The sequence below is a fragment of the Primulina tabacum genome, chromosome 7 (genome assembly GCF_025594145.1).
Source record: "Primulina tabacum isolate GXHZ01 chromosome 7, ASM2559414v2, whole genome shotgun sequence".
NCBI classification, from domain to species: Eukaryota; Viridiplantae; Streptophyta; class Magnoliopsida; order Lamiales; family Gesneriaceae; genus Primulina; species Primulina tabacum.
Genome location: NC_134556.1, coordinates 28,624,208 through 28,696,296, shown reverse-complemented (window position 1 = coordinate 28,696,296; position 72,089 = coordinate 28,624,208). Strand labels below are relative to the sequence as shown.

The 72,089-nt window shown below is 39.0% G+C and overlaps 2 protein-coding genes and 1 pseudogene across 2 annotated transcripts; all 3 read left to right on the top strand.

Annotated features, from left to right (window-relative positions):
- The first annotated feature begins 18,614 nt into the window (after positions 1 to 18,614).
- LOC142550657 (uncharacterized) lies at positions 18,615 to 19,100 on the top strand. The gene has a single exon (XM_075659734.1). The coding sequence runs from the start codon at positions 18,615 to 18,617 to the stop codon at positions 19,098 to 19,100; it is 486 nt and encodes a 161-aa protein (XP_075515849.1).
- A 6,184-nt stretch (positions 19,101 to 25,284) lies between these two features.
- On the top strand, positions 25,285 to 50,861 carry LOC142550656 (uncharacterized; annotated as a pseudogene).
- A 176-nt stretch (positions 50,862 to 51,037) lies between these two features.
- On the top strand, positions 51,038 to 52,906 carry LOC142550655 (uncharacterized). The gene is made up of 2 exons (XM_075659733.1): positions 51,038 to 51,848; positions 51,939 to 52,906. The coding sequence occupies exons 1-2, from the start codon at positions 51,038 to 51,040 to the stop codon at positions 52,904 to 52,906; spliced, it is 1,779 nt and encodes a 592-aa protein (XP_075515848.1).
- The last annotated feature ends 19,183 nt before the right edge of the window (positions 52,907 to 72,089 follow it).

The window sequence follows — 72,089 nt, the reverse complement described above, 5'->3', positions numbered from 1 at the left end:
GAACTCTCTTATAGTTAAGGTTCTAGGTAAGAAGACATATTATGATTTGAATGGTGCATCAAAGAAGTTTAGAAGCATTCCTTTACGTTTTAGAACGTTTGAATATGCGATCGTTGTAATGGGCTTAGGTTTGCCGTGTGAGAACCCGAGATTTTACGATCCGAAGCAAATCAAGTAAGTAATACAAACTTGAAATTTTACTCAAACTAAGCTCAAAAATGTTTGTTCCAACTAAATAACTTGACTATTAACTTAGATTTTCATTAAATTTAACTCGAGGAAACAACTTCAAAGCTCGGAAATGAGCTCAGCAGGAGGCCAAGCCACAAGTAACCGCATCCATCGAAGTGTTGTCACGGGAGAAGTAAAACCCCAGCTCAAAGACACGATCTGTCAGCTCAAAGCAGCTCAACCAAGTTTGTCCTAACAGGACCAAAAAAGGAGCTATAAGTTGAGCCAAGAGTTGGGACCAATTAAATGTACAAGAAATGACCTTCGCGTTAATCCATGAAGGAGCTGCGGGAGGAGCTAAGAGCTAGGACATATTGATGATGCAGGAAATGGATCTTTAGAAAATCAAGGTGACATTTAAGGATGCATGAATTTTGGAACCTACCATTATAACTAATCTAGAACTTGAAGAATGCATGGGATTTTTTTGGGGTATTCATGCATGAAATTTTGGACCAACATTATGATCACATTCAAACCTTTCTTGATGACCAAGAATTCAGCCAGGTGGGGGGGGGGGGGGGGGGGGGGGGCTAGGTGGAAGGTTGTTTTTCTTGCCTATAAATACCACTCATGTGGTGAGAAAAATGCATACAAAAAACAAACAAGAATTTCGGTTCTCCTTTTTCCCCTCACTCTCCAAAATTTCGGCCCTCACTTCTTCTCAAAAACCCTCCAAAAATTCGGCCAAGTCAAGCAAGGGAAAAGAAGGAAAGTTCGTGCAGTCCAGTACAACAACCCCGTACCAAAGTGTTCCCCGATCAAAGACAGTATTTGTGAAGTTGCGCCAAAGTGCTGCCGAAATTTCAAGAAAGAGCTTTGTATAAAAATTCAAGTAAGTGGGCTTTTGTTACATATTTTGTTGTATTTTAAACTTTGATTATCAATAATATGACATGCATGTATGTGTGTCCTAAATTTCGAAAATGTCAGTCTACCTTTTAAAATTTCGATTGATTATATGCTTCGTTCGCTCTTCGAATATCTTTGATTCCGCTGTGTCTGTCTAAAAATATGAAATGTTGAACTCTGAGAAATCTGATAAGTCTGTCTATTGTTTCTAAATTCGGTGTACACTGTTACGACTCAATTTGATATGGGACGAGAATTGTAATTCTGTCTGGCCCCCATTGGTGGGTATAAAACCATGTTCTGTCTGGCCCCCATTGGTGGGTATAAAACCATGCTCTTTTCTGGCCCCCATTGGTGGGTATAAAACCATGTTCTGGCCTCACCCCTTAGAGGACTAACATATTGGGGACAATTTGAATGGAAATGAGATGAGTAACAGTGTTCTGTCTGTTCTGAATTGATTTAATCTGTTTCTGAATTGTTCTGAATCATCTGATGAATTCTGTCATTTATTCGATTTGTCTCTGTCCTGATAAGCTAAGAATATTAAGTTTTGAAAGTCTGTTAAAAGAACGTTTTAAGAAAACTAAGTTCTATATGTATCTTTGGAATCGATCGACCCCCATTTGCTGAGTGTTTCCCAAAACACTCACCCCTTACAAATTTCAGATAAAAATGAGAAGCAACTGAATGAGGAAGAGCAAGATGCTTTCTGGGGTTGGTGAACCGGAGATCAAGATCAAAACTCAAGATTTTTCTTTCCTTTCGTTTCCGCTATTTGAAACTCTGATGTATTTCTAATTCTATTGTCAATGTAAAGACAATGTTTAATTTATGAAAAAGACTGGTTTTTGGCATTTTGATACGAGGCTTAATTGTTTTCAAGTAATTGTTAAACAAGGCCGGATGTCACCGACGCTTCGGACTCGGGGCGTGACATTTAAGTGGTATCAGAGCCGCAAGATTCATAATCTCGCTGGGATTTTGATAGACAAAATTTGGAGAAGTCAAATTTTGGAAAAAGCCTAGTGTATCCCAATTTGAGTCCAACTTTCATCCGTTCTTGAAGTCTTACTTTCATCTGTTTCCTAAATTTCGAATAGACTTCAAAAATCTATCCCTTCGATCATTCCACAAACTCTGAGTATCGAAAATTTTCCACGACAACTTTGTTTCTACTATTTGTACCTTTCTATCCTTTATACGATTCTGATGCTTTGCTTTCGATTTTTATCATAGGAAATGGCTGCTCCACGTACTCGCGCTCAGGCTGCTCTTCGCATGCGTCAGCTCAAAATTGATAATCAGACTAGGGAGATCGCGACTTTGAAAGCGCAACTGGCCAAGGAAAGATTGGAGAAACAAGAGCTTAGTGAGGTTAGACACATACTTGAGACTGATGTACAGCGATTGACTCATCATCTGGACTTGGTGGAGAGCCAGCTGCTGCAGATACCGACCGATTCCGTTCGCAGCACGCGCTTAGTTGCACTTAACAAGGATTTATTGGAAAGAGTGGAGATAGAGCGAGGACGTGCTGCTCAGGCCCGTCAGCGCTAGGAGGAGTACAACGCCAGGTAGGATCGGTACATTTCGAAGCTCCACGGCGCTATGGACAGACTTCAGGATCAGAATAACTACCTACATTTGGTGATAGAGAACATGGAAGAAGAGGAGGTAGCACCAATGGAGGTGGCCGGAGACGACAGTGCCAGCGACAGCGACGGCAGAGAGATGTTCGATTAGATTAGCATGATAATAAAGTATTTGGATTGTAGTAAACTTGTGACTAAGAAAATATTATGTGTACCAAACTATTTTGAAATTTTCTATTATCTTATTGCATATTTAAGAATGGATGAGTATCTTATTTAAATGTTTTTATAGGAAACCAACATGGACTTTCAAAGCATTATAAATAAATTTCAGAAACAACTTCAGGAAAAGGAGTCAGAAATTAAAACACTGAAAGAAAAGAATGATAAACTTGAGAGAGATAACTATCAGTTGGACGGGAATAACGTGTGCATGATGGAGGATCTTCGTGAGGCCAGAGTGGAAGAGAAGAAACTACGCGAAGACGTTAGACGTTACGCGGCTTATCATCTAGAGTTAGAGCGTCAGCACGAGATCACCAAGCAAGAGTTGAAGAAAGCGCAAGATAGGATTTTTACGCTCGAAATTCGGGATAATAGTCTTCTCAAAACCCAACGCCGTCTTCAGGAGCGGATTGAAGAGCAAGAAATCGATGAAAAAGTAAGCCAATCAACAATACAAGAACTACAGGATCAAGTAAACAACTTCGATCACCACAACACACAATTGCAGAATTACATCGAGCATCTACAAAATGAGATGATCAACATAGAGGAACTCATGGAACAACTGGAAGAAAACCCGATGGAAGAAGAAATTAACGAGGCAGTAGGAGACGGAGAAGTAATAGACGAGTAGGGAGAGAGAGTTCTAGAATAGACTTCGATTGTATCTAGAAATATTCGATTAATCATTTGTTTTGAAAAAATATTTGGTTGTATGAAAAATTTTACAAATTATTCCTTTGATTAAATATTGTGGCAAACAAATTAATTAAATACATGTTTCTAGGATATGGCAGGCAGACTACCCCGAAACAACCGTAACCCTCGTGGCGTCAACCAAAATGAAAACCCACCACCACCTCCGAGAGTAAACCTCAGTCAAGAGGATATGATGGCAATAGCTACTATCGTAGCTGCAACGTTACAAGGATTCGTGAACCCATTGGCTAACACCATCCAACCACCACCTGAACCGCAACCACGTGGGATTAAGTACCATTACGAATCTCTCAGAAGGAATCGAGTTCCAACTTTCGATGGGAACCCAGACCCAGAAGTCAACCACAACTGGCTCAAGAACGTCGAAACACAACTACATTTACTGGAGATACCTAAAGAACTGAGAGTGGAGATTGTAACACCATTTTTGGAAGACCGAGCTAGGAAATGGTGGGAAACTGTGTCGCCATCTTTGGCAGAAGTGGAAGAGATCACATGGCAGATTTTTAAGAGATAATTTTTGAAACAATACTATCCCGCTGAATTTCGACTACAGAAATTGGGTGAATTCGAAAACTTCAAACAAGCTCCGGACATGTCAGTGATGGAATACACTTCACGGTTCAACGATCTGAGAACCTATGTCCCAACGATCATGTCAGATGAAACGTTAAAAATGCATCGATTCAAGAAGGGACTCAACAGTCGAATTTAATCGGCATTGGCAGTATTCAAGCCAAACAGCTTTGCGGATTTGATGGGCGCTGCAATGAGCGCAGAAACTGATATCAAGCGACGCGAGGAAGAAAACAAGAACAAAAAACCGACGAGCAATCAATCTACTCAGAATGGTCCCAAGTTTAAGAAACCAAATTATTCGGGTGGGTCATTCAAAGGAAATTCTGGCAGTGCTGGTAACACCGAAGGAAAGTGGTGTGATACATGTCGACAGAAACATGTTGGAGAATGTTATCGGAAGACAAGCCGCTTGTTTTAAGTGCGGAAAGGTGGGTCATAGAATTAAAGATTGTCCTGACAACAAGGACAAAGGGACGGGACCCAGCAAGCACGTGAAAATAAGACTAATGCTTGGGTTTATGCAATAACCCAAGAGGAAGCCGATAACAGCAACGAAGTGGTGGCAGGTACCATCTTACTCAATAAAATGCCTGCATATGCTTTGTTTGATTGTGGCGCCACACATTCATTTGTGTCTACAAGATTTGCTAAAGAGCTTAAAATTGAGCATGATATTTTTAGTGAACCATTAAGAGTAGCAACACCTGCCAGCAAAACAATTGAAACACACAAAGTGCATCAAAACTGTAAAATTTGTATCAGCAATCAAACTTTTGAAGTAGAATTAATTCAACTCAATATGGTTGAGTTTGACATCATCCTTGGAATGGACTGGTTAGCCAAAAACCATGCCATAGTAGATTGTCAAAAGAAAGATATTAGACTTCAAACTCCGACAAAAAGGGAAGTCGTGTATCATGGAAAATCCAAAGAAAGAAAATCTCTACTATCGGCTTCACAAGTCTGGAAAGCTATAAAGGGAGGAGAAGAAATTTACTTGGCAGTGATCAATGAAATCAAAGAAGAAGAAGTCCAAAGTTGGAGAATATTCCAATTGTTCAAGAATTTCTAGACGTTTTCCCCGAGGAACTACCGGGAGAGATACCAGATAGGGAAGTAGAATTTGAAATCAATTTGGTCCCTGGTGCTGCACCAATATCAAAGGCACCATACCGAATGGCTCCGGCTGAATTAAAGGAGATAAAGGAGCAACTGCAGGAATTACTAGACAAGAAGCAGATTCGCCCCAGTGCATCCCCATGGGGAGCCCCAGTGCTTTTTGTAAAGAAAAAGGACGGAAGCATGAGGCTATGTATTGACTACCGGGAGTTTAACAAGATCACCATAAAGAATAAGTACCCACTCCCGAGAATAGATGATCTTTTCGATCAGTTAAAGGGAGCCAAGGTATTCTCAAAACTAGATCTGAGATCTGGTTACCATCAGTTGAAGTTTAAAGTGGAAGACATCCCTAAAACTGCTTTTAGGACAAGATATGGACATTACGAATTCACGGTAATGCCTTTTGGTCTAACAAATGCTCCTGCAGCATTCATGGACCTGATGAATCGGGTATTCAATCCATATCTCGACAAGTTTGTGGTTGTCTTCATAGATGATATCCTTGTGTACTCACGAAGTGAAGAAGAACACAAAGAGCATCTGCGTCTCACTTTGCAGACACTTCGAGAAAAAGAACTATACGCCAAATTCAAGAAATGTGAATTTTGGTTAAAAAGTGTGGCGTTCTTAGGACATATAATTTCTGAATTAAGAGTGTCAGTAGACCCTAAGAAGGTAGAGGCAATCAAGGATTGGCCACAACCAAAGACAGTGACTGAAGTCAGGAGTTTTCTGGGTTTAGCAGGCTACTATAGAAAATTTGTGGAAGGATTTTCTTCGATAGCCATTCCACTCACCAAACTTACTCAGAAAAATTCGAAATTCATTTGGAATGAATAATGTGAAAGAAGCTTTGAAACCCTAAAGGCAAAACTCGCATCCACACCAGTACTAGTTCTTCCCGAGAATGGTAAGAATTTCACTGTATACAGTGACGCTTCAAAGGGAGGATTAGGGTGTGTGCTTATGCAAGAGGGTCAGGTAATTGCTTATGCCTCACGGAAACTAAAACCATATGAGCAGAATTACCCCACTCATGACTTGGAGTTAGCCGCAGTAGTATTTGCGCTTAAAATCTGGAGGCACTACCTTTATGGAGTAAAATGCGAAGTTTTTACTGATCACCAGAGCCTCAAGTACATTTTCACCCAAAAGGAATTAAACATGAGGCAAAGAAGGTGGATGGAACTTCTCAAGGACTATGATTTGTCAATCAATTACCATCCGAGTAAGGCAAATAAAGTGGCAGATGTGTTGAGCCGGAAGAACCCTAGGAACGTGAACTTATCTTCACTATCAGTACGACCAGGTCTCCGAGAGACCATCAAATTGAAACAGAGTCAAGACACCTCCATCCTTAAAATTAAAGAACAAATCCAAGAAGGAAAAGTTCCAGAATTTCAAATTGATGAAAATAAGATACTTTAGATGAAAGAACGATTGTATGTACCAAAGGTCGATGGAATTCGAGAAGAGATAATGGCCGAGGCACATAAATCGAGATTTTCGGTACATCCAGGGAGTACTTAAATGTACAGAGACTTAAAAACTAATTACTGGTGGAACAGAATGAAGAAAGACGTGGCTGTCTTTGTTTCCAAGTGCCTAACTTGTCAACAAGTCAAGGCAGTGCATCAGCGGCCTGGAGGACTTTTACAGCCATTGGAAATACCAACATGAAAGTGGGATAATGTAGCGTACCGTACTTTTTACTACTTAAAATTTGCGGAAAAATTAAAAATTTTCTTAAATATAAACATCCATACGGTCGTCAACTCATCGTTCATAAAAATACCTTTGAAATCATCCATCACCAATAAAAATTTTGCTAAAAGAAAAGCTTGCTCAAAACATCTCGTATCAAAACTTAAAATCAGAGTATTAATAATTTCATGCTTAAAATCTTAAAATAATGTGGGCGGTCCTCGGGTCTAGCCTTCTGCTCAGTCCAAGCCTGCTCCTTGGTCCCCACCCCTCGTCTCATCATGATCATCCTCACCTGCATCGATCAAGTCTAGTGAGTCTAAAGACTCAACACGTATAAACTGGAATAGCAAGTAATACATAACAAAATCGCATGCAACTTTAAAATAGAACATACATACTTGAAGCTAGGATTTGAAATGAACTTGAACTTGCATACATACATAGACGTGCCATAACGTGAAAGCTTTCATAAACATGCTTACATACTTGATCATACTCAAACATACATGACTTCATTTTGCGTAGAGGATGTTTCAAAGCAAGTGACCCATACATAATAAACGCCTGATCAGACAAACCACAGTACTGGGCTGACAGAGACGTATCCACTGCCACATACATGAGATCCCCGTTCATAATTTAACGGGCTGGTTGGTCCCCGTTCATAATTTAACGCTTTCCACCTCGATCTAACCCGTTCATAATTTAACGGGGTGGAGAGATCCTCGGCCACGTTCACCGACTTCCAAACCCTTTCATAAATTGGTCACAAGACATTTAGCATACCTCAAAACTTTAAAATATTTCCTTGCACGTCGAACATACTTACTTGGCGTTGAGGGATTCGTTGGAATTCGAACGGGGATGTCTGCTGCACATACTAATCATGAATTGACATACTTAACTTGCATAACTTAGATGTAGGTGGTCAGACTTACTTACGAGTTCATTCAATTCCTTAGGACGTTCTAAAATTCCCATGACTCGACCTTGTAAATCATTGTACTAACCCATGACATCAACTCCAAGCATACTATAAAACTTTCCCAAAATATGAAGGACACAGACCCCGTGCCCAGGTCCGGCTTTGGGTCCGTGTAGGTTCGCTAAACTGTTTCGTGCATAAAAGGGAAGGCACGGACCCCGTGCTAAGGTCCGGGTGGGGGTCCGTGTAGGTGCGCAAAAGTGAAACTCGGGAAGAAGTGAGGACACGGACCCCGTGTCAGGGTCCGTCAAAGGGTCCGTGTAGACTCGGTTGGTTGACACTTCAAAGGACGACAAAGGCAGGACCCCGTGCCAGGGTCCGTGTCCGGGTCCGTGTACCTGCGCGATTCTGAAACCCACGAAAAATTCTGAACACAATGCTTATCTTTCTAGACTCGATTGTACGGACCATGAACCGACTCCACGAGACACATCCTAGCATGCCATAACATCAACCGAATGCGTACAAACACCCAAAACAACGATGCTTATCCTACGACACCTGAAATACAAAAACGTGGCAATTGACACCTAATTGGTTCCTACGACTACTAGTGTATTCGAGTGCCTATCAACACCGAACGACATGACAAATAACAACCCAACCTCATACTGATCATACCTAGAGGCAGCAACGATCACCTGTCGATCCCCAACTAAGCCTGCAACAATAAAATCTCAAGAACACATCAATACATAATTTTTCTGAAAAACGCAGTTTGAGCAGTCCCACGAAAAACGCCATAACTCACTCAATTTTCATCCAAAAATTTCGAATCTTATATCAAATCGAAGGTATCAAAATGTTCTACAATTTTTGTGTTGAAAGTTTTCCAAAAATATTGACCGAAAAATCGCAGTATATCCAAAAGGCAGAAAAACGTGATTTTTGATCCCTAAAATTGTTTCAAAAGTGATCCCAACATAATTGCTCAAACTTCTACACATTATATACATGGTTTTACGCATAATTAACAACGCACGCATAATATGACATGATCCATACAGAAACGAAAGAATATACGTGCCTTTTGATGATAAATTTTACCGAAACGAGGTCACCGAAGCGGAGATAGAAGCGAGGTTGATCTGGGATGAACGTGGCTCGATTTCTTGAAATAAAAATCGATCCAAATTGGCTGGAAATTGACAAGGGAAGGGGCGGCTGCTGTCTACCTCAAGAACCCTAGTTCTATTCTTTTAAAATTATGAAAACTGAATGTGTGTGTGTGATGTGTGTTAGCGTGAGTTTTAGTGTGTGTAAACATGTGTGTGTGCGTGCATTTAGAAGGAAATTAAGGGGAAATAAATCTTGGTTTAAATAAAAACAATTAACTTCCTAGTTAAACATAAATCAAATATTAAACTTATTAAAATCCCCGAATAAAAGTAAGAATACACAAGCACTAAATCTTTAAAGGTTTAAAAAAAATTTCTAAAACTAAATAAATTATTTAAATTGCCCCATCCTAACTTTGAAATAAAACACCGCATTTGATTTTCCAAAATCGTCACTGGGTCTTTTCCTCAATTCCGTCTCGAATAAACGCCTGAAACATGCAGCTCGAAGAACATTTTAACGTGCATCACATAAACATAATTAATTTAAAAACAATGCATTTAAATAAATCCCGTACTACTAAGACTCGTTTTAAATTTAAATATATGCTTTAATAATTAAATAAATACATGTGTTATATGTGTACTGAATTTGGGCACTACAGTTCCTCCCCCACTTAAAAAAATTTCTTCCTCGAAATTAAATCTTACCGAATAACTCCGGGTAGCGACTCCTCATGTCCGCCTCGGTCTCCCAAGTGGCTTCCTCTACTGATTGATTCAACCACCGGACTTTGACAAACTTAGTCACCTTGTTCTGAAGTCTGCGTTCCTGTCTGTCTAGGATTTGGACGGGTCTTTCCTCATAAGACAGGTCTGGAGCCAACTGTAATGGCTCGTAGCTCAGAACATGCGAAGGATTAGCTAGATACTTCCTTAACATTGAGACGTGGAACACATTGTGTACCCCGGCCAGATTCGACGGAAGGGCAACACGATAAGCTAGTGTCCCAGCTCTGTCAAGAATTTCAAACGGTTCAATAAACCTCGGACTTAGCTTGCCTCTTTTCCCGAATCTCATAACACCCTTCATGGGCGCTATCTTGACAAAAACGTGGTCGCCTACGGCAAACTCGAGATCTCTTCTCCTCTTGTCAGCATAACTCTTCTGACGGCTCTGGGCGGTCTTCATCCTGTTACGAATCTTGGCCACTACATCTGCGGTCTGCTGAACAATCTCCGGGCCATGTTCTGCTCTCTCATCGACTTCGTCCCAATGAACCGGTGATCTGCACTTCCTTCCATACAATGCCTCATAGGGAGCCGTACCAATGGATGCTTGGAAACTGTTATTGTATGTAAACTCCACTAGAGGTAGCTTCGATTCCCAAGTCCCCTGGAAATCGATCATACAGGCTCGCAGTAAGTTTTCTAAGATCTGGATCACTTGCTCAGACTGGCCGTCTGTCTGCGGGTGAAAAGCTGTACTGAAAAGCAAATTCGTCCCCATGACTGCATGCAAGCTCTTCCAGAAGGACGATGTAAACCTCGGGTCACTGTCGGACACAATAGAAACTGGGACCCCATGCAATCGAATGATCTCCCTGATATACAGCTCCGCATACTGCGTCATGGAGAAAGTCGTCTTTACTGGCAAGAAGTGTGCTGACTTAGTGAGTCGATCCACTATAACCCAAATGGAATTCGATCCCCTGACTGACCTTGGCAAACAAACCACAAAGTCCATGGTAACATTCTCTCATTTCCACTCTGGGATGGGGAGTGGCTTAACCAATCCTGCTGGCCTCTGATGCTCTGACTTCACCTGCTGACAAGTGAGGCATTCAGACACAAATATGCGGATGTCTCTCTTCATCCCTGGCCACCAATACAAAATCTGCAGATCCTTGTACATCTTGGTACCTCCTGGGTGGATTGAATACGGAGATGCGTGTGCCTCTGTCAAAATATCCTCTCTGATCGAATCAACACTAGGCACCCACATTCTATCTCTGTACCTCACAATACCATCTGACACTGTGTTGAGAACACTGCCCTTAGCTTCATCCTTCAGTCTCCATTTATGTAATTTCTCATCTGAAGACTGATCTGCACGGATACGGTCTAGCAAGGATGATTGGATTGTCAGATTAGACAGCCTCGGAGCTCTGCCTTTGAGATAAATTTCCAAATCAAATCTCTAAATCTCGGACTGAAGAGGTTTCTGTAGTGACAACTGTGCTACAACTGCCAGTTTCCTGCTCAAGGCGTCTGCGACAACGTTAGCATTTCCCGGATGGTAGCTAATCTCGCGGTCGTAGTCTTTCACCAAATCTAACCACCGTCTATGTCTCATGTTCAGCTCCTTCTGTGTGAAGAAATACTTGAGACTCTTGTGATCGGTAAATATCTGACATTTCTCGCCGTACAAGTAATGTCTCCAAATTTTCAACGCAAAGACAACGGCGGCTAATTCTAAGTCATGCGTCGGGTAATTCTTCTCATGCACCTTAAGCTGCCTGGAAGCATAAGCTATAACCCGATCCTACTGCATCAACACTGCGCCTAACCCAAGCTTAGATGCATCGGTGTATAGCACAAAATCACCTTGCCCTGTTGGCATGGCTAACACTGCGCTGAAATAAGAGCTTGCTTCAATGCATCAAAGCTCTTCTGACATTCATCACTCCACACAAACTTAGCATTCTTTTTGGTCAGTGAAGTGAGTGGCACTGCTATCGACGAGAATCCCTGGATGAACTTACGGTAGTAACCGGCTAAACCCAGAAAACTGCGGATTTCTGATGCATTCTTCGGTTCAACCCAATCCTTAACTCCCGCTACCTTGGTTGGATCTACCTCGATTCCTCTGCCAGATATTATGTGACCAAAAAAGGCTACTTTCTCCAAACAAAACTCGCACTTACTGAACTTCGCAAACAATTTGCGTCTCTGCAAGGTCTGCAAAACTGTCTTCAAGTGCTGGCTATGCTCGTCATGGCTCTTCGAGTAAATGAGAATGTTTTCAATAAACACTATGACGAACCGATCAAGGTAGGGCTGAAATACTCGATTTATGAGGTCCATGAAAATTGCTGGAGCGTTTGTCAGTCCAAACGGCATCACCAAGAACTCGTAATGCCCATATCTGGTTCTGAAGGATGTCTTGTGAACATCTGCATCCTTCACCTTCAGCTGGTGATACCCTGATCGAAGATCTATCTTAGAGAACACTGTAGCTCCCTGCAACTGGTCGAACAAGTCTTCGATCCTAGGAAGTGGATATTTGTTCTTGATCGTTACCTTGTTAAATTCTCGGTAATCGATGCACAGCCTCATGCTCCCATCCTTCTTCTTTACAAAAAGCACTGGTGCGCCCCAAGGCGAGCAACTAGGGCGGATAAATTCCTTGTCGAGGAGCTCCTGAATCTGCTGCTTGAGTTCTAACATTTCAGCTGGAGCTAATCGGTACGGTGCCTTAGAGATTGGCACAGTACCTGGCATAAGATCGATTGCAAACTCCACCTCTCTCTCTGGTGGAAGACCTGTGACGTCATCAGGAAAGACGTCTGGGAAGTCTCTGACTACTGGCACCTCTGATAAAGACAGAGTGGGTACGTCGGGTGCAGAAATAACGTTGGCCAAGAAGGCCTGACACCCCTTAGAAATAAGTCTCCTAGCCTGCATGCAGGAAATCATGCAAGGAAAACTTCTCCATCTGGCTGGTTCAAACAGAAACTGTTCCATGCCCAAGGGTCTTACTAACACTGATCTCTTCTGGAATTCAATAAGGACTCTGTTCTTTGTCAGCCAGTCCATGCCCAAAATAATATCGAACTCCGGCATTGGTAAGACGATCAAGTCGGCATACACTAGGTGGCCGTGTAATTCTAGATCAATGTCTCTGACCAGACTAGTAGCTAATAATTCTTCCCCGGATGGGACTGTCACGGAATAATTCACGTAGAGTCCAATGGTCTTGATATCTAAGTGACTAGCAAACGTTTCCGAGATAAATAAATGGGTAGCTCCTGAATCTATCAAGGCTTGGGTAGATATTCTCTTGATGAAAATATTTCCGGTCAGTAGAGTCGTGTCTGGGTTCGCCTCTTGTGCATGCATGGCGAACACTCTGCCCTAGGTTGGCTGCTTCCACTATGGGCACTCTTTCAGCATGTGGTCAGTAGCCCCACATTTAAAACACTTCCCGGATCCCCATAGGCACTGTCCGGGGTGCTGTCGATTGCATTTAGGGCACACTGGGAAGTTACCAGGCTTCTGAGGCGCCCCTTGCGGCTGAATAGGACCCTTGCCTTTTGGTGGTCCCTGATAAGGCTTCTTCCCTGGTAGCCCCTGATACGGTTTCTTAAATTGGGGCTTCTGATGCTGCTGCTGCTGGTGTTGCGGTGGTGCCTGATAGGGCCTCTTGCCCTGTCTGTCCGCCTCTATATTCCTCAGATCCTGTTTTGCCGCCAATGCTCTAGATACGGCGACGGCATAGCTAGTAGGGCCAGCTACTCTCACATCACGGCGCAGGATCGGCCGCAGTCTACCCATGAAATGCCTTCAGCTTACTCTGGGCATCATTAGCTATCAGGGGCACAAAGTGACACCCCCTTTCGAACTTCCTGACAAAGTCCGCCACGCTACTGTCTCCCTGTCGCAGCGTCATAAACTCCATTGTCAATCTGGCTCGTACTTGCCTCAGTGAAGTACTTGGAGTAGAAGACCTCTTTGAATCCATTCCAAGGCAGCACCTGTAAGTCGACTGCCACTGACGCACTCTCTCACCATAATCTGGCGTCTCCTGTCAGAAGGAACGTGGCACATCTGACCCTATCAGCATCAGCCAATTCCATGAAGTCTAAGATTACCTCGATGGACTTAATCCATCCTTCAGCTACCATCGGGTCAGTGGTACCCGAAAACTCCTTTGGCTCATCCTCCTAAACCTCTCATACACCGCTTCCGGTTGGGGCCTCGCCCCTGCACCCGCCGCTGTAGCCTGGTTCCCTGCGAACTGCGCGAATAACTGTGTCATGCCTGCAAGCATCTCTGCCTGCATGTCTGGTGGTGGAGGTGGAGGATTGGCCCTCTCCTCATTTTGGGCCTCTCTGTCCTCTTCCCTTGCTTCCCGATTAATCAAACGTCTAAGAGGCATACTGTTCCAATAAATTTCCCAACACGTAAACCCAACTTGGATGAACATGATATCAATGACATAAGATGCACGTACTACAATTTTAAAATATGCACATGCTGAAATCAGAACTTAATGCTCACTACATAACATATATTTGAAACTTAAAACTTACAGACTTGAGGTGTGACTTCGTGAGCTTCTTGCGACTGGCAGTAGGCATAACCCTTTACAAGAACACCGCTCTGATACCAACTGTAGCGTACCGTACTTTTTACTACTTAAAATTTGCGGAAAAATTAAAAATTTTCTTAAATATAAACATCCATACGGTCGTCAACTCATCGTTCATAAAAATACCTTTGAAATCATCCATCACCAATAAAAATTTTGCGAAAAGAAAAACTTGCTCAAAACATCTCGTATCAAAACTTAAAATCAGAGTATTAATATTTTCATGCTTAAAATCTTAAAATAATGTGGGCGGTCCTCGGGTCTAGCTTCTGCTCAGTCCAAGCCTGCTCCTTGGTCCCCACCCCTCATCTCATCATGATCATCCTCACCTGCATCGATCAAGTCTAGTGAGTCTAAAGACTCAACACGTATAAACTGGAATAGCAAGTAATACATAACAAAATCGCATGCAATTTTAAAATAGAACATACATACTTGAAGCTAGGATTTGAAATGAACTTGAACTTGCATACATACATAGACGTGCCATAACGTGAAAGCTTTCATAAACATGCGTACATACTTGATCATACTCAAACATACATGACTTCATTTTGCGTAGAGGATGTTTCAAAGCAAGTGACCCATACATAATAAACGCCTGATCAGACAAGCCACAGTACTGGGCTGACAGGGACGTATCCACTGCCACATACATGAGATCCCCGTTCATAATTTAACGGGCTGGTTGGTCCCCGTTCATAATTTAACGCTTTCCAACCTCGATCTAACCCGTTCATAATTTAACGGGGTGGAGAGGTCCTCGGCCACGTTCACCGACTTCCAAACCCATTCATAAATTGGTCACAAGACATTTAGCATACCTCAAAACGTTAAAATATTTCCTTGCACATCGAACATACTTACTTGGCGTTGAGGGATTCGTTGGACTTCGATCGGGGGCGTCTGCTGCACATACTAATCATGAATTGACATACTTAACTTGCATAACTTAGATGTAGGTGGTCAGACTTACTTACGAGTTCATTCAATTCCTTAGGACGTTCTAAAATTCCCATGACTCGACCTTGTAAATCATTGTACTAACCCATGACATCAACTCCAAGCATACTATAAAACTTTCCCAAAATATGAAGGACACGGACCCCGTTCTCAGGTCCGGCTCCGGGTCCGTGTAGGTTTGCTAAACTGTGTCAAGCAGAAAAGGGAAGGCACGGACCCCGTGCTAAGGTCCGGGTGGGGGTCCGTGTAGGTGCGCAAAAGTGAAACTCAGGAAGAAGTGAGGACACGGACCCCGTGTCAGGGTCCGTCAAAGGGTCCGTGTAGACTCGGTTGGTTGACACTTCAAAGGACGACAAAGGCAGGACCCCGTGCCAGGGTCCGTGTACCTGCGCGATTCTGAAACCCACGAAAAATTCTGAACACACAATGCTTATCTTTCTAGACTCGATTGTACGGACCATGAACCGACACCCCGAGACACATCCTAGCATGCCATAACATCAACCGAATGCGTACAAACACCCAAAACAACGATGCTCATCCAACGACACCTGAAATACAAAAACGTGGCAATTGACACCAAATTGGTTCCTACGACTTCTAGTGTATTCGAGTGCCTATCAACACCGAACGACATGACAAATAACAACCCAACCTCATACTGATCATACCTAGACGCAGCAACGATCACCCGTCGATCCCCAACGATGCCTGCAACAATAAAATCTCAAGAACACATCAATACATAATTTTTCTGAAAAACGCTGTTTGAGCAGTCCCACGAAAAACGCCATAACTCACTCAATTTTCATCCAAAAATTTTGAATCTTATATCAAATCGAAGGTATCGAAAAGTTCTACAATTTTTGTGTTGAATGTTTTCCAAAAATCTTGACTGAAAAATCGCAGTATATCTAAAAGGCAGAAAAACATGATTTTTGATCCCTAAAATTGTTTCAAAAGTGATCCCAACGTAATTGCTCAAACTTCTACACATCATATACATGGTTTTACGCAAAATTAACAACGTACGTATAATATGACATGATCGATACAGAAACGAAAGAATATACGTGCCTTTTGATGATAAATTTTACCGAAACGACGTCACCGAAGCGGAGATAGAAGCGAGGTTGATCCGGGACGAACGTGGATCGATTTCTTGAAATAAAAATCAATCAAAATTGGTTGGAAATTGACAAGGGAAGGGGCAGGCTGCTGTCTACCTCAAGAACCCTAGTTCTATTCTTTTAAAATTATGAAAACTGAATGTGTGTGTGTGATGTGTGTTAGCGTGAGTTTTAGTGTGTGTAAACATGTGTGTGTGCATGCGTTTAGAAGGAAATTAAGGGGAAATAAATATTGGTTTAAATAAAAATAATTAACTTGCTAGTTAAACATAAATCAAATATTAAACTTATTAAAATCCCCCAATAAAAGTAAGAATACACAAGCACTAAATCTTTAAAGGTTTAAAAAAAAAAATTCTAAAACTAAATAAATTATTTAAATTGCCCCATCCTAACTTTGAAATAAAAACACCGCATTTTATTTGCCAAAATCGTCACCGGGTCTTTTCCTCAATTCCGTCTCGAATAAACGCCTGAAACATGCAACTCGAAGAACATTTTAACGTGCATCACATAAACATAATTAATTTAAAAACAATGCATTTAAATAAATCCCGTACTACTAAGACTCGTTTTAAATTTAAATATAGGCTTTAATAATTAAATAAATGCATAGGTTATACGTGTACTGAATTTGGGCACTACAGAAAATATCTCCATGGACTTTGTAGTCGGGCTACCAAAATCAAGACAAGGTCATGATGGAATCTGGGTAATCGTTGACAGATTGACTAAGTCTACACATCTTGTAACGCTCCAGATTCGACGACTGTCCTCACTGTATCAAGACGAGTCTTTCCAGCGTGCTTATGTCCTCACTCACACGCACCCTGGGAAAGTTCCCAGGAGGTCGGTCACCCATCCCGAAATTGCCCCAAGTCAAGCACGCTTAACTTTGGAGTTCTTATGTGATGAGCTACCGAAAAGAAGATGCACCTTCGTGATATGAGTAGTACAAATCAAATCTTTTAAACCCTCTTCAACTGTACAGTCCATTACATTGAACAGTCTCGGAATCCCTCTCATTCCCGTGTGGGTCGGTTCATTCATGTTCCCTCCACCTAGAAGCATGCCAGGAGCCGCTCATTGTCCGTGCAACTGATGGCACCGGCGATCACCCCCCGCCCTCTTCGGCCCCGGGCCTCACATGCCCACCAGCTTCCGCTTGGTTCATCCTCGAACCACACCGTACTAAGAGAGGTCGGCTCTGATACCACTTGTCACGCCCCAGATTCGACGACTGTCCTCACTGTATCAAGACGAGTCTTTCCAGCGTGCTTATGTCCTCACTCACACGCACCCTGGGAAAGTTCCCCCAGGAGGTCACCCATCCCAAAATTGCCCCAAGTCAAGCACGCTTAATTTTGGAGTTCTTATGTGATGAGCTACCGAAAAGAAGATGCACCTTCGTGATATGAGTAGTACAAATCAAATCATTTAAACCCTCTTCAACTGTACAGTCCATTACATTGAACAATCTCGGAATCCCTCTCATTCCCGTGTGGGTCGGTTCATTCATGTTCCCTCCACCTAGAAGCCTGCCAGGAGCCGCTCATTGTCCATGCAACTGATGGCACCGGCGATCACCCCCCGCCCTTTTCGGCCCCGGGCCTCACACATTTCTTACCGGTGCAGATTACTTACAACCTGGATAAGCTCGCTACCTTGTATATGGACAACATAGTGAGGCTACACGGAGTCCCGACAAGTATACTGTCTGACAGAGATCCAAGATTTGTATCAAGATTTTGGAAAAGTTTCCAAAAGGCTATGGGAACCAATGTTACTCTCAGCACGGCCTATCATCATTAGACTGATGGCCAAACCGATAGGACAATTCATACCCTCGAGGATATGTTGAGGGCATGTGCGCTGGATTTTGCTGGAAATTGGAGTGAACACTTACCTCTGATCGAGTTCGCCTATAACAACAGCTATCACAGTAGCATCGAGATGGCTCCGTATGAAGCTTTGTATGGAAGAAAGTGTAGGTCACCTCTATATTGGGACGAGGTCGGAGAAAAAGCTGTTACCGGACCAGAGCTTGTTCAATTAACCGTTGACAAAGTAGCCATGATCAAGGAAAGACTCAAGGCAGCTCAGGATAGACAAAAGAGCTGGACCGATTTGAAGAGGAGACCGCTGGAATTAGAAATCGGTGAAAAGGCTCATGTCAAGGTCTCGCCAATGAAAGGAGCAGTACGGTTCAGTAAATCCAGAAAGTTGAACCCGAGATATGTGGGACCGTTTGAAATACTGGAAAAGGTAGGAACCTTAGCCTACCGTCTAGCTTTACCTCCTGATATGTCCAGGATACATAATGTCTTCCACATCTCACAGCTGAGGAAGTATGTCCCAGACCTGAGTCATGTACTCAAGGTTACACCACTGATGATTGAAGGAAAACTCAACGAAGAACTTAAATACGAAGAACTCCCTATCCAAATAGTGGACACGAAAGAACAAGTGTTGAGACACCGGACAATACCTTATGTTAAAGTACAATGGTCAAATCATACCGAAAGGGAGGCAACATGGGAACTCGAGGAGAAAATGTGATCACAATACCCTCATCTATTCGAAAGAACAAGTTAATGCAAGTTTCGAGGACGAAACTTTTAATAAGGAGGGAGGGATGTGAGAACCCGAGATTTTACGATCCGAAGCAAATCAAGTAAGTAATAAAAACTTGAAATTTTACTCAAACTAAGCTCAAAAATGTTTGTTCCAACTAAATAACTTGACTATTAACTTAGATTTTCATTAAATTTAACTCGAGGAAGCAACTTCAAAGCTCGGAAATGAGCTCAGCAGAAGGCCAAGCCACAAGTAACCGCATCCATCGAAGTGTTGTCACGGGAGGAGTAAAACCCCAGCTCAAAGACACGATCTGTCAGCTCAAAGCAGCTCAACCAAGTTTGTCCTAACAGGACCAAAAAGGGAGCTATAAGTTGAGCCAAGAGTTGGGACAAATTAAATGTACAAGAAATGACCTTCGCGTTAAACCATGAAGGAGCTGCGGGAGAAGCTAAGAGCTAGGACATATTGATGATGCAGGAAATGGACCTTTAGAAAATCAAGGTGACATTTAAGGATGCATGAATTTTTTAACCCACCATTATAACTAATCTAGAACTTGAAGAATGCATGGGATTTTGGGGTATTCATGCATGAAATTTTGGACCAACATTATGATCACATTCAAACCTTTCTTGATGACCAAGAATTTGGCCAGGGGGGGGGGGGGGTGGCTAGGTGGAAGGTTGTTTTTCTTGCCTATAAATACCACTCATGTGGTGAGAAAAATGCATCCCAAAAACAAACAAGAATTTCGGTTCTCCTTTTTCCCCTCACTCTCCAAATTTTTCCCCTCACTCTCCAAAATTTCGGCCCTCACTTCTTCTCAAAAACCCTCCAAAAACTCGGCCAAGTCAAGCAAGGGAAAAGAAGGAAAGTTCGTGCTGTCCAGTACAATAACCCCGTACCGAAGTGTTCCCCGATCAAAGACAGTATTTGTGAAGTTGCGCCGAAGTGCTGCCGAAATTTCAAGAAAGAGCTTTGTATAAAAATTCAAGTAAGGGGGCTTTTGTTACATATTTTGTTGTATTTTAAACTTTGATATCAAAATTTCGAAAATGTCAGTCTACCTTTTAAAATTTCGATCGATTATATGCTTCATTCGCTCTTCGAATATCTTTGATTCCGCTGTGTCTGTCTAAAAATATGAAATGTTGAACTCTGAGAAATCTGATAAGTCTGTCTGTGGTTTCTGAATTCGGTGTACACTGTTACGACTCAATTTGATATGGGACGAGAATTGTAATATTGTCTGGCCCCCATTGGTGTGTATAAAACCATGTTCTGTTATGGCCCCCATTGGTGGGTATAAAACCATGTTCTGGCCTCACCCCTTAGAGGACTAACATATTGGGGACAATTTGACCATGGAAATGAGATGAGTAACAGTGTTCTGTCTGTTCTGATATGTTCTGTTCTGAATTGAATTAATCTGTTTCTGAATTGTTCTGAATCATCTGATGAATTCTGTCATTTATTCGATTTGTTCCTGTCCTGATAAGCTAAGAATATTAAGTTTTGAAAGTCTGTTAAAAGAACGTTTTAAGAAAACTAAGTTCTATATGTATCTTTGGAATCGATCGACCCTCACTTGCTGAGTGTTTCCCAAAACACTCACACCTTACAAATTTCAGATAAAAATGAGGAGCAACTGAATGAGGAAGAGCAAGATGTTTTCTGGGGTTGGTGAACCGGAGATCAAGATTAGAACTCAAGATTTTGCTTTCCTTTCGTTTCCGCTCTTTGAAACTCTGATGTATTTCTAATTCTATTGTCAATGTAAAGACAATGTTTAATTTATGAAAAAGACTGGTTTTTGGCATTTTGATACGAGGCTTAATTGTTTTCAAGTAATTGTTAAACAATGCCGGATGTCACCGACGCTTCGGACTCGGGGCGTGACATGCCGCCTTTGTGTTTAGGAGCAATTGGGCCTACTAATCTTAGGTAATTTAGGCTCAATAACAACTATTTAATTGTAAAATAAAAGATTAATCAATTTAATTTTAAAAAATAATATTTTCGGTCAATTAAAAGTCCCTCATTTGTCCAAAACTGGCTTCCCAGATAAAATGAGCTCATCTTGTAAAATAATTTGGACTTTACCATTTTTAGAAAATTTTAAAAATGTTTAATCATAATAACAAGCCTTAAAAATATTTATTTAAAACATTTTATCTTACTCATCATCGGTCTCCTTTTCTCAGCCTATTATCGAATATTCGGATTACATCTTCAATTATCATGAAATCGTGCAATCTAATCATTTAATCATACAATTAGACCTTCGATCATATAATATACATCAAGTAAGCATTTAAAATCAATTAAATAAAATAATTAAGCAATTTAAATCATTTGCATGCATGTTGTTTATGTGGACTGATTTTTGGGAGGTACAATAGGTGATCTACACTTCCTTCCACAGAGTGCCTCGCAAGGAGCCATTCCTATAGATGATTGGTAACTATTGTTATAGGTGAACTCTACTAGAGGTAACTTTGGTTCTCAACTTCATTGGAAATCAATCACACAAGCTCGGAATATATCCTCCAAAATTTGAATCACCCTTTCAGACTGACCATCGGTTTGAGGATGAAATGTTGTACTAAATAACAACTTTTTCCCAATCTATGGATGTAGACTCTTCCAGAAATATGATGTGAACCTCGGATCTCAGTCAGAAACGATAGACACTTGAATCCCATGCAGTCGGACTATATCTCGAATATACAGCTCTGCATACTGTGTCATGGTGAATGTCGTCTTTATAGGTAGAAAGTGCGCTGATTTCGTAAGACGATAAACTGTCACCCAAATGGCATTGAAACCTCTAATAGTCCTTTGCAATACCACAACAAAACCCATAGTAAAATTTTCCAATTTCCACTCGTGAATAGGAAGTGGCTTAAGCTTTCTGGCTGGCCACTTAGGCTCAGCCTTAACTTGCTGCCATGTCAAACACTCGGATACAAAACGTAAGATGTCTCGTTTCATGCTTGGCCTCCAATACAACAACTGTAGATCCTTGTATATCTTCATACTTCCAGGATGAATAGAGTATGGGGTATTGTGAGCTTCCTTCATAATAACGTCTCGCAGTGAATCGCCACTAGGAACCCATAGTCAATCTCGATATCGAACTATGCCATCCTCCACAGAATACAACTTTCGATCCTTAGCTTCATCTCTCAGTCTCCATTTTTGTAATTACTTATCAGAAGAGTGAGCTTCTTGAATTCTATCACTCAAAGTCGGCTGAACTGTTACAGTAGCATGATTGGGGCCTCGCCCCTAGCATAAACTGCGAGCTCGAATTGCTGAATCTAGAATTGCAGTGGTCTTTGAAGTGATAATTGAGTAAAGACTGTTGTCTTTCGACTCAATGCGTCCGCTACCTACATTAGCTTTTCACGAATGATAGATAATATCGCATTTGTTGCCCTTTACCAAATCTAACCATCTTTGTTGCCTCATATTCGACTCTTTTTGGGTGAAGAAGTACTTCAAGCTTTTATGATCGGTGAAAATCTTTCACTTCTACCCATTTAAGTAATGTCTCCAAATCTTCAGTGCAAATACTACTGCTGCAAGCTCTAGGCCATGAGTCGGGTAATTTTTCTCATGAACCTTCAACTATCTAGACGCATAAGCTATAACTCGTTCATTTGCATCAAAACTGCGCCTAAACCAAGTTTGGAATCATCTATGTAGAGAACATACTCTCCTTGCCCTGATGACATCGACAGAACTGGTGCTGAGGTCAAGTTTTGCTTCAGCTTCTCAAAACCCTCTTGGCCTTCGGTTCCCCAAACAAATTTTGCATTCTTCTTCATCAAAACGGTCAAGGGTACCGCAATAGATGTGAATCCTTGAATTAACTTCCGTTAGTAGCCAGCTAGACCCAATATACTACGGATCTCGGTTACACTCTTTGGTACTGGACACTCTCTAACTGCCTCGACTTTGCTTGGATCAACTTCAACTCCATCTCTAGAAATATTGTGGCCTAAGAACGCCACTCTCTCGAGCCAAAACCCTCGCTGAACTTAGAAAATAACTTTCTATGTTGCAACAGTTGTAGCATCGTTCTCAAGTGCTGACTATGCTCCTCTCGGTTCTTTGAGTAAATTAGAATGTCATCAACGAAGACTATGACGAATTCATATAGATAAAGCTGAAATACGCGATTCATGAAATCCATGAACATCGCTGGCGCATTGGTCAACCCAAATGGCATGACCATAAACTCGTAGTTCCCATATCGAGTCCCAAAATCCGTCTTATGAACGTCGGACTCCTTTAACTTCAGTTGATGGTATCCTTAACGAAGATCTATCTTCAAGAAAATCGATGTTCCTTAAAATTGATCAAATAAGTCTTCTATTCTAGGCAAGAGATACTTATTCTTGATGGTGACTCTATTCAGCTCTTGATAATAAATGCAGAGTCGCGTACTTCCATCCTTTTTCTTCATAAATAATACCGATGCGCCCCTTGGAGAACAAATAGGGCGAATAAAACCATTGTCCAACAATTCTTGAATTTGATCATTTAGCTCTTTAATTTCGGCGAGTGATAGACGATAGGGTGTCTTAGAAATTGGCACATTGCACGACATCAACTCGATAGCAAATTCCACTTCTCGGTCCGGTTAAATGCCAGAAACGTCCTCAGAAAAGATATTAGGAAAGTCTCTGACGACCTAAACATCATCTAGCTTCTGACTGACAGGGACATGTGCTATAGTAACACATGCTAGAAAATCTTGGCAGCCTCGCTTAATAAGTTTCCTTGCACTGATGCAAGAGATTATGTGCGGCATTTGCTTGTTTCTCGCTGCCTCAAAGATAAAGGATTTCTCGCTGGGATGTCGAATAGACACTGACCTCTGCCGAAAATCTATCAAAACTCCATTCAATGATAGCCAATCCATGCCAAGTATGATGTCGAATTTAGGCATTGGGAGTATGACAAGATCTGCCTGAACCGCATCTTTTTGCAAACGAAGCTCCAGAGTCTTCACAATGCTCGAAGTGACCATTTGATCACCGGAAGGAATAGAAACTTTGTAGGCCAATCCCTATCATCGGGTATAATATTTAATCGCTTGACGAATGTCTCAGATATGAATGATTGTGTAGCTCCCGAATCCAGCAATGCGTAGGTAGCTACACCTAGAATGAATATCCTTTCTGTGACGAATATTCCGTCAAATCTATTCGTGTTGAAATTTAAGGAATTTCTATCACTATTTTCCAAAAAATTTCGATAATTACATGCTTGAACCATATGTTTTCCCAAAAAAATTGCATTTTAGCCCCTTCAATTTTGAAAATTGCATTTTAACTCCTTAAGTTTTCGTAAATGCCATTTCCAGCCCTCAAGAATTTTGAATTCTACAATTTGGGCCCTAAAATTTTGTAAATTTTTGATTTACCCTTAGGATTTCGGAAAATTATGAAACAGCCCCTAATTACCTAAGATTTACAAAAACAGCCCCTAGACTTTAAAAATTTACAATTTAGTCCCTGGGTTTTAGAAAATTCCATATTCATACTAGAATTTTGGATTTATCTCAATTTCAGTCCTTGGACTCCTCAAAAATTTGGATTAGCCCCTAGAATTTTGGCTAGTACAATTAAGCCCCTCTAAGTTTCGAATTTTTTGCAATTTGGTCCCTCTAATTTTCAAAAATACAATGCATGCCCTTATTCTCATTTTTTTTCCAAATTTCAAGCCTTAAAATTCTTATTTGTATTTAGTTTATTTCTTTGCATTAGTAAGACTTATATTTTATGCTCAATTTTCATCATTTTCAATGTCATCCCTTAAATTCAATTATAGAAGATCATGCGACCTAATTTCTTCTAGTTTTTTCAGTATGTCAATCAATTCTCATAACCATTTAAACATTTCATGCAATAAAAGCAATATAAAAATGTTAAATAACTAGGTTATTAATGATTAGAGTCGTATATGGCTCCTCTTTAGCTTCTTCAGCATGCATCACATGAGCTCTGCCCACAGCTGGTCTTCTCTTCTTTGAGCAATCAGCAGCTTTATGTTCTTCTTCCTTGCATATGAAGCACCTATATGATCCCCACATGCACTTGCAGCATAATTTTCTTATTTTTCTGTCCTCCCTCTGATAGGAACAAGAAATATGGGTGTGCATCTTTGGTCCAATCTCAAGGGTGCATCAATAAGGATAGAAAGAGCTAGATATGCTGGTACAAGTATCGCATTACAATTATTATTGGCAAGCTCAGTTCAATGAATTGGCCTAGCAGAGATGTGCCTAACTCACCCTCGTCCCGGTGGGCAGTGTTCGTGTCAAAGGATGTGCTCAAGTTCAAGTCACCTAGTGTATCTCAAATTCCCCACAAACAATTTCCAAGTTCAATATGTCGTGCATTTTTCTGTTGCCAACATTCGTGCCGAAAATTTCATTGTACAATTAAGATTTTCATGCATCAACCACTCGTGTGTTCTAAACTAGCGCCGTGACAAAAATGGACATGTGTATTTATGACCCATTCAACATCATCATTGACTACCACATACCAATCTAGCACCAACTATAAACAACTTCTCAAATGACAACAAAAATAACACGAGACAAATGAAACACAAAAGACGAACTAAACAAATAACCTAAACACAAGATAACCAAACTAAACACCCACCGCCCAAATAGAAACGCGAAATGTCCCCACTGCACAAAAACAACTAAACAAGTAGACAAACGAACATAGTAACTAAAAATGGATGCTAAACAGAATGCAGTCGAATTGAATTAGATAAAACGAATGCAAAGAAAAGGGAAATATGAAGACTCCCCTGATCACTGCTCATCCTCATCGTCCTCGGGTGATGCAACTTCGGGCTCCTGATCGTCTGGCTGAGGGTAGGCATAGCGGAATGGGAACGGAGGTGGGTATGCCGACGGTGGTGGATAAGCTGAGGTGTCATGACCCATGTGCGATGCCATACCGCGCACCAGAGACTCCATCGATGTCATGCAACTGCTGTTGACGGTGTTGTACTATTTTTGATGAACCGCAAAAGAACACAACTGGTCAACTTTATCAATAATTTCCCACGTCGGGGTTGTGGGTTGTGAGTGGTCAACTTTATCAATAATTTCATCGATTGCAACCATTTCTCAACCACATTGACGACTACCTCGGCTCGCGCACACAACTCTGTAATGATAGTAGGGAAGAATAGGGCAATGTTGGTGTAGAGCCCAAAAATCAGTACACATAAAACTCATGCATTTATTTAATTGTTAAATTATTTAATCAAATTTAAAATAATTTTTAGTGATGCATAATTTGTATAATTGCATTATTTCAAATTATTTATGTTTTTGTGATGCATGTTAAATATTTTCTTGAGTTTCATGTTTCAGGCGATTATTCGATGCGGGATCGAGGAAAAGAGACCGACGACGATTTTGGCGATTTTTAAAATGTGGTATTTTATTTTAAGTCAAGGAAGTGGCATTTTAAATGATTTATTTACTTTTAAGCATTTTAAAAGCTTAATTTAATTATTAGGTAATTGTATGATTTTTAAACTTTTAAAGGTGTAGCACTTGTGTATTTTATTTTAATTAGGGGATTTGTAGAAGTTAGTGTTGATTAACTTTTATTTAACATTTTTAAATTTTTAATTAAGCACTCTACCCCTAATTAACCCAAAAACACACGCACACATACACTTTTACACACACTAATACACGCCTACACACACCATCAGCACACACATTTCATTCCATCTCATTTCAAATTTTTGGAGAGCAAAATAAAACCTAGGGTTCATAGGAAACTCATCAGCCGCCCCTCCCTTCAAAGATTTCAACAATTCTCGCCACTTTTCTTCAAGAAAATCGTGCCAAGTATGTCCCAGATCGTCTCTCGTATCACACCCGCCTCGGTATCGTCGTTTCGATATTTCAAATCATCAAAAAGCATGTATATTCTTTCCTTTGCATCGATCTTTTCAGAGTAATAATTTTGATGTTTATTGTATGAAAACCATGTTTGAGAAAATATGATTGGATCACTTTTGGAACTGTTTTTGGATCTCAAAACTCGAATTTGCTGTCTTTTTAATTACTGTGACTTTTCGATCGATTTTCTAGAAAAACTTTCAACATATAAAACGTAGAGCTTTTTGATACTTTCGATTTGATATAAAATTCAAAATATTTGGATAAGAAATGAGTGAGTTATGATCGTTATCGTGGGACTGCTCAAACTGCGTTTTCTGAAAAATACGTTCTTGACGTGTTCTTGAAGTTTTATGGTTGCAGGCTTTGTTGGGGATCGATGGGTGATCGCTGCTGCATTTAGGTATATCTAGAATGATGATGGTATGATTGTTGGCGTTTCGTTTCGTGTCGTTAGGCACCGGGTTGAATTAGAAGTCGTATGGAGGGTTTTGGCCTCAAGTGTCGTGTTCACGGATTTGTTGCGTGCTTGTGAAGCGTAGTTGTTTTGGGGCATTTGTATAGGCTTGAGTCAATGCTATATTATCCTAGGATGGGTCTCGAGGTGTTGTCTCAAGGTTGGAATGATCGAGTTAGTGAAACTAAGTCACATGCACAGGATTTCTCGTTGGTGTGCTTCTCCCGCAGGTACACGGACCCGGGGCCGGACCCTTACACGGGGCCCGTGCCCTTGTTTCCTTCAAAGTGTCAACACACAGAGCCTACACGGACCCTTAGACGGACCTTGACACGAGGTCCGTGTCCTTACTTCTTTTCGGGCATAGCTTTACAGAGCCTACACGGACCCGTAGCCATACCTGGGCACGGGGTCTGTGTACTTCCTTTTTGGGGAAAAATTATGTTGATTGTTTTGGGGTTTTGGTGTCCTGGTTTAGTACGATGATTAAACGAGGTCAAATCCCGAGAGATTTAGAATGTTTTGTCATTTTTGGATGTGAGCATGACTAATACGTCTAAGTTATGAAAGATAAGTGTTTGAACTCATGTAGTACGTGCAGCAGTGGCCCCAAATGAGATCCAACGAATCCCTCAACGCCAAGTAAGTTTGTTCGACATTCAAAAGAAACTATTTTAATTTTTTAGGTATGCTAAATGTCTTGTAACCAAATTATGAATGGGTTTGAAAGTCGGCGAATGTGGCCGAGGACCTCTCCACCCCGGTAAAGCATGACCGGGTTTAGATCAGAATTGGAAAGCGGTAAAGCATGACCAGGGACCAATCCACCCGTTAAAGCATGAACGGGGATCTCATGTATGTGGTAGTGGACTTTCTGTAATGCCCAAAATTTTATTATTGTAATCTGAAATGATTAATTGATAATTGATGTGATTATAGACGGAAAAGGACAGACGAGAAAGACAAAAGAAGACATGAGATATGTGCGAGGACAGAACCCCTCGCGCATATGCGTGACCAAGAGGCGCGCATATGAGCGAGAATGGCAGAGAACCTCGCGCATATGCGCTAGACAGGGCGCGTATATGCGCGAGCAGTTGCAATGAAGAATGCCGAGACCAGTAGGTCTCGCGCATATGCGCCATTGAGGGTCTCACATATGCGCGAGACGTGCAGCACAAGAGAGCAGCCACATGGCTTGGACATGCAATATATATGTAATTTATTTTCATTTCCCTTCAAAAAACTGAAGAAAGAATCGAGGAAAGCTACTGAGGAAACTTCAAGGTCTTAAAATTCTAGAATTGTGAGTTGCGCAAGATCCGACCGTCAGGGTTTTAATCCGAGTTTGATACCGTGCTCCTCTCGTCAAAAGCTTCGACAGGACGTAAGTTTTAATTCTTTCTGACTTGGTTTGAAATTTGATATATGGAGAATCATGATATGATCTATATTATCTGTTGCTGAGATTGTATCATTGTATAATCGACACCAGATCGAAGAACAGATACCGTATGAAATGGCTATCATTTTCAGATTGAATTTGATTGAGATTATACAGATTTGATATCAGATTGTATGGTTGATTTATTATGAGTTGTTGAGATTGATATATGTTGATATTGTATTGCTGGATATATCGAGATTGTACCGTAATGCCGTTGAAACAGAATTAGATTGAGTTCTGATTATATCCAGTATTGATTTGGTTGTATATTGATATTGTACTCCTCAATATTGACATTGCCAGATTGGGTATTGACAGCTTCGAATTCGAGACTTCGACTTCGTCAGATCGACAAAAGAAAGGTATAAATCAATGTTGAACCTGAAAGATACGACTCGAGTTAGATCTGACTTGAGTTTCCCAAAACCACATACTTTATTTTATTGCATTGATGTTTGCAATTCATGAGATTGATATGCTTAGTCTATTGATTTATAGTAAAGCATGAGTTAGAGTCTTGGGCAGATGTGCCTAGTCTTTGGCAGAACCGCCAAGTCACTGGACTTTTGGTGTATCGATGGGCTTAGGAGTAAATCGACTCTTAATGCAGAAATTCGATACAGAATGCCAAAGTCTGAGAATAAGAACGTACCACCATCTAGCTGGGAGATTAGGTGGGAGAACGTTGCGTTCTTATTCGACCGAGATCCCTAGATTAGAGAAGAGTCGAGTCAGAGATTATGAGTCAAGAGTTTGATTTACAGTTTTATATCGATTCATGTCTTTCAGATTATGATAAATGTTATTGATATATGTTCCATGCTTTTATATCTGTTTATATGATTAAATGTATACGTTGTTTATATTGGGAATATATTTCTCACAGGAGTTATCCGGCTGTTATTTTGTTTGTATGTGTGCATGAAAATAGGTTGGACAGGATCAGGGTCGAGAAGAGGATGAGAGATTGAGATTAGCGTGGAGATTCGGACCCAGAAGTAGAGTTGTTTCATCACTTTATATGTAGTGAATGAACAGCAGTTTGTTATGATTTACTTTTGTAAAAACTTGTACTTTTGATCTAGATGTTGATCTTGTAAATGAAATAAGATTTATTTCATATGTTGCGAATTCATGTATTTTAAAAAAAAAAAATTATGACCCAGTTTACTTAATTGTTACATTTGATCCTAATAATGATTAAGAAGATGAATTAGCGTCCAGGTCCCCACACTTTTCCTGCCAGCCCAGTACTGTGGTTTAGTCTGATTAGGCGTATTTATGTATGGGTCACTTGCTTTGAAACATATCTCTACGCAAAATGATGAAGTACACGAATGTTCAAGTATATATGTTGCAAACATGTTTCAAAAAAATTTCACGTTATGGCAGGTCTATGTATGTATGCAAGTTCAAGCTTTTACATGTATGTTCAAGTTTCGAGTATGTACGCCCTATTTTAAAGATTGTATGTGGTTTTACTACGTAATACTTGTTATGCCCAGTTTATGTATGTTGAGTCTTTAGACTCACTAGACTTGATCGATGCAGGTGAGGATGACGTTGAGGAGACGAGAGGTGCGGACCAGTGAGCTGGCTTGGACAGAGTGGGAGGATAAACCCGAGAACCGCCCATGTTTCTTTTTAGTTTTCATGTAATGATTAAAGTATTCTGATTTCACGCTTTGGCTTATGATGTTTAAATAAGTGTTTTTAGCAAACTTCATTCACGAACTTTTTATGGCAATTATTTTTGGGATGAACAGTATATTTCAAATCGAAATTTGAGATTTTATTTCTTAATTAAGAAAAATTTTATTTTTTCGCAAATTTCAAGTAGTTCAAAAATACGGTACATTACAGTTGGTATCAGAGCGGTGTTCTTGTAAATGGTTATGCCTACTGCCAGTTGCGAGAAGCTCACGAAGCCATACCTCAAGTCTGTAAGTTTTAAGGTTTTGAATTATTCCATGTATTAAGCATTAAATCATGATTTCAGCATGTCCATGTTTCAAGTTCAAATTACGTGCATCTTATGCTGTTGATATTATATTCATGCACATTGGGTTTACGTGTTGGGTAAATTGTTGGATCAGTATGCCTCCTAGACACATGATTAACCGGGAAGCAAGGGATGAGGACAGAGTGGCTCGAGAGGAGGAGAGAGGCGTTCCTCCTCCTCCACCGCCAGATATGCAGGCATATATGCTTGCAGGTATGACTCAGTTCTTCGCACAGTTTGCGGGGAACCAGGCGGCAGTGTACACGGGGGCGAGGCCCAGGCCAGAGGCTGTGTACGAACGGTTTAGGAGGACGAATCCTAAGGAGTTCTCGGGGACTACTGACCCGATGATAGCTGAATGATGGATTAAGTCCGTCAAGGTAATTTTCGCTTTTATGGAGCTACAAGATGCAGATAGGATCAGGATGGCAAAGTCGAAAGAATTTAATCAGGATGGCAGAGTCGAAAGAATTTAACTTACAATGAACCATAGCCCTTCCATCAGTCTGCTCGACAGAGTTGGCATAAAATTCACGCATAATTGGAATCACCGCAGCCATGGGTTGAGCACAAAAGGACTCCCATTGTGAGGCCCGGGGCCGAAGAGGGCGGGGGGTGATCGCCGGTGCCAGGAGGTTGCACAGACAATGAGCGGCTCCTGTCTGACTTCTAGGTAGAGGGAACATGAATGAATCGATCTTACACCGGAAGGAGAGCTATTCCGAAACTGTTAAGGCATGAGACTGTGCAGTTGAGGAGGGTTTAAAAGATTTGATATGCACTATTCATATCAAGAAGATGCATCTTCTTTTTGGTAGCTAATAAAGATAAAAAATTGTATATTAATTAAATATTTTATAATATAAATATATAGTTTTTGTTTTATTAAATGTTTAAATATTATATGTTTTATAATAAATTGTATAAAATATAAGTTGTTGTGTAATTATAAGTTTTTACTATTTTTTACAGGTTCGATAAAACAAAAATAAACTTGGCGTTGCAAATGGGATTAAGATGATTCTTGGACCTGTAGAAAGTTGATGTTAATATCTACAATATTGGTGGCAAGCATGAGATAAAAATCTTCTCACAAATGGGATCAAATTAAGCAACAATTAAAGTTACCAAAGAAGTGGAAGTTTTATCATGCTCTAGTATTTTGACCATATCTCTCAAATTACTTGGTCAAATGGTTAAAAAAAATACCACAATTCAAACAACTCAGATATCTACATGTTTGTTTTTATGTAGAGAAGAAAATTCGGATGGGAAGATTTTCAAAAGTGATGTGTATTAAAATATTAATTTCTTGGAACACCAATGAAGACTTATGTGTAAAAAATAATATTTTATTTGTGGTTATCTCCCCAAATTTGGCTATAAATAGGGGTGCATTGTAATGTATTGAGATATCCCTCATTTTATGAACAAACCTTTGAGTTCATAATATTTCTCTCTTTGTTTTTCCTTTATTTCTTCATTTAAATATAATTAGCATGTTAAATTCATATTCAAAGTTTTACATTTTGAATAATGAGTAGCTAACCTTCCCAAAGTTGAGATGAAAAGCTGAAACTCTTGGCATGATAATAAGGTTATTAAAAGGTAAGAATCTATGTTTTATATTATTTAATCATTATTTATTATTTATGTTATATTTATTTCTTTAAATATTATTATACTCTACTTATAGGTGGGAGTTTTGATTTATTGTTGCTATATGTTACACTAAATTCTTGGAACCATTTAAATGTTAGTTTGGTATTACCAACCATTTAAAGTGGATGCCTTGATTTATTATATGATTATATCATAATATTAATTTCTTGAAACCATTTAAATGTTAGTTTGGTATTACCAACCATTTAAAGTGGATGCCTTGATTTATTATATATGAATATATCATAATATTAATTTCTTGGTACCATTTAAATGTTTGTTTGGTTTTACCAACCATTTAAAGTGGATGCCTTGATTTATTATTTATTAATATCATAATATTAATTTCTTGGTACCATTTAAATGTTTGTTTGGTTTTACCAACCATTTAAAGTGGGAACCTTGATTTAGTGTTTACATATATATATAGCACAATAAATACTTGACAACATTTACAAGTTTTGGTGTATATTATATACTTATAAGATAATAATATATAACATAATAAAAATATGATTATTTAATATATATTGGAACCATTTTATTAAATGGATTTCAATAATATTCATTAATGTTAACTTTATTAAAATACCAAGAGTGGATCCTTTAATCTCAACTACTTAAATTAAAATATGAACAATTAAAAATTACCAATTAAAGATTCAAACTATTAAAAGAAAAATAAAACAAAAACAAAAACAAAAAGACATTGTAGTGGACTTGTAATTACCTTAGCTTCCCTGTAGATACAATATTCGGACTCACCGAATTATACTACTTGTGGACAACCTGCTCTTGGGAGTGCAACAATCAAAGTCGCAACAAGTTTTTGGCGCCGTTGCTGGGGAAGTATAATTTAATTTCAAGTCTATTTAATTTTGTTTATAGTTTATTTTTTTTTATTTGAATTTTTATTGCTTTTGTGTGTTTTTATTCTTTTGCATTTGCATTTGAATGAGCATTTGGTCACGTACACTTAGTGGTCGACTCATTAGAAATAACCCTTTATTTTTACAAAACATGGCGGAAGAACCCATCCAAGAAAATGAAGATGAAATTCAATCTCAACATGATCATGATAGACGAAAAACACTTAGAGATCACATGAATCCTACACGTACTAGTGCACCTTCATGTCTAGTTTTTCCCCCTAATGCATCTCATTTCAATTTTAAGCCTGGTATTATCCAACTTTTACCCAATTTTCATGGCTTAGATTCTGAAAATCCATACATGCATTTACGAGAGTTTGAAGAAGTGTGCAACACATATAATGATCTAAATTGTAGCATGAACACCATTCGACTTAAGCTTTTTCCTTTTTCTTTAAAAGATAAAGCTAAAACTTGGCTACAAAATCTTAGATCGGGATCCATTCGAACTTGGGATGAATTGCAACAAAAAATTTTGAAAAAGTTTTTTCCATCTCATAGAACAAATTCTTTCAAAAGGCAAATCATCACTTTCACTCAAAAACAAGGAGAAACTTTTTATCAGTGTTGGGATAGATACAAAGAATTGCTTAATCTTTGTCAACATCATGGTTTTGAAATTTGGAGAGTTGTTTCTCAATTTTATGAAGGCTTAACACCTAAAGATAGGCAAATGGTTGAATTTATGTATAATGGAACATTTGAAGATAAAGATCCAAATGAGGCAATTGAGTATCTCGATTCATTAGCTGAAAATGCTCAAAATTGGGACACTATAGGTACAATCGAACCATCAAACAAGATTCAATCTCCCACATCTGGTGGAGATATGTACACCCTCAAAGATGAACATGATCTCCAAGCTAGATTTACCTCTTTGGCAAGAAAAGTTGAGGCACTTGAATTGAAAAAAAATGGTCAATTAAAAGCTATTCAAGAAATTGCGTGTCACATCTGTGATATAAGTGATCATTCTACAAAAGATTGTCCCAATTTGCCCTCTTTTAAAGAATGTCTCCATGAACAAGTCAATGTTTTGAACAATTTCAAAAGGCCAAATTTTGAATCATTTTCTCAAAATTACAATCCAGGTTGGCGAAATCATCCAAATTTTAGTTGGAAGAATGATAATGCTGCACAATTTCCCCAACCACATTTTCAAAATCAACAAAATTTTCAAAATTATGCACCTTATGTTCCTCCACCTAAAAGGAATTTAGAAGATTTATTGAATTCTTTCATTGCAAAGCAAGAGTCTATCAATACTCAAACTGCTCAAACCATGACAGATTTGAAAGATACTCTTGCTAAACTTGCATCTGCACTTAATGTTCATGAAAAAGGTAAATTTCCTTCACAACCACAGCCTAATCCCAATTATCATCATTCACAAACTGGAACTTCTGGAACTCAAACGATGGATCAGGTAAAATCTGTTATTACCCTTCGAAGTGGTAAGGTTGTGGAAAAATCCATTCCTGAACCTTGTGAAGATGATGATAAATCAACTCCAAAGGGTAAGGATGTGGAACCCATAACTTGCGAAGAGGAGGTTCAACAGACAGTGTCACCACCATTCCCTCATGCATTGAAAAATACAAAAAAATCAAATTTGAATTCTGATATATATGATATTTTTAAACAAGTAAAAGTTAATATTCCTTTATTAGATGCAATAAAACAGGTACTGTGAAAAGAAAATTGAATGTGAAAAAGAAAGCATTTTTAGCCGAACAAGTAAGTGCAATCATTCAAAATAATAATATTTTGAAATTCAAAGACCCTGGTTGTCCTACTATTTCATGTATTATTGGAGAACGAAAGATTAAAAAAGCCTTGCTTGATCTTGGAGCTAGTGTGAATTTACTTCCATATTCAGCTTATCAAGAACTCAATCTAGGCGAGTTAAAATCTACTTCGGTAACACTTTTACTTGCCGATAGATCTGTTAAAGTGCCAATAGGTATGGTAGAAGACGTGTTGGTCCAAGTTGATAACTTTGTATATCCTGTCGATTTCATAGTTTTAGATCCACAACCTATCGAAGCTTGTAATGAAATTCCTGTAATTCTGGGTCGTCCATTTTTAGCAACTTCTAATGCTCTTATAAATTGCAGGAATGGAATAATGAAGTTGTTATTTGGTAACATGACCTTGGAGCTCAATGTTTTTAATCTTTGTAAGCAACCACATGACAAAGGAGATGAAAGTGAAGATGAAAATCTTATTAAAACTCTTGTGGAAGAAAACATTCAAGAAGGGAGTACTCGTGATCAATTAGATATTTGTTCAATTGAAACTGTTAAAGAAAATATTGAAATTGATCTTGATAATTTTATCAGGTATCACTCGTTACCAGGATCAGAGAAAGAATTTGATGCAAAATATGATAACAAAGACGAACCACCCATATTGGAGTTAAAACCCTTGCCAGAAGAATTGAAGTATGCATTTCTTGGAGAAGATGAAACATATCCGGTGGTAATTTCTTCCAAACTAGCAAGTGATCAAGAAGGTAAATTAGTTGATATGCTTAAAAGACATAAAAATGCAATTGGTTGGACACTAAAACATCTCAAGGGCATTAATCCACTAATTTGCACTCACAAAATTCACTTATAAGAAAATGCAAAAACATCTCAACAACCACAAAGGAGATTAAATCCACACATGAAAGATGTTGTGAAAACTGAAGTTCTCAAACTACTTGATGTTGGGATTATCTACCCTATTTCTGATAGTAAGTGGGTAAGCCCAACACAAGTAGTTCTAAAAAAATCTGGCATCACAGTGATAAAAAATGAAAAAGGTGAATTGTTAACAAGTCGAGTCCCCTCTAGTTGGCGGATGTGTATTGATTATAGAAAATTAAATGACGCCACTAGAAAAGATCATTTTCCATTACCATTTTTGGATCAAATTTTAGAAAGAGTAGCAGGTCATCCATACTATTGTTTTCTTGATGGATATTCAGGTTATTATCAAATTTCCATTGCACTCGAAGATCAAGATAAAACTACATTCACATGTCCTTTTGGAACATTTGCATTTAGAAGGATGCCATTTGGATTATGCAATGCCCCAGCAACATTTCAAAGATGTATGCTAAGAATTTTTAGCGACATGGTTGAAAATTGTTTGGAGATTTTCATGGATGATTTAACTGTTTTTGAAAATACATTTGATAATTGTCTTGAAAATTTGGAAAATTTTTTAAAAAGATGCGAGGAAAAAGGTCTTATTTTAAATTGGGAAAAATGTCATTACATGATTACTTCTGGGATTGTTCTGGGACATGTCGTGTCATCTCATGGAATTGAAGTTGATAAAGCCAAAGTTGATGTCATTGCCAATTTACCCCCTCCAAAAACCATTAAAGAAATTCGCTCATTTTTGGGACATGCTGGATTTTATAGGAGGTTTATAAAGGACTTTAGTTCAATCTCTAAACCCATTTGTAACCTCTTAACAAAAGACACTGCATTTGAGTGGACTCAAGAATGTCAAATTGCTTTTGATAAAATCATTCGACATTTAACATCAGCTCCTATCATGCAACCTCCTGATTGGTCTTTACCATTTGAAATCATGTGCGATGCGAGTGATTATACAGTTGGTGCAGTACTGGGTCAAAGAAGAAACGGTAAGCCTTACGTGATATATTATGCAAGTAGAACTTTAAACAATGCTCAAAAAAATTAATCTACAACTGAAAAAGAACTACTTGCTGTAATATTTGCATTAGATAAATTTCGTTCTTATTTGATTGGATCAACGACTATTATGTTTACTGATCATTCTGCTATTAGATATTTGTTGACCAAACAGGATGGAAAGCCACGACTGATACGATGGATTTTGTTGCTCCAAGATTTGACATTGTGATCAAAGATAAAAAAGGAACCGAGAATGTCGTAGCCGATCATTTATCGAGACTAGTAACAGGATCATCTTGTGAAATGACACCAATTAACGATAATTTTCCTGATGAACATCTATTTTCAGTTACTACAACACCTTGGTTTGCTAACATAGTAAATTTTCTTGTGACAGAAAAAATGCCACCGCAATGGAGTTCCCAAGATAAAAGAAAATTTTTGAATGAGGTAAAAACTTTTATTGAGATGATCCGTATCTGTTCAAGTATTGTCCAGATCAAATTTTTCGACGTTGCATACCCGACAATGAGGTAAGTAGTGTCATTAAATTTTGTCATTCAGAAGCATGCGGATGACATTTTTTTCAAAGAAAACGGCTGCAAAAATCTTGCAGTGTGGATTTTATTGGCCCACTTTGTTTAAAGACACCCACGAAATCTGCAAGATCTGTGAAAATTGTCAAAAATTGGGTGTGATTTCAAAAAGAAACATGATGCCTTTGAATCCTATCATTGAAATTGAAATCTTTGACTGTTGGGGAATTGATTTTATGGGACCTTTTCCACCGTCGTTTGGATACTTGTATATTTTAGTTGCGGTTGATTATGTTTCCAAATGGATAGAGGCAATTCCATGTCGAACAAATGATCATAAAATCGTCATCAAATTTTTAAAAGAAAATATTTTTAGTAGATTTGGAATTCCTCGAGCCATGATAAGTGATGGGAGAACTCACTTTGTTAATAAATCATTTGCTTCATTAATGAAAAAATATGGTATTACTCACAAAGTAACTACTCCTTATCATCCTCAAACAAATGAACAAGTTGAATTAGCTAATAGGGAGATAAAGAAAATTTTGGAAAAAACTGTTAACTCAAATAGAAAAGATTGGTCTCTGCTACTTAATGATGCACTTTGGGCATATCGAACAGCTTTTAAAACATCATTGAATATGTCTCCCTATAGGTTGGTTTACGGAAAACATTGTCATTTGCCTGTGGAATTGGAACATAAAGCTTATTGGGCAATCAAAACTTTTAATTCAAGCATGGATGATTGCAACAAATTGCGCAAATTGCAACTTAATGAACTTGATGAACTCAGAAATGATGCGTATAAGAATTCAAGGATTTATAAAGCAAAAATCAAATCATTTCATGATAAAACAATTCTTAGAAAATCTTTTGAGATTGGTAAAAAAGTTTTGTTTTATAATTCTCGACTTCACATATTCCCAGGAAAATTACGATCAAGATGGACAGTCCCATATGTTGTAAAGCATGTGTATCCTTATGGAGCTGTGGATATTGAAAATCCTAAAAATGGTTATGTTTTTAAAGTGAATGGACAAAGGCTTAAACCATTTTTGGAAAATGAAATCTTTCAAGAAGAGTTTTTTTCTCTTTCTGATCCTTAAATTTTTATGTTGCATTTAATTTTGTTTGTTTTTAATTCAGGTTTCCTTAATATTTTTATTTTCCCGGTTAAATGGTGGATAACGGTACTCCGTGACTCTCATAGTCGGTTAAATCAGTTTCACACAATTGCTGATACAAAAAAAAAATCATTTCTTTTCTTTTCAAATTGGATGAAAATCTCTCAAAAATTTGTAAATATTTTCCCTCTGTTTCTGAAAATGTTCTAAGAAAAATGTATGCAGGTAGGTGTGAAAGATTGAGATTGTTAATGCAAAAAGGAATTCCAGAAGATATTCGTCTTGTAATAGAAGCTAAGGTCCGATTAGGAGGAGAAGTTCCACAATCATTGCTCATTCGGTATTTGCCTGGATTAGGAAAAAGCGCTTATGCGAAAAAACGAAGGGCCAAAAGGTTAGGGGTTTGTCACAAGTGTGCAAGATAGACTTGTGACAAACGATGCAGATCTTTGGGATGTGTTTCCGATAACACAGAAGATAAAATTGGTTTTATTAAGAATGGGCTGAGTAAGGAGTCTTTAGATAACATCTTATTGACTCTTGAGACGCATTCTAGTGGACATGTGCATATTGAACTTCTCCGTTTATGAAAACAATTTCAAGATGAGCGTCATAGTCTTGGGAATCCGACTAAAAAAGACCCTGTTTGCCAATTTATAAGAAAATTGGATGGGAAGCATATCCTCGACTCATAGAAGGTGTTGAAGCCGTTTCTGGACGTAAAACCAGAGGAAAATTGTGAGCCACAATCACACTACTGTTTATATGCATGTGTGTCATTATTATTTTTACTGTTTATTATGCTTACAGCTATGACCCATAGTTTTGTCATGATAACATATTACCCCTATAAAATCTCTCATCTTTCTCTCTATTTTCGCAGACCAAAAAGAAATTAAAAACATGGTTGGATCCTCTGCACAAACATTGAAAAATATTTGTGTATTTTGTGGGTCGAGTTCTGGAAAAAATGAAGTATTTGTAGTAAAAGCGAATAAACTTGGATAGATATTGGCTGAGAGAAAAATTCACTTGGTATATGGGGGAGGTAATATTGGGTTAATGGGATCTGTTTCAACATCTGCTCATCTTGGAGGTAGTCATGTTTTAGGTATTATTCCTACAGCTTTAGCTGAAGGAAATATTACAGGTGTTACGATTGGGGAGGAATTAAAAGTTTCTTCTATGTATGAAAGAATCACCAAAATGATTGAAAATTCTGATGCTTTTATCGCACTACCAGGTGGTTTTGGTACATTAGAAGAAATTTTTCACACTGTTTCTTGGGCACAACTTAATATCCACAATAAACCTGTGGGCTTGTTGAATATCAATAATTATTATGACAGTTTGTTGATATTTCTTGATAAAGCTGTGGAACAGAATTTCATTTCAGAAAATTCACGACGGATGCCCATCTGTGCTTCGACTGCCGACCAATTAATTGATGATTTGGAAGCTTTTGTTCATAAGCCTGATCCGATGATAAAAAATATCAATTGGTCGCAATCAAGCAGTAAGAAAAGAAAGTTGGATCATTGATTCAAAAATCGTAGATTGGTTTGCGTTTGTTTCAGTTTGTTATCTTCAATAAAATTTCAGGTGATATCTCTTTCATTATGTACTCTTTATTAATAGTAATTTTGACATTAGTGACAATTTCATATTCTGATTGGGGAGAGAAAAATCCACTCTCGTACTCTATGTTAAAATAAAAAAAAAATTTATTTTAAAATTAAAAAATGTTTATTGTTTGTATCTTAGTAATTTTTGCAAAAATATCATACATTACATGTTTGAAAAGTTTAGATTAGAAATTGTAATAATCTATCTAAGGATGTTTAAATTTTTATTTGAAAAAAAAAAGTCAATTTTAATATTTTGATCACTATAAAAATATGATTTATGAAATCTTTTTGAATGATTAACCATTGTGATAAAATCAGTTATTAAAATATATGGCCCAGGATATACCTGATAAGAGTGCCTAAAATTTTTAGACTCACACATATTTTTTGAGTGAGTGGAGAGGATTGAGAAAACAGGTTGCGAGCCTTTATCGATCATCAGAGAGGCTATCTATTGTTTAGATCTTGTGTTCTTATTTTGAAAAAAAAAAGTGATATTTCCTGAAAAAAAAAGAAAAAAAAAGAAAGATGTTGAAAATCTATGTAATTTTTAAGTTACATGCTGCGACCTATATCTCTCATAAAAAAACAAATAAAAAAAGAGAAAAAAAAAGAAAAAAAGAGAGAAATAAATTGTACAAATTAAATAAATATGTGGTCAAGGAGCATAAACTTAGTCTGATTCCATGATGTAAAAAAATCAGGAAAAAAATATATAATAAGAACACTGGATTTTAAACAATGGATTTCCTATCTTTTGATTAATTTGGCTCGTTTGTCTGTCTGCATTCTGTAAACAATTTTTCTGAGCATTTATCTGTATTCCAACTCCATGAGAGAAATCATTCCCATAAATTGAAACACTTATTAACCTGTGAGAATATGGAGTTGAGACTCTTACTAGGAATTTCTGAAGGCCATGTACATTTAACTACCTGAAAATAAGCTTTGAATTGATCAGTTCAGATTATTTCATAAATTATAATTATAATGATCTTGATATAACTTTGACAGTTTTCAAATTTAATTTAAACACTTGGATAGTTCTGATTACATTTCTATTTAAATTAATCAATATGTTTTGTGTTGCTATTAACGCTTAAATTGCTAGGGACTAGCAATAAGCTGGTTAGGGAGTGTGATAAAGATAAAAAATTGTATATTAATTAAATGTTTTATAATATAAATATATAGTTTTTGTTTTATTAAATGTTTAAATATTATATGTTTTATAATAAATTGTATAAAATATAAGTTGTTGTGTAATTATAAGTTTTTACTATTTTTTACAGGTTCGATAAAACAAAAATAAACTTGACGTTGCAAATGGGATTAAGATGATTCTTGGACCTGTAGAAAGTTGATGTTAATATCTACAATATTGGTGGCAAGCATGAGATAAAAATCTTCTCACAAATGGGATCAAATTAAGCAACAATTAAAGTTACCAAAGAAGTGACAGTTTTACCATGCTCTAGTATTTTGACCATATCTCTCAAATTACTTGGTCAAATGGTTAAAAAAAATACCACAATTCAAACAACTCAGATATCTACATGTTTGTTTTTATGTAGAGAAGAAAATTCGGATGGGAAGATTTTCAAAAGTGATGTGTATTAAAATATTAATTTCTTGGAACACCAATGAAGACTTATGTGTAAAAAATAATATTTTATTTGTGGTTGTCTCCCCAAATTTGGCTATAAATAGGGGCGCATTGTAATGTATTGAGATATCCCTTATTTTATGAACAAACCTTTGAGTTCATAATATTTCTCTCTTTGTTTTTCCTTTATTTCTTCATTTAAATATAATTAGCATGTTAAATTCATATTCAAATTTTTACATTTTGAATAATGAGTAGCTAATTCCCAAAGTTGAGATGAAAAGCTGAAACTCTTGGCATGATAATAAGGTTATTAAAAGGTAAGAATCTATGTTTTATATTATTTAATCATTATTTATTGTTTATGTTATATTTATTTCTTTAAATATTATTATACCCTACTTATAAGTGGGAGTTTTGATTTATTGTTGCTATATGTTACACTAAATTTTTGGAACCATTTAAATGTTAGTTTGGTATTACCAACCATTTAAAGTGGATGCCTTGATTTATTATATGATTATATCATAATATTAATTTCTTGGAACCATTTAAATGTTAGTTTGGTATTACCAACCATTTAAAGTGGATGCCATTGATTTATTATATATGAATATATCATAATATTAATTTCTTGGTACCATTTAAATGTTTGTTTGGTTTTACCAACCATTTAAAGTGGATGCCTTGATTTATTATTTATTAATATCATAATATTAATTTTTTGGTACTATTTAAATGTTTGTTTGGTTTTACCAACCATTTAAAGTGGGAACCTTGATTTAGTGTTTACATATATATATAGCACAATAAATACTTGACAACATTTACAAGTTTTGGTATATATTATATACTTAAAAGATAATAATATATAACATAATAAAAATATGATTATTAATATATATTTGAACCATTTTATTAAGTGGATTTCAATAATGTTCATTAATGTTAACTTTATTAAAATATCAAGAGTGGATCCTTTAATCTCAACTACTTAAATTAAAATTTGAACAATTAAAAATTACCAATTAAAGATTCAAACTATTAAAGGAAAAATAAAACAAAAACAAAAACAAAACCAAAAACTAAAAGGCATTGTAGTGGACTTGTAATTACCTTAGCTTCCTTGTGGATACGATATTCGGACTCACCGAAATATACTACTTGTGGACAACCTGCTCTTGGGAGTGCAACAATCAAAGTCGCAACAGTAGCTCATCAGATAATAACTCCAAAGTTAAGCGTGCTTGACTTGAGGCAATTTTGGGATGGGTGACCCCCTGGGAAATTTTCTATGGTGCGTGTGAGTGAAGACATAAGCACTGGAAAGACTCGACTTGGTACAGTGAGGATAGTCGTCGAATTTGGGGCGTTACAATTGGTATCAGAGCTGACCTCTCCTAGTACGGTTTGGTTCGGGGATGAACCAAGTGGAAGCTGGTGGCATGTGAGGCTCGGGCCGAAGAGGGCGGGGGGTGATCGCCTGTGCCATGACGTTGTACAGACAATGAGCAGCTCCTAGCAGGCTTCTAGGTAGAGGGAATATGAATGAACCGATCTTACACGGGAAGAAGAGGGATTCCGAAACTGTTCAGATATGGGACGGTGCAGTTGAGGAGGGCTTAAAAGATTTTATATATACTTCTCAAATCAAGAACTTTCATCTTCTTTCCTGGTAGCTCATCACCTAAGAACTCTAAAGTTAAGCGTGTTTGACTTGGGACAATTTTTGGATGGGTGACCCCCTGGGAAATTTCCTATGGTGCCTGTGAGTGAGAACATAAACACGCGCGGGAAAGACTCGTTTTGGTATAGTGAGGACAGCCATCGAATCTGGGGCCTAACAACCATCCTCGTTCCTCAATGTCTTGTAAAAGATGTAACAATTTAATGGAGAAGTCAAACCCCCATTCCGGAATGGGGCGCAACGCCTATGCACTTTGGCATGTTCATACCGATTTCGGGCTTTCTCATTCACAAATTTACCTCTATTATCGGACGAAGAGGAGGAAGAGGCATGTGTTACCTTAGATTTCTTTGGAGCCATTGTTGAATGTGGAGGTGGGCATGATAAACGAACCACGACAATTGCCTTGCCACTTAGAAAAGGGAAGCAGAGTCACCTTCTTGCTTGAATGGCGTGAGAACTTAGGGACTCAGGTACCTGCAAATAGAGAGGGACAAACGGATGGTGAGGGACAAATTTAGGAGGAAAATTGCGAAGCAGGAGGGTTTGTGTGTGCACATAGTGAGATAAAGAAGAGAAAGGAGGCTTTATAACGCGGCACGCTGGGGCGGTCAAATTATACCGCCCTAGCGCGCTGCCCTCTATCGAAAAAATAATTTCATGTAGAGCGCTGGGGCGGTCAAGTTCTACCGTCCTAGCGCAAATCTCTCTGTCTCCAAAGTGCCAATGAAGCGCGCTAGGGCGGTCAAGAAGTACCGTCCTAGCGCGTGCTCCTCTGCTTCTGACTTATCATTTTTTTAAAATAACAAATAAAAAAAATCAAAATATAAAACTAAAAAAAACACAATTAACTAACTAAAAGAAAACAAATTAAAAACGAGTAGAAAGGCTCAGTTTATAGTCAAGAGCTAGACTGTAGGTTCCCCCAACAAGAAAATATACATTCAACCACACTCGAAAAACAATGATTTTATGAAAAAATATTGTATTTTTCTTTTAACAACGGTTTTAATGAAAAACGTTGTCTTTTTGCATTTTTTTCTTATCAAAGAAAAAGGTTTTTAAAAAATTGTTGTCTTTTATGGGTCAAAGACAACGGTTTTTCAAAACTATTGTCTATGAGCGGGTTTTTTTTGGTAGCTACGACAACAATTTTGAAAAAACCGTTATTTTTCATGTGTCAAAGACAACAATTTTAAAAAACGTTGTCTATGAACGTGTTTTTTAGTAACTACGACAATGAATTTTAAAATTGTCGTCTATGAAAGGATTTTTTGGTAGCATGACAACGGTTTTTCAAAAACGATGTCTATGAACGAATTTTTATTTAGTTTCACAACGGTTTTTGTAAAAAAAAAAAACTTGTTTTTATTTAATTACAACAACGATTTTGAAAAATCTTTGTAAAAAACCATTTTCTTTTCACTAAAAAAAATAATTGTCTTGTGATATTTATTTATTAGATATCAAGGCGGAATCTCAATTCCCTCGATCATTTCTACGGCAATGACCTAATAAATCTTCTCCACCACAATAACCTTAATCCCTATATCACTGTTGACGAGCTCTCCAAGCTCATGCAATGGAAACTCGCTCGTGGAAAGTGAAGGTCACGCTTGTTAGCCTTTGTCTCCTCTCTAAGGGATGACGTCGTTCGAGTCGCGTCTCGGAAGGCGTTTGATTCATTGCCTGATATTGCCAAGGCTGTCTCTGAATTAACTGTGTTGAAGGGCGTCGGCCCCGCCACTCCATCCTTTGTTCTCACTGCTGTTGGATCTTGGTTTTCTCGTGCCTAAATGCAGCGGAAGTTTTAAAATTTTTAGATCTTGACATTCAAGATGCATTTGGACACTCGTATGGTTTTATAGATAAACATTCATAGGGTATTGAATTTATACCTTTGGTGAAAGATTCACAAGACTCCAACTATTCTAGAGTTAGCGGAGATAGCTCTTGATGAATTCCCTACGAACTTTGATCAGAAACTCCTTTCTTTATTCTTCGAATCAAGTACACGACTAGAAGATTTGTTCCTCTTCTAATTTGCACTATAAATATTAGAAGAGATTTTACGTTGGAGATCAAACTTTGAGAGACGGCTCAATCTTTTTCCTCAAAAGGAAGTGGCCGAAATATTGAGGATTTGGGAGAAGGGAATTTCAAAAATCTCAAGGTGATGGAGGCTAGGGTTATGGCTTGATTACACCATTTTATAATTAAGCCATGACCTAATATTCATAATTAATATTAATGAGCTTAATTAATTAATTGGGCTAGTCCAACTAGTTTATTAATTAATCAAAGTCCATTAAGAACTTTAATTATTTAGTATGTTGAACTTTTACTCCTACAAGCCCATTAAACCCACTTCCCACTACTTAATATTTAATATTTAATAAACTCAACTTTTGAGCTTAATAAATTAAATTCATTATAAATTCAACATTTGAATTTAATATTTAAATTATAAATTCAATTCCTTGAATTTATCACCCTCAAAATTTAATATTTAATAAACTCAACTTTTGAGTTTAATAAATTAAATTCTCGAATTTTATAAATTCAAGTCCTTGAATTTTTTTTCTCAAAATTTAATTATCATAAATTCAATTCCTTGAATTTACTATATCATAATATAAATTCAACTTCTTGAATTTATTCTCTCAACGGGAACAAATGATCTAGTGCTTGCGTGACCCTCAATGGTTCAGGGATACAGCTAGCCGTGGGTTCATAATTCCTTGTGATTCAGGACATAATCTTTTATTCGGGCTTACCCTTATTTGCCCCATTCTATATAACAACAATTGATCATAGGAATGTCAGAAATCATATTTCTGATTAAACCCATCGAATCATGGTAAGAGCGTCTAGTAGCATCACCTCATGATTCCCTAGGTATCACTGATAGTGCCTGCAAGAACCAGCCGATTATGATTAACGTACAGTACGGTCCCTTCATCTCATATATTCCAATCGAATCTGCAACCATTGGTTCATCGAGGGTTGCATAATAATTCGATAACTATGTGACACATATAAATAGTGGCATCGCTTCCACTATTGGAGAAACTCCTTCTCCAACGTACATCTCATACTCTTGCCAGAGATTCTGTAAGGTCCAAAAGTAAGACGACGTTCAAATTTAGGAATTTTGAAAAATGGCTAATTAATTGATTTTAATTACTTAATTGATTATGTGACATGCATGATTTTACGTTAAATAGGATTTTATTGTCATTATGTATAAAACTATATTTTTAAGGATTATTCGAGTTGTGATCGAGGATCGGAGACCGAGAGCTGAAAAATGTAAAATGTTTTTATTAAATAATTGTTTTTAATTATTTAAAATATGGTTGATATTTTTTCATATTTTTGAAAATAAGGGGTTTTGAGGTGAATTTATACGTCGAGACGTAAATTTTATCGGTGTTGATTTTTCAACAAAAATACGAACTTTTTGACAACCCGGCTAATAAATTCACAAACTTTCCTAAAAAAATTATTTTAAATACTTAATTATGCACTAATGGACCTAATTAACCTACCCAATGGGCCTAAGCTTGGTTAGTATCCTAATTATCTATTTAAAGTACAATTTCAACCCACAAAACCCACATAACTCTCGCCCCACTCCCCAATCCCATACAAACTCCCCACCAGCAAACCCACACAGCACACACATCATATTTCTTCAAGGAAAATCTCCAAAATTTCAAAGGAATTCAGCCAAGGGTTTTTCTTCGCCGTCGTTCTTCGCATCGCCATCAAATATTCGTGTGTTTAAAATGCAAAGACACACCATACATATCCTTTTCTTGTCTATCACATCGTATTATCGTTTTTATTACGTTGGTATGAAAAGCATGGCATTCTTGTTATTATTTTTGGATTTTTCATATACTTGAGATAAACTAATGGTTTTATGTTCCAATTCATGTCCTATACGTGTTAAGGGGCTGTCATGATGTTAGGTTATGATCAGGTAAGGTTTATACATGCTTTAGAGTCCTAGAAACACGACCCTAAACACTACTAAATCGAAGCAAACATGCTGGTGCGTAAAATCTGTCATGGTAGTCATAAGGGTTTGGTTGTTAGTTCATGGGGCTTGGCTTGGTCTCAGGCCTGAGTCCAGAGATTAGGCAGGGTCTGTGAGGGGTCAGGGGGAGAGTCCTAGCCATGCTAGGACTCGAGTACAGGGCTCGGGAAGGAGTCCTAGCTTGCTAGGACTCCTACTCGAGAAGGAGTAGCGCAGCGCGCCTTGGTGCAGCAGCGCGCTGGGGGTTGTACGGCTCAGCCAGGAGTCTCGGGCTGGGCTAAAGTGATTCACTAGGGTCCTAGGAGGGTGACGGGAGGTTGGTCCAGGGGCTGGCTTGGTCGAGCAGGGTATAGGCACTATACAAGATTCCTACGTCTACTAGGAGTCTCGGCCCCAGCACTTCGGTTGGCATGCTTCTGTTTCAGGTTGTGCTTCGAGTCATAGGGGTCCTTGTGGTCCAGAGGGTCCTTGAGGGTCCAGGGGAGGTGTGGCCCGAAGATGGCTCGGGGTGGCTCGAGCTTGACGCGGTGCAAACGTAAGGGTGGCTCGGGTATGACTTAGGGCTTGAGGTTAGGGTTTTCTTTCTTTGACAAATTATTCGAAACACAGCTCACCGGGGGTCGAGTCATGGTTCATGAGGGCTAAAATAAATAAAAAGCCTAAGCTTTAAATTTAGGAATTTTATATTAAAGTTTGAAATTATTCGGGATTAAAACGCCGTAAACACGAGTAATTAAATATTATTTAAAAAGTTTAACATTTAAGCTAAATAAAATTATGGGAAATTTAATTTAAGCTTAAATAATTATTTGGGACACGTTAGAGTCAATGAAATTAAGAAAAAGTCAAAATCGAGAAATTTTATGTCTAGGGGTAAAACGATCATTTAACACCTGAAAATTAGTAAACGTTATGGAAGTGCTCTGAAGTCTGTTTTATATGCTATTATGGTGATTTTAAATGTTTAAGGAGTTTTATATGCTAAAATGTTTATGTTAAAAGTTTATGAAAATTTTATGATTCATTTATGGAATTTACGACGAAACGATAAAGCTAAAAAGGTTATGTTGCATGCTTGTTTTTAAAGGAAAAATGATATTAAATGCATGATTTTTATAAAGTGATGAAAACGTAAAACGTTGAAAGAAGTGAAGTAATTGTGACTATTGAGGATATGAGGATAAGAATGGGGATGTCGTGAGAGAAAAGGCATCAGAGGGAGCCCAATATGGGAGAAGGCCCCAGAGGGAGCCAGACGATCGTATTTCCATTTGATTATGTCTCACTTGTGTGTGACAAATTTGCAGGAAAAATGACCGGAAAACCGAATCTGGAGCAAAGTGCGCAAGCCTAGAAGGACATGGCAAAAAGGCTGGCGCGAGAGGTGATCCGAGCAGCAAATCTCCAGAGAGGCGCGAGAAATGATTTCCGAGAAGAAAACTTGCAGAAGACTCGGTGCTCGGGCGGTAGAAAAATTACCGCCCGAGCGCGACTGCCGCATTCCCCAAGCAATTTACAGAAGGTGTGGCGCTCGAGCGGTAATTGACTACCGCCTGAGTGCCACCTATTTTTGGAAAAAGTTCCTTGCCGATTCCTTACCTTAGTCTGGGGATGTGGATGATATGGAAGGGATCTTTGGACGTTTTGAGGGCATTCAGACTTTATTGGAGAGCCGCCATAAGCTTTGGAGAGAACTTTGCGCTTGGAGTTGAAGATTCGAAGTATTTCGGGCGTCGTTCCTTGCAATTTTCGTCAAATCTAGTATTTCTAACTTAGTTTTTATCTTTTAATCATTGTTGTGTTTATGTCTATTATGAATTCGAGTAGCTAAACTTAAAATATTTGTTGGGATTTAAGGGGATCCTACCCCGAACTCTGATTTAGTTAATTCATATTTCGATTTGTGATTTATTCTTGATTTTACTATTGTTTTATCGTGTTGTTAGAGCGTAGCTAACTTTAACAACGTTTTTATATTGCGAGTGAGTTCGAGAGAATAACTTGTTATAGGAACGAGTAATATAATCCTTGGATCTACAATTTATATAGACATATGAAATTGGATACGCACTGATAGTTATAGTCTGGTAGGACGAAAAGTAGGGGATTTCATAGATCGACATGCGATTCATTCTTGATAAATAATTAACGACATTTAATTACTTCATTGAGTAGAATTAGTTTGGCATAGCTCGAGAGAGTGTGTTAAATTGAATAGAAAATCCTGTCGGAAGCATATAATCATTATCGAACGAATTAATTAATTAACGAGGGGTGGGTGAACCGATATTCCCAACAAATTCATTTCTCATTGTATTTTAAATCAACCATTCCAGATATTATATCTCATTATTTAATTCCTGAATATTTTGATTTGCATGTTTATTTGATCATAGTAGTAAAAATCAATCAACCAATTTTCGTTGCTAAATATTTAATAACTGAAAATAATAATTTTCAAACATAGTCTCCAGTGGAACGATACTCGTACTCACGTATATTATACTATTACTTGACATCGTGCACTTGCGATTAATTGTTGAGCATACAAAATCATATTTTTATTAAGGATTCCCCAGTGCAAGTTTTGCTCGATCAAGTTTTTGGCACCGTTGCCGGGCACTGTTAATATACAATTTTATTTTCAATTATTTACTTTAGCATTCTCTATTTTACTTTGTTTGACACCTTCGATTTCTTCGCAGGTATCTCTCTTGTGCATGCCAAGGTCTCTAGACTAGAGATATTCAATCCCGAGATTGAAAGAACCTTACGCAGGAGACGAAAACAGCAGAGGCTTAAAGACATAATGAACAGGAACGAACGTGAGGAGGAGCATCACGAAGATCTAAGGGTCGAAGAGCCAAGGCACATAACCATGCTTGAGTATACGCAACCGTCACTTGATGGAGCACGTCCAAGCATAGTGCGACCAACTGTCAGGGCAAACCAGTTCGAGATCAAGCCAGCCATAATTCAAATGATCCAGAACACTATCTAATTCGGGGGGAATGCGCTGGATGATCCAAACACTCACATCGCCGACTTCTTAGAAATTTGCGATACTTTTAAATTTAATGGAGTTTCAGATGATGCTGTTAGCCGTTCTCTTTGTGTGATAAAGCTAAATCTTGGTTGAATTGTTTGCATGTAGGGTCAATCACAACTTGGGAAGACATGGCTAAGGCATTCGTCTTGAAATACTTTCCTCCATCGAAAACCATGAAGCTGCAAGCGGACATAACCACCTTCTCTCAGTTTGAGCAGGAGTCACTCTACGAGGCATGGGAGCGCTACAAAGACTTATTGCGAAGATGCCCACATCATGAGTTGCCTCTTGGGTTAGTTGTCCCAACTTTTTACTATGGTTTAATTTCATCTAACCGAACCATGATAGATGCTGCGGCCTGCGGAAATCTGTTGAGGACAACGGCCGAAGAGGGGTATGAGTTACTAGAGGAAATGGCTGCTAGCAGCTATCACCCTCAATCTGAGAGGAACACTCAGCGAAGGAATGCAGGAGTACACCAGGTAATTGATTTTTCAGCTTTCACTGCACAATTAGAAGCACTTAACAGGAAAATAGACAGCATGAACGTAAACGGGACAGCGATGCGCCTGCAAGAAATATTTTGTGAAAAATGCGGAGGAGAACATTATTTTAAGGACTGTCAAGACAGTGGTCCTTTCTATGTGAATGAGGAGGCACCAGTGAATTATGTGGAGATTCAAAACCGTCCGAGGAATGATCCTTATTCAAATACATACAATCCTGGATGGAGACAACACACCAACTTCTCATGGGGTGGTCAAGGCAGTCAGACTCGACCACAAGGAGGACAGCAGTATAGTAAGCAACCGATGTATCGACATGAGCCTCGAGATGAGAAATCTAGTTTGGAGCAAATGATGTCTAAGTTCATTTCAGCCACCGAGACTAGACTGAAAAACCAGGATGCATCAATAAAGGGCTTGGAGAATCAGATAGGTCAGTTGGCTAAAATGATAACGAGCAGAGAACCGGGCACCTTGCCAAGCAACACGGAAACTAACCCGAAAGAGCAAGTGAAAGCCATAGCGTTGAGGAGCAGAAAAGTACTTGAACAAGAAGAGAAAGAAAAAGAAGATCAACGAAATGGAGCGGTTGACACATCTACAGGTAAATCTTCTAAATCTACAACCGCACCCACCGCACAATCTACAATTGCAAATCCCCCAGCTTTCCCTGCAGCAATAAAAAAGGCAAAATTGGATGCGCAATTCGCTAAGTTCTTAGAGATATTCAAAAAATTGCACATTAATATTTCTTTTGCTGATGCTCTGATGCAAATGCCGAGCTATGCTAAATTTCTGAAAGACATCTTAGCTAACAAGAGGAAGTTGGAAGATCACATGACGATAAACTTGACTGAGAACTGCTCTGTATTGGTACAAAACAAGATACTATCGAAATTAAAAGACCCAGGGAGTTTTTCTATTCCTTGCGTGATTGGTGATATTGTTTTTCATAAAGCCTTGTGTGATCTTGTTGCAAGTATAAATCTTATACCGTTATCTGTATTCAGGAAACTCGGATTAGGAGAACCTAAGCCAACAAGTATGTCCTTGCAACTAGCAGACAGATCTGTCAAATACCCGCGAGGAGTCATAGAAGACGTCTTGGTAAAGGTGGACAAATTCATATTTCCTGTAGATTTTGTAGTACTTTACATGGAAGAAGACGTGGAGATGCCCTTGATTTTGGGGAGACCATTCCTTGCGACTGGCAAGGCCCTGATTGATGTTCAAGAAGGTAAGTTGAGATTAAGAGTGGGCGAGGAAGAAATTACTTTTGACGTCTTTATTGCTCTTAAGCACACACTGCACACCGATAATTGTTTTAGAATTGATGCTGTTGATTCCCTTGTGTGTAATTTTGTGCAGCAGGCAATGAAAGACCCATTGGAAGCCACCCTCACAACTGAATTGGAGGATGACGATTTGGATGAAGAAAAAGCTGAAATAGTGGCATACTTTAATGCCACCATCCATGGAGAAAGCCAATGAGGATGAGACTGGAGGATTTAGGAGAGCGCCGAGATTTGACCCCTCCAAAGTCAAGCATCGAGGAACCACCAACGCTTGAGCTCAAACCCTTACCTCCGCACATAAAGTACGTATACCTAGGTGAGAATAACACTTTACCTGTCATTATCTCTGCTGCTTTGACAGATGCTATGGAGGAACAATTGTTGCAAGTTCTCAAAGAGCACAAAAAGACATTCGCCTGGAAGGTAGCAGACATAAAGGGAATCAGTCCATCGATCTACATGCACAAAATATTGATGGAAGAAAAGTACTCACCCCTCGTGCAACCTCAAAGATGACTCAATCCAAAGATGCAAGAGGTAGTGAAGGCTGAAACTGTTAAGCTTCTCGATTCAGGTATTATCTATCCTATTTATGATAGTGCATAGGTGAGTCATGTTCAATGTGTGCCTAAGAAAGGTGGGATTACGGTGATCACTAATGAAAACAATGAACTTATTCCCACAAGGACTGTTACGGGGTGGAGAGTGTGTATTGACTATAGGAAGTTGAATGATGCCACCCGTAAGGACCACTTTCCCCTTCCCTTTATTGATCAAATGCTGGAGAGACTAGCGGGGCATGAGTTTTACTGTTTTCTAGATGGGTATTCGGGGAATAATCATATCACTATTGCACCTGAGGACCAAGAGAAAACAACTCTCACTTGTCCTTATGGAACTTTTGATTTTCGCCGTATGCCTTTTGATCTTTGTAATGCACCTGCTACATTTCAGCGCTGCATGACTGCTATATTCCATGATATGATTGAAACCTTTCTTGAAATATTTATGGATGACTTTTCTATCTTTGGTACAACATTTGATGAGTGTTTGCAGAATTTGAGATCCGTGCTGAGGAGGTGCGAGGAGACTAACCTGGTACTTAATTGGGAGAAGTGCCACTTCATGGTCCAAGAGGGAATTTTCCTAGGGCATAAGATTTCAGAGTATGGAATAGAGGTGGATAAGGCAAAAGTGGAAGTTATCAAGAACTTACCACCTCCGACATCCATAAAGGGAGTTAGAAGCTTTTTAGGCCACGACGGTTTCTATCGGCGTTTTATCAGATATTTTTCTAAAATTGCCAAACCTCTTTCTTCCTTACTTATGAAAGATGTACCTTTTGATTTTAATGCTGACTGTGTACAGGCATATGAGGATTTGAAGGAGCGCTTGGTGACGGCTCTTGTCTTGGTGGCACCAGATTAGGATCTACCATTCGAGGTCATGTGCGATGCTAGTGATACTGCGGTTGGTGCCGTCCTCGGCCAAAGGCGGAACAAGGTATTTCACACTATATACTATGCAAGTAAGACTCTTGATGAAGCACAACTAAATTATGCCACCACTGAAAAAGAGTTACTTGCAATAGTATTTGCACTAGACAAGTTCCATGCATACCTAGTTTTGTCTAAAGTAATTGTGTTAACTGACCACTCTGCTCTTAAATATCTGCTTGCTAAGAAAGAGGCCAAACCACGATTGCTTAGGTGGATACTACTTCTCCAAGAGTTTTTGACCTCGAAATAAAAGATAAAAAAGGTGTAGAAAATGTGGTAGCAGACCATTTGTCTAGACTAGAGCTTATTAGTAATGACTGTGTAGATCAGGCTATTGATGATTGGTTTCCTGATGAACATATGTTTGAGGTGAAACATTGTCCTTGGTATGCCAATTTCGCTAACTTTCTTGTCACATGCACACCTCCACCAAATCTATCGTTTCACCAATGAAAGAAATTTTTTTCTGACGTGAAATATTATTTTTGGGAGGAACCGTTTTTGTTTAAGATTTGTACAGATGCCATGATAAGAAGGTGTGTTGCAGAGGAAGAGTTTGGTCAAATTCTCCACCATTGCCATGACCGTGAGGTAGGTGGTCATTTCGGACCAACAAGGACTGCATCGAAGGTACTTGAATGTGGCTTTTATTGGCCAACCCTTTTTAAAGACTCTCGTTCATATGTGCTAGCATGTGATAAATGCCAGCGGACAGGTAACATCTCTAACCGTCATGAAATGCTATTGAATAACATCATTGAGTGTGAGGTTTTTGATGTGTAGGGGATCTACTTCATGGGACCGTTTTCGAGCTCGTTCACGAAAAAGTATATTTTGGTGGCGGTTGACTATGTGTCTAAGTGGGTAGATGCAGAAGCATATGCCACTAATGATGCTCAAGTGGTCCTGAAATTTTTAAAGAAAAATATTTTTAACAGGTTTGGATACCAAGAGCAATCAGTAGTGATGGTGGTACCCATTTTTGCAACAAATTATTTGAAAATTTTTTGAGCAAATACGCTGTCACACACAAGAAATCTACCCCATACCACCTTCAAACGAGTGGTCAAGTGGAAGTGTCGAACCAAGAGATAAAGAGAATTTTAGAGAAAGTGGTAGGTGTAAGTCGGAAGGACTGGTCTATGAAGTTAGATGATGCTCTTTGGGCATATAGGAATGCTTTTAAAACACCTATAGGCACTACACCATATAGGTTGTTGTTTGGTAAAGCATGTCACTTACTTGTAGAGTTGGATCATCGAGCATACTGGGCCACAAAAGCATTAAACTTTAATTGTACTGCTGCAGGTGAACAACGTGTGCTGCAACTGGATCAGTTGGAGGAATTCTGGAACCTGGCATATGATCTTGCACTGTCATACAAGGAGAAAACAAAGAAGGCTCATGACAAGCGGATCGTTGAGTGGGAATTCAAGGAAGGTGAAAACGTCTTGCTCTACAACTCCCGATTGCGACTCTTTCCCGGAAAATTGAAGTCATGATGGTCTGGTTCATTCGTGATTTCCAAAGTTTACCCATCGGGAGCTGTTGAATTGCAAGATGGCAAGGATGGGACATTTATGATCAATGCCCAGCGACTGAAGCACTACATGGGTGGCACAGCTGAGCCACAACTTGGAATCATCCGGTTCCAAGACAATCCGAACTAAAACTGACCGACAGTCAAGTTCTCGACTATAAATTGAGAACTACCTCTCTTTCTTTTATCTTGCATTTAATTCGATATTTTGGTTATGTTAGTTATGTTTTATTTATTTTTATTGTTTTGTTTTCATTTTTTTTAAAAAAATTAAAATAAAAATAAATAAATAAAATGCGGGGACCTTTTTTCAGAGAGCTCGGCGCTCGGGCGGTAATTTTCTACCGCTTGAGCGCGAACACTTATTTCGAAAACAATTTTCCACAGAGCTCGGCGCTCGAGCGGTAATTTTTTACCGCTCGAGCGCACCTGCGATTAAAATCGCGATTCCCATTCCCCCTTTCTCATTCTGAAAATCTCCAAATCCCTCACAACCCTCTCGCCCCCTTTTTCGGTTTTCTTGTGCAGGCACTTCGCTCCCTACTCAAATTCCCGGCAAGGCGGAACAATCTTCATAGGGAAACAAGACTCACCTCTCTCCGGTCATCCACCATCTCTATCAATACCACCATGCTCCCAAGAAACAACGAGGTAATCCCGGTTCCTCCTCTTCATCTTCATCCTTTGATAGACATCGTTTTGTGAGTGAGGCGGCTAGGGCTAGATACAATCATGCTAAGATTCACAGAAACCCTATAGCCGAGAGGGTATTCCGTCGACAATTTGAGGACAGACACTTAGGGCCTCTTGTGGATTCAGAACTGCGTGGATGGGAACAATTTGGAAATCAACCAAGGCGGCAATAGTTTCAGTATTTCGAGAATTCTATGCGAATGCGGCGGAAGGGAAAGATGGTAGGGTCTTTGTTAGGGGTCGACTAGTCCCGTGTGACTCAGTTACAATCAATGCACTATTGGAAACGGAGGAAGTGGATGACTCTCAGTTCGAGGAATTGGTCGCCGACCCCGATTATGATATGATCCTCGCAGAGCTGTGCCATCCGGGCGTGATGTGGAAACCGTTGGGCGGACCTCCAAGCTGCTTTGACTAGAAGTATTTGAAAGAGGGAATTGCCCTTTGGTATCTCTTTGTGGCCCGAAGGATGATGCCGGTCTCGCATAAGAGCGAGGTGAAAAATGAGCGGGCGGTGCTCCTGTTTGCTTTGACTGCTGGATACAACATCAATGTGGGCAAACTTATAAATTCTCAGATCATGTTGAGTGCTCACAATAGTCATGTCGGTCTCTTCTTCCCCACCATCATCTCTGAATTGTGTGAGAGGGCGGGAGTTGTATTCCGTGATGATGAGGAGTGGTTGCAGCCGATGAAGGCTATTTGTGTAGATGACTTACAGCGGAAGAGGGCAAAACGACACGTAGACTTCCCCACTCAGGAGGAGGAGGCAGGTGGATCAAGCACCGCCATTCCTCGTTGCCCACAACCCCGCAGGCGCACTCAGAACGACAAAATGGACGAGAGTCTTGCCTTCATGGCTCACCAGGAGCAGGTCAACACCAACGTCACGGCACATCTTGCCCATCTTGACTCCATGATGCGCACTATGCTCATCCACGGGGGCATAGATCCAGGGACCATACCACCACGTCCACCGTTCATTCCCCCCAACCAGTTTCAGTATGACTATCTTCCGCAAGGGGATGCAGCCGGAGTGCCATTACCAGAGCACGACGAGGAGGAGCCTTGATCAGGGGAGGTCACTGTTTCCCATTTCTCCGCGTTTTATTTGAGTTTTTTTTCTTTTTTTACTGCTTTATGTTTTATTTCGTACCTTTTTTTTAATCTAGCATGTAGTTTGCAATTTTATTCTTTGTTTGCATTCGTGTGTGCACTTCTATGTTTTGTTTTTTTTTGTGCAATGGGGACATTGCACGCCTTTAGTATGAGGGGGTCATTTTGTAGAGTAGGTGCCCGTCGAGCCAAGTGTTGGCCGAGGGTTCATGTTTAAACTCTATGTATAAACAGTCTTTATTTTAATAATATTTGAATTCATTATTTTGGCACTTCTTTATTTGTATACCCATGCTAGTTGCATAGATAAAGTCCTTGAATATACAAATAGTAGAAAGAATATGAGATGCTCATATGATGAGTATCATGAAACTCATATTTGGAATACTGTATATTCTAAACAGTTCCTACTCGATTCAGCCGCCGCTAAGAAGGATATAGGCCGCTCGAGTTTGAGACTAGTATCTGCGATGTGAGTACCATGTTTCATTGGTAGGGGACATTGTGATGTCCGAGCATGCAGATAGGTGCTCCTTGTAGAGTGCACTGAACAACCCTCCATAAAGGACTTTTCAAGTGCTTCTCACTTATCGAGTGGAAACGTCCTAGTTTATGGTTGTACACCATTAGTCCTTATGACCCGGGACAACATTGAGACTCAATGTGCTAGCATTACACTTTGACTTGTTTACCGACTCTCAAGGGGTCATCAGATGGCAAGGTTGGGTGTTATGTCGAAACATATAGGAGTCGATGCATTGTAGTCAGGGATTCACCGCTTACCTTCGGGTATGGATATCCTATGTGTTATCATGTATGTGTAGTATGAAATCTCTGATCAGAGTATGATGGTAATTATAAAAGGGGTTTCATAGATTACACCATCGATGCAGCTACGACATGACACATAGTATCGATTCATTGACAACTCTCGATATACCAATGGTTGTCGAATCGGTCGGGATATATGAGTTGAAGGGACCGTACTGTACGCTAACCATAATTGAATGGTTTTTGCAGGCACTATCATTTGATACCTAGGGAATCATGTAAGCGATGCTACTAGGCGTTTAACATGATTGGTTGGGTACTATCAGACTTGAGTTCTGCCATTCTTGTTATCAAGGAGTTGATAAGTAAGAATGAAGGAATTGGGGTATGCTCGTATAAGGACATGTTTAGTCCGAATCACATGGAGATGTGAACCCACGGCTAGTTGTATCAATGAACCATTGAGGGCCACACAAGTACTGGCTTTCTAGATCCCGTTGAGAAGTTAAAATAGTTAAATGTGTTGAACGGCTTATAAAGGAGTTTATAAGCTTGAGGAAAAATAGAAGTATGAATTCTATGAGGGAAATGTAATTTTTAATTTATGAATATGTTCTTAAATTAAAAGTTGGCCAAATAAATAATGTATTTGAAAATTGTGATTTTCATAAACATTATTATGGAATAAATTAAATTAATTCAAATGTTGAATTAATTAAGCACTAGTGGGCCTAGTAGAGTCCAAATAATTAAATTAATTCAAGTGTTGAATTAATTAAGTAACATTGGGCCTTGTAGAGCCCAATTGGAAATAATTATTTAACTAGTGGGCTTGAGTAAAATCAAGCATTGTTTAATTGGGCTCAAATATGTTTGAGACAATTTAAATTAAAAGTCCATGGGCCCTTTGTAAATGTTACAAGCCCACTTGATTTGCATGCTTGGGAGGTGAAGGGTTGTGGATTACTTTTGATTGAAATATTGGCATGGCATGCACATGCTTCCTTTTGCTTTTCCCACAACAAAGACAAGTGATTCACTCTCCCATTAAAAACTCACAATGGCCGAAACCTGAAGGATCTTTCCTCTAATTTTTCTCTCATTTTTCTTCTTCAATTGTTGAGGAAAGAAATCACTTCTCAAAGAAAAATCTTCTTATTTTTCTAGTGCAAAGTAAGAAGGGTTCTAGTTTGCAAGTGGTGGGCCTAATTTTGAAGGAAAGTAAGGAGAGCTTGTAGAAGGTCATCCCATCAAGAGCTAAGGTGTTTACACCTTAGTTAGAGCCATCATCAATCCCATTGTGATTGATAGGTAAATTTCATAACACCCTATGAATGACATAGTTTGTGTTTTGTATATGTTACACACTAGTACATGAGGTGTTCAAGAAATTTTTCCCTTAAAATTTCGGTTTTCATGCCCTTAAACATTTTTGAACTTCCGTTGCGCATTTGAACACCCTAAAATCGATCCCTTTCAAGTGGTATCATGAGCTAAGGGTACTAGTTTTTGTAACATATACATGATATTATATTGAGGTCGATTTCTAACCGCATGAGATGATTTTTGCAACAAAATAAAAGGCCATGTGAGGGGTTATTTCGGGCAGCATGTTACTGCCCATTTCAGGCAGCTCGGGCTGCCCGAGGGGCTGCCCATTTCGGGCAGCAAGGGCAGCCCGAGGGGCAACCCGACACCCTCTACTCAAAATAAAAAAAAATTTTTGTTGGCTGGAATCCGGCGATGGAGCTCTGGCGACGGAGATGACGACTAGGGTTTTCAAAAGGTGTTTTGAAATATCAAAGTGTCATGGGCCTTGAGTTGTTGGGCCATTGGATGGCTAACATATTTGTGAAATTTAAATGGGCCAATATGTTTTTTGGTGAAAAATGAAAATTTTGGGCCCTTAAGTTTAAATTTACAAAAGTTGCAAATATTTTCTCATAAAATAAATAATTGAAGTTGGAATTTAATTATTTATAGTAAATTGTGATTTACAAGAAATTCGTGTATAAATAAATTAATTGGAAAGTAGACAAAGGTGTTTGTATACTTTGTTAATTTAGTTTATAATTGTGGCGGTTAGTGATTGGTTCAAGATATATAATATTGGATCAATTAATTATTGTGATAATTAATTGATGGTGTATGATATGTGATATGATGCATGAAGGATGATCCAAAGCCCAATCCCAATTTGCTAGGTGTATGCTAGGATATTTTGTGTTGAATGATTGTAATAATTATCAATTTATAAAGTGGACTTGGTTTAGGGCCCGTTCCCACCCCCATGAGATGTATCTCTATTTGCCATGGATATTTATTTGTAAATATTAGTATAGTGGATGATCAAGAATGGAAGATGGTGGCCATGATGATTATGAAGATCAAAGACATGTAAATATTGGAAGCTATTGTAATAGTTGCATTTGCATCCCATGCATTTCCCTAGGATTGGACCTAGGACCGTGTTTAGCTCACATGGGCCATTAGTTTTGGGGCGATTGATCATCCTTGTTTTGTATACTGTTTATAACATATGCATGATATGTTATAAATAATGAGTATGTGCGTTATTATTATGATAATAACAAAGTTGCATGAATCCGGCAAACATACGATCAAACATGGCGAGCTTTTAAATAAAATTAATGATGAGACCTTTCAAAATTAAAAACCATCATTTTGAATAAGATTCAAAATTAATATCAAGCCCGAAAAGGAGAATTATAAATTTGTTTATAATTTCCATGTCTTCCATCGACAATGGGTGCATGATGAACGCTAACCATGCTCGGGGCTCGGCTCATATTATTGGGGGGACCATGGGTGCCGGAAAACTGTGACATCCATTGACATGGTGATGTGAACTACGTGGAACTCCCATGATTTCGGCTCATATTATTGGGGGAACTCATGGCGACCGTCGATTAAGGTTCAACATCGATGGGTAAGGCTTGACACGTGAAGATGAACGACGTCATATTATTGGGTCCTAATCAAACGTGAGACAAAAGTTTACGTAAAGGGTTGCTTGGTGATGCAATTGGAAACTACCTTTTAGGGATTGTGATTGGCTGATATTATTCGGGATCATAGTTCGCTAATTGGACCTTGCGTACCTACTGAGGAAAGGAGTTTCCCGTTTTCACTAGAAGGTAGTGAAAATGTCAAAACAGTGGGAGCGAAAATTTATAAAGTAAAAGTCCATACTTTATATCTTACTAAATATTTTACAATAGTCATTGACGTTTATCCGTTTTACTTTTCAGTACAAATTTGACAATGTCTTCGATTCGCAATCCGCTGTCTATTATTTTCGAAAAACACGTATTAACCGGACCTAATTACCTCACTTGGCTAAGAAACCTGAAAATCGTCTTGAACTCGGAAAAGATTGCATACACACTGACTGAGTCGCCCCTTGTTGAGGCTCCGACTAGCTGCAATCCTGAGGAATTGCACACTTACAAGGATTGGTGTGACCATGACTTGAAAGCCAGGTGTTATATGCAGGCTTCTATGAATGATGAGCTGCAGAGGCGTTTTGAGGATGCAAAGAATGCTGCTGACATTCATTTGCACCTCAAGGAGCTCTTTGGTGAGCAGACTCGGCCTCTTAGGCTTGCTACAGTCAAGGAGCTGATCACTTTACGCATGCGAGATTGGACTTCGGTCCATGAGCATGGCCTAAAGATGATCGGGCTCGTGGACAAGCTCGTTGGCATGGATTTGATGTTGCCTTCGGAGCTGACCACCGACGTGTTGCTGTTGTCATTGTCTAGCTCATTTGATCCTTTTGTGGTGAACTTCAACATGAACAAGATGGAGCCGACCCTTGAGGAGTTGGTGAATATGCTTGTGACTTTTGAGTCCACTATCAAGAAAGAGAAGCTGGTTCTTTTTGTGGGCTTTTCATCTGGTACGTAGACCGGTCCACCTGGGAAGGGAAAGAAGCGTTCTTTCCAACGTCCCAAGAAGAACGTGCCCATAAAGAGGCAGACTCCGAGTCCCGTTGTGGCAGCCATACCAGTGAAGGCTGACAAGACTGTTGACATCTGTCATCACTGCAAGATGCCTGGACATTGGAGGCGTAATTGCAGGGAATATCTTGCCCAGAAGTGTTCTGGAAACGGTATGTTCTATATTGAAGTAAACATTTCAATTAACTCTACTTCTTGGGTATTGGATACCGGCTGTGGCTCACATCTCTGTAATGATTTGCAGGCGATGGGAAGAAGTAGGAGGCTCAGGGAAGGTGAGACCTTCTTGAGGATGGGCAATGGAGCAAGGGTTGCTGCTAAGGCCGTAGGAGATGTTTGCTTGTATTTGAACAATGATTTTAAGTTAATGTTAAGAGATGTTTTGTTTGTACCTGAATTGGTGAAAAACATTATTTCCATTTCTATGCTTGATAAAGATGGATTTTCTTGTGTATTTAGCAAAGGTGTTTGCAATATTTACAAGAACGAATGTTTAATTGGTACCGGAGAACTTGAAAACGATCTCTACACCTTAAAATTGAAAGATATTCCACTAAACAATGTCCAAGCTATAACAACAACAAACAAGCGCAAACAAGATACTCTAAATTCGGCACAATTATGGCATGCTCGATTAGGACATATTTCCCTAAGAAGGATGAACAAGCTAGTGGGAGTAGGCATGTTTGATATGTCTGATATTAATGCTCTCACGACTTGTGAATCCTGTCTGTAAGGAAAGATGACCAAAATTCCCTTTAAGGGCCATGTGGAGCAAGCCAAAGGGTTATTGGATTTGATCCATACCGATGTGTGCGGTTCGCAGCATCACCACTAAGCATGGACATGCCTACTTCATCACATTTACCGATGACTTTTCGAGGTATGGATATGTCAAGTCTGATGCCTTTGAAAGGTTGAAAAATTCAGAAGTGAAGTAGAGAAAGAGTTGGGACGAAGCATCAAGACACTTCGATCGGATCGAGGTGGCGAGTACTTGAGTGCCGAGTTCCAAGAGTATCTTAGGGAGAATGGGATTCTCTCGCAGTGGACTCCGCGCGCTACACCACAGTTGAATGGTGTTTCGGAGCGTCGTAACCGGACTTTGATTGACAAGACACCATATGAGATATGGATGGGTAAGCCACCCAAATATTCTTATCTTAGAATATGGGGGTGCCCTGCTTATGTGAAGCAGGTAGTGGGAGATAAATTGGATAGTCGATCCATTTTATGTTACTTTGTGGGATCTCCAAAGAATTCGGTTGGATACTACTTCTATCATTCCCAAGAAACAAAAGTGTTAGTTTCTAGGAATGCAACCTTTTTGGAAAAGGAATTTCTATTGGATAAAAAAGGGGAGATGATAGAACTCGAAGAGGTTCGAGAGACACCCACAATTATAGAACCCACACCCGAAGAGCCAAGAGAGGAGATACAAGTTCCTAGAAGATCCGAGAGAGTCTCGAGATCACCTATGAGGTATGGTCTGCTTCTTGAAGAGGGCCATGATGAGCCTAACCATGGATGTGATCCAAGGACCTTCAAGGAAGTATTATCTGATGCTGATTCATCCAAGTGGCTTGAAGCAATGGAATCTGATATGAATTCCATGCATTCGAACCAAGTGTGGAATCTCGTGGATCCACCTGAGGGAATTGTTCCCATAGGGTGTAAATGGATTTACAAGAGGAAACTTTGGGTGGATGGGAAGGTATTGACCTTCAAAGCGCGATTGGTGGCAAAAGGATATAGTCAAAGACAAGGAGTTGACTTTGAGGAAACCTTTTCTCCAGTTGCAATGTTCAAGTCCATAAGGATATTGCTAGCCATAGCTGCATGGTATGACTATGAGATATGACAGATGTATGTCAAGACAGCCTTTCTTAATGGTGATATTAAGGAAGAGATTTACATGTCTCAACCCGAAGGGTTTACATCTGTCGGAAGTGAGCATATGGTATGCAAACTTCAAAGATCTATTTATGGTCTAAAGCAGGCATCTAGGAGTTGGAACCTTAGATTCGATAGTACAATCAAAGAGTTTGGTTTTACTAAGAATCCCGAGGAACCCTGTGTGTATAAGAAGGTCAGTGGGAGTGCTGTGACATTCCTGGTGCTGTATGTTGATGACATTCTACTCATTGGGAATGATGTAGGAATGTTGCAATCAACTAAGATATGGTTAGCGAGTAAGTTCTCGATGCAGGACTTGGGTGAAGCATCTTTTGTATTGGGAATACAGATCTATAGAGATAGATCAAAAAGATTGCTTGGTCTCACCCAGTCCACATACATTGATACCATCGTGAAGCGGTTCTCGATGGATGAGTCCAAGAGAGGACATCTACCAATGTGTCATGGCGTGTCCCTATCCAAGTCTATGTCTCCCAAGACTGATGCAGAGATAGAGGCGATGACACGCATTCTGTATGCATCTGCAATTTGTAGCATCATGTATGGGATGATATATACACGTCCTGACGTGGCTTTTGCACTAAGTGTAGTGAGTAGATATCAATCGAACCCCGATCTTCCACATTGGAAAGCTGTGAAAGACATCCTCAAGTATTTGAGAAGGACCAATTAATTGTTCTTGGTCTATGAGGGTGGAGAACTGAAATTGGAATGCTATACCGACTCTAGCTTCCAAAGAGATATCGATGACTCGAAGTCAACCTCTGGATTTATATTCATGCTCAATGGTGCTGCTGTCTCTTGGAAGAGTTCCAAGCAAGACAGTACAGCGGATTCCACCACTGAGGTAGAATATATTGCTGCATCAGCTGCAGCAAAGGAGGCTGTTTGGATAAGGAATTTCGTCCAAGAGTTGGGTGTCATTCCTAATGGAGTTGCTTCTGTCCCGGTGTTTTGTGACAACACGGGAGCCATTGCTCAAGCAAAAGAGCCAAGGTCTCATCAGTCCAAACATATACTGAGAAAGTACCACATCCTCCGAGAGATAGTGGAAAGAGGAGATGTCACGATTGACAAAGTCGGCTCCGCAGATAATGTTGCTGATCCGCTAACTAAGCCTTTACCTGGACCATTGTTCGAGAAGCATCGCGAATCGATGGGTTTGAAGCATATGGGTAGTTGGCTCTAGTGCAAGTGGGAGATTGTTAGAGTATGTGCCTGTCGAGCCAAGTGTTGGCCGAGGGTTCATGTTTAAACTCTATGTATAAATTGTCTTTATTTTAATAATATTTGAATTTATTATTTTTGCACTTCTTTATCTGTATACCCATGCTAGTTGCATATATAAAGTCCTTGAATATACAAATAGTAGAAAGAATATGAGATGCTCATATGATGAGTATCATGAAACTCATATTTGGAATACTGTATATTCTAAACAGTTCCTAGTCGATTCAGCCGCCGCTAAGAAGGATATAGGCCGCTCGAGTTTGAGACTAGTATCTGCGATGTGAGTACCATGTTTCATTGGTAGGGGACATTGTGATGTTCGGGCATGAAGATAGGTGCTCCTTGTAGAGTGCACTGAAAAACCCTCCATAAAGGACTTTCCAAGTTCTCACTTATCGAGTGGAAACGTCCTAGTTTATGGATCGTACACCATTAGTCCTTATGACCCGGTACAACATTGAGACTCTATGTGCTAGTATTACACTTTGACTTGTTTACCGACTCTCAAGGGGTCATCAGGTGGCAAGGTTGGGTGTTATGTCGAAACATAAAGGAGTCGATGCATTGTAGTCGAGGATTTACCGCTTACCTTCAGGTATGGATATCCTATGTGTTATCATGTATGTGTAGTATGAAATGTCTGATCAGAGTATGGTGGTAATTATGAAAGGGGTTTCATAGATTACACCATCGATGCAACTACGACATGACACATAGTATCGATTCATTGACAACTCTTGATATACCAATGATTGTCGAATCGGTCGGGATATGTGAGTTGAAGGGACCGTACTGTACGCTAACCATAATTGAATGGTTCTTGCAGGCACTATCATTTGGTACCTAGGGAATCATGTAAGCGATGCTCCTAGGCGTTTAACATGATTGGTTGGGTACTATCAGACTTGAGTTCTGACATTCTTGTTATCAAGGAGTTGATAAGTAAAAATGGTGCAATTGTGGTATGCTCGTATAAGGACATGTTTAGTACCGAATCACATGGAGATGTGAACCCACGGCTAGTTGTATCAATGAACCATTAAGGGCCACACAAGTACTCGCTTTCTAGATCCCGTTGAGAAGTTAAAATAGTTCAATGTGTTGAACGGCTTATAAAGGAGTTTATAAGCTTGAGAAAAAATAGAAGTATGACTTCTATGGGGGAAATGTAATTTTTAATTTATGAATATGTTCTTAAATTAAAAGTTGGCCAAATAAATAATGTATTTGAAAATTGTGATTTTCATAAACATTATTATGGAATAAATTAAATTAATTCAAGTGTTGATTTAATTAAATACTAGTGGGCCTAGTAGAGTCCAAATAATTAAATAATTCAAGTGTTGAATTATATAAGTAACATTGGGCCTTGTAGAGCCCAATTGGAAATAATTATTTAACTAGTGGGCTTGAGTAAAATCAAGCATTGTTTAATTGGGCTCAAATATGTTTGAGACAATTTAAATTAAAAGTCCATGGGCCATTTGTAAATGTTACAAACCCACTTGATTTGCTTGCTTGGGAGGTGAAGGGTTGTTGATTACTTTTGATTGAAATATTGGCATGGCATGCACATGCTTCCTTTAGCTTTTCCCACAACAAAGACAAGTGATTCACTCTCCCATTAAAAACTCACAATGGCCGAAACTTGAAGGATCTTTCTTCCAATTTTTCTCTCGTTTTTCTTCTTCAATTGTTGAGGAAAGAAATCACTTCTTAAAGAAAAATCTTCTTATTTTTCTAGTGCAAAGTAAGAAGGGTTCTAGTTTGCAAGTGGTGGGCCTAATTTTGAAGGAAAGTAAGGAGAGCTTGTAGAAGGTCATCCCATCAAGAGCTAAGGTGTTTACACCTTAGTTGGAGCAATAATCAATCCATTGTGATTGATAGGTAAATTTCATAACACCCTATGAATGTCATAGTTTGTGTTTTGTATATGTTACACACTAGTAAATGAGGTGTTCAAGAAATTTTTCCCTTAAAATTTTGGTTTTCATGCCCTTAAACATTTTTGAACTTCCGTTGCGCATTTAAACACCCTAAAATCGATCCCTTTCAAGTGGTATCATGAGCTAAGGGTACTAGTTTTTGTAACATATACATGATATTATATTGAGGTCGATTTCTAACCGCATGAGATGATTTTTGAAACAAAATAAAAGGCCATGTGAGGGGCTATTTCGGGCAGCATGTTACTGCCCATTTCGGGCAGCTCGGGCTGCGCGAGGGGCAGCCCGAAACCCTCTACTCAAAATAAAAAAATAATTTTTTTGTTGGCCGGAATCCGGCGACGGAGCTCCGGCGACGGAGATGACGACTAGGGTTTTCAAAAGGTGTTTTGAAATATCAAAGTGTCATGGGCCTTGAGTTGTTGGGCCATTGGATGGCTAACATATTTGTGAAATTTAAATGGGCCAAAATGTTTTTTGGTGAAAAATGAAAATTTTGGGCCCTTAAGTTTAAATTTACAAAAGTTGCAAATATTTTCTCATAAAATAAATAATTGAAGTTGGAATTTAATTATTTATAGTAAATTGTGATTTACAAGAAATTCGTTTATAAATAAATTAATTGAAAGTAGACAAAGGTGTTTGTATACTTTGTTAATTTAGTTTATAATCGTGGCGGTTAGTGATTGGTTCAAGATATATAATATTGGATCAATTAATTATTGTGATAATTAATTGATGGTGTATGATATGTGATATGATGCATGAAGGATGATCCAAAGCCCAAGCCCAATTTGCTAGGTGTATACTAGGATATTTTGTGTTGAATGATTGTAATAATTATCAATTTATAAAGTGGGCTTGGTTTATGGCCCGTTCCCACCCCCATGAGATGTATCTCTATTTGCCATGGATTTTTATTTGTAAATATTAGTATAGTGGATGATCAAGAATGGAAGATGGTGGTCATGATGATTATGAAGATCGAAGACATGTAAATATTGGAAGCTATTGTAATAGTTGCATTTGCATCCCATGTATTTCCCTAGGATTGGACCTAGGACCGTGTTTAGCTCACACAGGCCATTAGTTTTGGGGCGATTGATCATCCTTGTTTTGTTTACTGTTTATAATATATGCATGATATGTTATAAATAATGAGTATGTGCGTTATTATTTTGATAATAACAAAGTTGCATGAATCCGGCAAACATACGATCAAACATGACAAGCTTTTAAATAAAATTAATGATGAGACCTTTCAAAATTAAAAACCATCATTTTGAATAAGATTCAAAATTAATATCAAGCCCGAAAAGGAGAATTATAAATTTGTTTATAATTTCCATGTCTTCCATCGACAATGGGTGCATGATGAACGCTAACCAGTGCTCGGGGCTCGGCTCATATTATTGGGGGGACCCTGGGTGCCGGAAAGCTGTGACATCCATTGACATGGTGATGTGAACTACGTGGAACTCCCATGATTTCGGCTCATATTATTGGGGGAACTCATGGCGACCGTCGATTAAGGTTCAACATCGATGGGTAAGGCTTGACACGTGAAGATGAACGACGTCATATTATTGGGTCCTAATCAAACGTGAGACAAAAGTTTACGTAAAGGGTTGCATGGTGATGCAATTGGAAACTACCTTTTAGGGATTGTGATTGGCTGATATTATTCGGGATCATAGTTCGCTAATTGGACCTTGCGTACCTACTGAGGAAAGGAGTTTCCCGTTTTCACTAGAAGGTAGTGAAAATGTCAAAACAGTGGGAGCGAAAATTTATAAAGTAAAAGTCCATACTTTATATCTTACTAAATATTTTAAAATAGTCATTGACATTTATCTGTTTTACTTTTCAGTACAAATTTGACAAATGTCTTCGATTCGCAATCCGCTGTCTGTTATTCTCGAAAAACACGTATTAACCGGACCTAATTGCCTCACTTGGCTAAGAAACCTGAAAATCGTCTTGAACTCGGAAAAGATTGCATACACACTGACTGAGTCGCCCCCTGTTGAGGCTCCGACTAGCTGCACTCCTGAGGAATTGCACACTTACAAGGATTGGTGTGACCATGACTTGAAAGCCAGGTGTTATATGCAGGCTTCTATGAATGATGAGCTGCAGAGGCGTTTTGAGGATGCAAAGAATGCTGCTGACATTCATTTGCACCTCAAGGAGCTCTTTGGTGAGAAGACTCGGCCTCTTAGGCATGCTACAGTCAAGGAGCTGATCACTTTACGCATGCGAGATGGGACTTCGGTCCATGAGCATGGCCTAAAGATGATCGGGCTCGTGGACAAGCTCGTTGGCATGGATTTGATGTTGCCTTCGGAGCTGACCACCGACGTGTTGCTGTTGTCATTGCCTAGCTCATTTGATCCTTTTGTGGTGAACTTCAACATGAACAAGATGGAGCCGACCCTTGAGGAGGTTGGTGAATATGCTTGTGACTTTTGAGTCCACTATCAAGAAAGAGAAGCCGGTTCTTTTTGTGGGCTTTTCATCTGGTACGAAGACCGGTCCACCTGGGAAGGGAAAGAAGCGTTCTTTTCAACGTCCCAAGAAGAACGTGCCCTTGAAGAGGCAGACTCTGGGTCCCGTTGTGGCAGCCATACCAGTGAAGGCTGACAAGACTGTTGACATCTGTCATCACTGGCAAGAAGCCTGGACATTGGAGACGTAATTGCAGGGAATATCTTGCCCAGAAGTGTTCTGGAAACGGTATGTTCTATATTGAAGTAAACATTTCAATTAACTCTACTTCTTGGGTATTGGATACCGGCTGTGGCTCACATCTCTGTAATGATTTGCAGGCAATGGGAAGAAGTAGGAGTCTCAGGGAAGGTGAGACCTTCTTGAGGATGGGCAATGGAGCAAGGGTTGCTGCTAAGGCCGTAGGAGATGTTTGCTTGTATTTGAACAATGATTTTAAGTTAATGTTAAGAGATGTTTTGTTTGTATCTGAATTGGTGAAAAATATTATTTCCATTTCTATGCTTGATAAAGATGGATTTTCTTATTTATTTAGCAAAGGTGTTTGCAATATTTACAGGAACGAATGTTTAATTGGTACCGGAGAACTTGAAAACGATCTCTACACCTTAAAATTGAAAGATATTCCACTAAACAATGTCCAAGCTATAACAACAACAAACAAGCGCAAACAAGATACTCTAAATTCGGCACAGTTATGGCATGCTCGATTAGGACATATTTCCCTAAGAAGGATGAACAAGCTAGTGGGAGTAGGCATGTTTGATATGTCTGATATTAATGCTCTCACGACTTGTGAATCCTGTCTGAAAGGAAAGATGAACAAAATTCCCTTTAAGGGCCATGTGGAGCGAGCCAAAGGGTTATTGGATTTGATCCATACCGATGTGTGCGGTCCGCAGCATCACCACTAAGCATGGACATGCCTACTTCATCACCTTTACCGATGACTTTTCGAGGTATGGGTATGTCAAGTCTGAAGCGTTTGAAAGGTTCAAAGAATTCAGAAGTGAAGTAGAGAAAGAGTTGGGACGAAGCATCAAAACACTTCGATTGGATCGAGGTGGCGAGTACTTGAGTGCCGAGTTCCAAGAGTATCTTAGGGAGAATGGGATTCTCTCGCAGTGGACTCCGCCCGCTACACCACAGTTGAATGGTGTTTCGGAGCGTCGTAACCGGACTTTGATGAACATGGTTCGGTCTATGATGGGGTTCACGGAGTTGCCGCCATCTTTTTGGGGATATGCGCTTGAGACAACGGCACTGTTGTTGAACAATGTCCATTCAAAGGCAGTTGACAAGACATCATATGAGATATGGATGGGTAAGCCACCCAAATATTCTTATCTTAGAATATGGGGGTGCCCTGCTTATGTGAAGCAGGTAGTGGGAGATAAATTGGATAGTCGATCCATTTTATGTTACTTTGTGGGATATCCAAAGAATTCGGTTGGATACTACTTCTATCATCCCCAAGAAACAAAAGTGTTTGTTTCTAGGAATGCAACCTTTTTGGAAAATGAATTTCTATTGGATAGAAAAGGGGAGATGATAGAACTCGAAGAGGTTCGAGAGACACCCACAATTATAGAACCCACACCCGAAGAGCCAAGAGAGGAGATACAAGCTCCTAGAAGATCCGAGAGAGTCTCGAGACCACCTATGAGGTATGGTCTGCTTCTTGAAGAGGGCCATGATGAGCCTAACCATGGATGTGATCCAAGGACCTTCAATGAAGCATTATCTGATGCTGATTCATCCAAGTGGCTTGAAGCAATGGAATCTGAGATGAATTCCATCCATTCGAACCAAGTGTGGAATCTCGTGGATCCACCTAAGGGAATTGTTCTCATAGGGTGTAAATGGATTTACAAGAGGAAACTTGGGGTGGATGGGAAGGTATTGACCTTCAAAGCGCGATTGGTGGCAAAAGGATATACTCAAAGACAAGGAGTTGACTTTGAGGAAACCTTTTCTCGAGTTGCAATGTTCAAGTCCATAAGGATATTGCTAGCCATAGCTGCATGGTATGACTATGAGATCTGGCAGATGGATGTCAAGACAGCCTTTCTTAATGGGGATATTAAGGAAGAGATTTACATGTCTCAACCCGAAGGGTTTACATCTGTCGGAAGTGAGCATATGGTATGCAAACTTCAAAGATCTATTTATGGTC

Coding starts and splice junctions, on each gene's coding strand:
- LOC142550655 (XM_075659733.1), top strand. CDS start 51,038: ATGGCTAAGGCATTCGTCTTGAAATACTTTCCTCCATCGAAAACCATG. Junction 51,849..51,938: donor GGGCTTGGAGAATCAGATAG/GTCAGTTGGCTA, acceptor TGAAAGCCATAG/CGTTGAGGAGCAGAAAAGTA.
- LOC142550657 (XM_075659734.1), top strand. CDS start 18,615: ATGATCAAGGAAAGACTCAAGGCAGCTCAGGATAGACAAAAGAGCTGG.